Source organism: Miscanthus floridulus, chromosome 1, assembly GCF_019320115.1.
Source record: "Miscanthus floridulus cultivar M001 chromosome 1, ASM1932011v1, whole genome shotgun sequence".
NCBI classification, from domain to species: Eukaryota; Viridiplantae; Streptophyta; class Magnoliopsida; order Poales; family Poaceae; genus Miscanthus; species Miscanthus floridulus.
This window is the reverse complement of record NC_089580.1, coordinates 32,756,019-32,827,528: the sequence shown is the minus strand read 5'-3', so window position 1 is coordinate 32,827,528 and position 71,510 is coordinate 32,756,019. Positions and strand designations below refer to the sequence as shown.

Sequence of the window (71,510 nt, the reverse complement as noted above, 5' to 3'; positions counted from 1 at the left end):
GCCACGTGTCCCCTCTCTTCAAATACTAAGCGCTCAATCCCAATAGTCAAGTGATGACCGAACGCGTTGTTATGAAGTGTCCGGACGCTGGACCTCAGCGTCCGATCGTTTCCAGTAAGCATCTAGAAAGGAGAAATCACGACTGGACGCGTCCGGTCATGCTCGATCGGACTCACCCAACGTTCGGTCACTCGGCGTCTCCTCTGTGCACTGCCACATCAGCGGGACCGGACGTAGCCCTCTAGCGTCCGGTCACTAAGTGACCCAGCGTCCGGTCAGAGACCGACACCAGCGTCTTCACTGCTTCTACTGACCGGACGCGCCAGTCCTTCCAAGACCAGTGTCTGGTCACTTACAGTGACCTCTATCTTTTTTGTATAGGGTGCCGGTGGCACCGTCGGACTATTCGCACTCTATGGGTGAACACTCCACCGATGAAGTTTCTAACCCTTGCTCAAATGTGCCAACCACCAAGTGTATCACCTTGTGCACATGTGTTAGCATATTTTCACAAACATTTACAAGAGTGTTAGCACTCCACTAGATCCTAAATGCATATGCAATGAGTTAGAGCATCTAGTGGTACTTTGATAACCGCATTTTGATACGAGTTTCACCCCTCTTAATAGTATGACTATCGACCCTAAATGTGATCACACTCACTAAGTGTCTCGATCACCAAAACAAAATGGCTCCTACCATTTATACATTTGCCTTGAGCCTTTTGTTTTTCTCTTTCTTCTTTTCAAGTCCAAGCACTTGATCATCACCATGGCATCACCATCATCATGTTATGATCTTTATTTGATTCACCACTTGGAATGTGCTACCTATCTCATGATCACTTGATAAACTAGGTTAGCACTTAGGGTTTCATCAATTCACTAAAACCAAACTAGAGCTTTCAATCTCCCCCTTTTTGGTAATTGATGACAACCCTTTCACAAAGATATGAATTGAAATTCAATTGAATCCATGTTGCTTGCCCAAGCATATTTACCATGTGTAAAGGATATGGACAAGTTTTATGAACTCCATATGGTAGCAATTGCTCCCCTACATATGTGCTAAGAGTTTGGATTGAAGCTTTCACATATGCTTAGATAGGAAATATAGGAGACAATGTCTACCAAATGATGCTAAGGTATAAAAGATAGACCTTTGAAGCGTGATACCAATCGGAGTGCACCTATATACCATCCTTAGTATCGTGGTTAGCTCGATACCACTTGGAAATGAAATCACTAGATAACCTATGCATGCTAGTTTTTTATTTCATCATTCAAGCCTACAACTATCATATACCACACAGGCATGGATAATGAAATTTAAAACTTGTGCCATGCAAGCAAACATATGAAATGCACATTCAAATGCACCATACAAGTTCATGAGCTTGATCTATCTACTTGTGTGCTCAAAATTTTAATTGATCCCTTTCCTTTGTCATATCTCTCCCCCTATGTCAAATTCTCCCCTTGTTGTTTTTTCACCTATCTTAGTACACTATTATCTTTGTTTTTCTCCCATGTACTAATATCTTTGTGTTTTCTCCCCTTTTGTCATCAATGACCACAAAGGTTCAAAATATAGAGAGGTTGAGATTATCAATGTCAATCAATGGGGTGAGGATCATTTTCCCAAATTTGGTCCAATCTAGATTATTTGCCAAAGATATTTAACTCGGTTTGATCCAAGGACAAGCTTCTTCACACCTCCAAATATAGGTTATCTTGTACCATGTTGAGTTAAACACTTATAGCTCATTTTCTAGATCAAACACTAGGTTTACAAGCCCACAAATATGTCATATGCTACCACTAGATCAAAATAAGCATAGAAGCAATAGTGGTACCATACAATCATCAAATTCATTTGATTTTCATGAATGAGCCTATTAAATGTAAAAGATGTCTAGATGCACTAAACATGTCCTTAGCAAGGATGTATGACATGCCAATCAACTTTTACCTTGGATTGCTCGAAGGAGAGGCATGCCATATAAGTGGGGGTGCATCAACACATATTTGAGAAATCCAATATGTTCAACTTATTCTTTAGCTTACAAAACCTTTTCTCATCCAATGGCTTGGTGAATATATCGGCAAGTTGATCTTCGGTGCCTACACTCTCAATGCAAATATCCCCTTTTTATTGGTGATCTCTTATGAAATGGTGATGGACATCAATGTGCTTTGTTCTTGCATGTTGAACCGGATTGTTGGTCAACTTGATAGCACTCTCATTGTCACAAAGCAATGGCACTTTCTTGAACTTGATTCCAAAGTCACTCAAGGTGGCCTTCATCCAAAGTATTTGTGCACAACAACTACCGGTGGATATGTATTCGGCTTCGGTGGTTGATAATGCAACACTATTTTGCTTCTTTGATGACCATGAAATAAGTGATCTTCCCAACAATTGACATGTGCCTAAGGTGCTCTTCCTTTCAACCTTGCATCCCGCATAATCCAAGTTGGAGTAACCAACTAGCTCAAACTTTGCTCCTTTGGGATACCACAAACCAATATTTTGTGTATGCTTCAAGTACCTCAATATTCTCTTTGTAGCCTTCAAATGACTTTCTCTTGGTGAGGCTTGAAATCTTGCACACATGCATACACTAAACATGACATCTGGCCTTGATGCGGTCACATAGAGTAGGCTTCCAATCATAGACTGATACAATTTTTGATCTATCATATTGACACTTGCATCACTATCCAAGTTGCCATTTGTTTCCATTGGTGTGCTAATGGCTTTGCTATCACTCATGCCAAACTTCTTGATCATGTCCTTGATATACCTGTCTTGACTCACAAATGTATCATTCTTCAATTGTTTGATTTGAAAACCAAGGAAGTAACTTAACTCTCCAATCATGGACATCTCAAACTCATTAGCCATCATCTTTCCAAACTCATCACAAAAGTCTTGATTGGTTGATCCAAATATGATGTCATCAACATAGATTTGCAACATAAATAAATCTTTTCCAATCTTCTTGATGAAAAGAGTGGTGTCAACTTTGCCTATTATGAACCCTTTAGAGAGTAGGAAGTCTCTCAATCTCTCATACCATGCTCTAGGTGCTTGCTTCAAGCCATACAATGTCTTCTTCAACTTGTACACATGGTCGGGCTTCTTGTCATCTTTAAAACCGGGAGGTTGCTCAACATATACTTCTTCATTGATGTAACCATTGATTAATGCACTCTTAACATCCATTTCATAGAGCTTTATGTTGTGGGCACAAGCATAGGCTAGCAAGATCCTAATTGCTTCCAATCTAGCAACCGAGGCATATGTTTCTCCAAAGTCAAGACCTTCAACTTATGTATAGCCTTGTGCTACCAATCTTGCTTTGTTCCTTACTACTATCCCATCTTGATCTTGCTTGTTTTTAAAGACCCATTTGGTTCCAATCACATTGTGTCCCTTTGGTCTCTCTACTAATTCACATACTTGATTTCTTGTGAAATTATTCAATTCTTCATGCATAGCATTCACCCAATCAACATACATGTTCTTCATAGCATTTGAAAGTTGAATGCCTCTAACATCTTCCAAGTTCTTATTCTCTACTTGTGAACCCTTAGTTTTATCAAATTCAACATCATGAACTTCCTCAAGAGTACCACTATCCAAATTCCAAACTCTATATGCTTTGCTTGTAGTGGAATAACCAAGTAGGAATTCTTCATCACATTTCTTGTCAAACTTACCCAATCTAGTGCCTTTCTTTAAGATATAGCATTTGCAGCCAAAGACCTAAAAATATGCAATGTTGGGCTTTCTACCATTTAAGAGCTCATATGGTGTCTTCTCTTTCAATGGGTGACAATAGAGGCGGTTGCTACAATAGCAAGCCATGTTGATAGCTTTGGCCTAAAAGGATTGACTCACATTGTACTCACTAAGCATAGACCTTGTCATATCAATAAGTGTCCTATTCTTCCTCTCAACAAGGCCATTTAATTGTGGAGTGTACTTGACCGAGAATTGATGTCTAATTCCAAATTCATCACACGACTCATCAATTCTAGTGTTCTTGAACTCACTACCATTGTCACTTCTAACTCTCTTGATGGTTGTTTCAAACTCATTGTGAATGCCCTTGACAAATGATTTGAATGTTGCAAACACATCACTTTTGTCCACTAGAAAGAATGCTCATGTGTATCTAGTATAATCATCCACTTTCACAAAGCCATATTTGTTACCACCAATGCTAGTGTATTGAGTTGGCCCAAATAAATCCATGTGCAATAACTCAAATGCTTTACTAGTGCTCATCATGCTTTTCTTTGGATGGGTGTTTGCAACTTGTTTACCGGCTTGACAAGAGCTACAAAGTTTATCCTTCTCAAACACAACATCTTTCAAGCCTCTAAGCAAGTCATGCTTAACCAATCTATTCAATTGTTTCATTCCAACATGACCAAGCCTTCTATGTCATAACCAACCTATGCTAGACTTAGTGAACAAACATGTATATAATTTAGCTTCACTAGCATTGAAATCAACCAAGTATAGATTCTCATATCTAAAGCCTTTGAAGATCAAGTTAGATCCATCTACACTTATGATCTTTACATCATCTACCCCAAATATGCACTTGAATCTAAGATCACACAATTGAGCCACGGATAGCAAATTGAAGTTTAAGCTCTCTACTAGCAGCACATTAGAAATGCTCATGTCATTGGATATTGTAATCTTACCAAGCCCTTTGACTTTGCCTTTGCCATTGTCACCAAATGTGATACTATCATAACCATCATTGCCATTGATGTTGATTGAGTTGAACATTCTAGCATCACCGGTCATCTATTGAGTGCACCCACTATCAAGAACCCAATGTCTTTCTCCGGCTTTATAATTGACCTATAAAAAAGATCAATTCTTTTTAGGTACCCAAACTTGCTTGGTCATTGAAGGTTAGTTACTAAGCTCTTTGGTGCCCAAATGGCTTTCTCCTTTGAGCCCATCCATGGTTTACCAATGAACTTAGCCTTCACACCATTTGTACTCTTAGTAAGCACATAGAAAGAATTAATCTTAATTGAGGATACATTAGCATTTTTGCTCTTGTTCTTGCACTTATGCTCTTTATGACCAACTTGCTTGCAACTAGTGCAAAACTGACCATTGTTCTTCACAAAACTAGTCTTGTGAGGAGTAAAGGTCGCCTTGTATTTCTTGGGGGTATAGCCTAATCCCTCTTTGTAGAGAGAAGCTCTTTGGCTACCCAAGCACATAAGCAAGCGGTCTTCACCACCATAGGCCTTAGCCAAGGTGTGAGTGAGCTTATTGACCTCATTCTTGAGGTTCTCATTCTCAACCATTAGTGAGGCATCACAAGTGAAACCATCACTACTAGATGAGATGAAAGTAGAAGTACTACAAGAAGGGTTAGTGGGAGCAACAATGATAGGCATAGATAATGATTTATCAATTATATCACAAGTTAAGCCTACATTACAAGTTTCAACATGCTTCTTTTTATTTTGCTCGTCAAGCAAAGAGGAATGAGCCTTTTAAGCTTTTTGTGAGCCTTGCCAAGCTTATCATGGGCTTCCTCTAGCCTCTCATGAGATGCATTGAGCTCATCAAAAGCTTGCTTAAGAGCTTTTAGTTCCTTACACAAGCTTTTGCATTCCTGAAAGCTCTAGTTTGGTTTTGGTGAATTGATGAACCCTAAGTGCTAACCTAGTTTATCAAGTGATCATGAGATAGGTAGCACACTTCAAGTGGAGAAGCTAATGAAGATCATAACATGACAATGGTGATGGCATGGCAATGATCAAGAGCTTAAACTTGAAAAGAAGAAAGAGAAAAACAAAAAGCTCAAGGCAAAGGTATAATTTATAGGAGCTATTTTGTTTTGGTGATCAAGACACTTAGAGAGTGTGATCACATTTAGGTTTGATAGCCGTACTATTAAGAGGGGTGAAACTCGTATCAGAATACGGTTATCAAAGTGCCACTAGATGCTCTAACTCATTAGATGTGCATTTAGGATCTAGTGGAATGCTAACACCCTTGATAATATTTGTGAAAATATGCTAACACATGTGCACATGGTGATACACTTGGTGGTTGGCACATTGGAGCAAGGGTGAAGAAGTTAGAAGTGAAAACAGAGGAGATGCCAGCGTCGGTCAAGTGACTGGACGCTGGATCCAAAATCACCGAACACTGACTGCCTACGTCCGGTCGCGTTAACTGGTGGTACAGAGGCTAGGGTTTACCACTAGACGCTAGGTTGTGTCTGGTCGAGGTGGACCAGATGCGTCTGGTCGAGGAAAACCGGTTTTTGACCCTTACTGTACTCGATCGGACGCTGAGGCTCCAGCGTCCGGTCAGTTTTGTCGGAGCGTCCGGTCAGCTTCATAGCCGTTGAAAACTAACGAACAACGTTTGAAGCTAGTGACACGTGGCATCCATCAGTGGACTAGACGCTGAGTCCAGGGTCCGATCAGTTGGACCAGAGCGTCCGGTCAGAGCGCAGTGTGCCCAGTGAAGGGGTACAACGGCTCTATTTCGTGGGGGCTTCTATTTAAGCCCCATGGCCGGCCGTGGCTCATATCTTTGGCCATTTTCATTGACATAGCAACCTTGTGAGCCTAGCCAAAGTCCTCCCACTCATCTCCATCATTGATTCATCATCATAGTGAGATTGGGAGTGATCCAAGTGCATTGCTTGAGTGTTTGTATCTAGAGGCACTTGGTGTTCGTGTTTCGCTGCGGATTTCGCTTGTTACTCTTGGTGGTTGCCGCCACCTAGACGGCTTGGAGCAGCGAGGATCGTTGAGCGGAGGGTGGTGATTGTCTCTGGCTCCGATCGTGGTGATTGTGAGGGGTTCTTGACCTTTCCTCGGCAGAGCGCCAAAAGGTACTCTAGTGAATTGCTCGTGGCTTTTGTGATCCTCATCTTGTGTTGGTTGTGCGGCACCCTATTGAGGGTTTAGTGTTTGAAGCCAATTAGCGCGTGAACCTCTAAGTGAGTGAATCGCCACAACGAGGAGTAGCTTGCCGGCAAGCAAGTGAACCTCGGTAAAAATCATTGTGTTCATCCTTTGATTCCGAGATGATTGGTCTTCATTGTTATTCATCCTTGTGATTGATTGGTTCACTCCTCTACACGGCGGTATAACTATCTTAATCACTCTCTTTACATTATCGCAAACTAGTTGACAAGCTCTTTAGTGTAACTAATTGTGAGAGCTTGCTTGCTTGGTTGATGTGGCTCTTTAATTAGCCTTTGAGAGCACACTAACATAGGGTAGTGTCATACCTCTTGTGTGAATCGACACTATCTAAACTATAATTGTGATAGGTGGCTTGCATTTTGAGTAGGCTAGCGCAACACTTGCTTCGCCTCATAATTGTCTAACTATTTTGTTAAGTATTGTTGTAGAAATTTTTATTACGCTATTCACCCCCCTCTAGCCATTAGGACCTTTCAATTCCCTTCTCTTGATGTTAAAGTGTTCTTTAGCATCTTCTAGCATGTAAAATAGTTCATCCTTAGTAGGTTCATCATCATCACTATCACTATCATTTTCAATTTCATTGTCATGTTCCTCATCACTTCCATCATCACAAATTTGTACCTTAGTGGCCTTAGCCATGAAGCATGATGGAGTGTCGAAGAGAGAAGGCTTCTCATTGATAGCAATGCTTGCAAGTGTCTTGTTCTTGGTGGTCTTGTCATCATCACTATCATCATCATCACTTGAGGAAGCATCACTATCCCAAGTGACCACATATGAACCACCTTTCTTCTTCTTGAAGGTCATCTTGTCCTTATCTTTCTTTTCCTTCTTATCCTTCTTGTTCTTCTTGTTGTCATCATCATTGTAGCTATTTTATGGACATTGAGCAATAAGATGATCTTTGCTTCCACATTTGAAGCACCATCTTGACTCTTCCTTGTTCTTTTATGAAGATTTTTTTCTTCTAGCATGGTACCCATTCTTCATCATAAACTTGCCACATTTCTTGACAAAGAGAGCTATCTTCTCATCATCATCATCATCATCCCATGAATCATTATCTTCACTTGATGTATCTTGCTTTGCCTTGCCCTTAGATGATGTGGCCTTAAATGCCACGCTCTTCTTCTTCTTCTCATCCTTCTTCTCATCTTTCTTCTCCTTCTTTTCTTCTTTCTCATCATCGTCTCTATATGTATCATCGGTCATTATATCTCCTAACACTTAGTTTGGTGTCATGGTGTCAAAACCACTTCTCACTAGAATAGTGACCAATGTGCCAAATCTTGAAGGCAAGCATCTCAAGAACTTGTGGGAGAAGTCCTTGTCCTTCACCTCTTCTCCAAGTGCTTTGAGATCATTGACAAGCATTTGAAGCCTATGAAACATCTCCGGCGCACTCTCATTCTCCTTCATCTTGAAGCTTGTAAACTTCTCTTTGAGAATGTATACCTTTGCACCCTTCACGGCTTGAGTGCCCTCAAATGATTCCTCTAATTTCTTCCATGCCTCATGAGTTCTCTCAATGTTCTTGATTTGCTTAAATGTTCTCTCATCCAAAGCATCATGGATGGCACTAAGTGCAATGTCATTGTTTTAGAGAAGCACTTCTTCGGCGACGGTGGGAGCCTCTTCATCTTCAATCTCAATCTTTATCTCTACCATCTTCCAAACCTTTCTATTGATTGACTTGATATAAGTTGTCATCTTGGCTTTCCAATAAGGATAATTTGAGCCATCAAATTGGGGTGGCTTCTTGGTGTTGTTGATTTGAGCCATTTTTACACCAAAGGTTGTTAAGCCTCAAATCACGGTAACCTCGGCTCTGATACCACTTGAAAGGTCCTAATGGCTAGAGGGGGGATGAATAGCCTATTAAAAATTTCTACAACAACACTTAACAAACCGGTTAGACAATTATGAGGCGAAGCGAGTGTTGCACTAGCCTACTAAAAAAGAAAGCCACCTACCATAATTCTATCCACACAATAACTATGTCACTACACTAAGTTAGTGTGCTCTCAAAGGCTAACTAAAGAGCCACACTAACCAAACTAACAAGCTCTCATAACTAGCTACACTAAAGAGCTTGATAATTAGTTTGCGGTAATGTAGAGAGAGTGAGCAAGATGTTTATACCGCCGAGTCGAGGAATGAACCAATCAATCACAAGAATGAATACCAATGAAGACCAATCACCTTAGAATCAAATGATAAAATAATGATTTTTTACCAAGGTTCACTTGCTTACCGGCAAGCTAGTCCTCGTTGTGGCGATTCACTCACTTGGAGGTTCACGCGCTAATTGGCATCACACGTCAAACCCTCAATAGGGTGCCGCACAATCAACACAAGATGAGGATCACACAAGCCATGAGCAATTCACTAGAGTACCTTTTGGCTCTCCACCGGGGAAAGGTCAAGAACCCCTCACAATCACCACGATCAAAGCCAGAGACAATCACCAACCTCCGCTCGACAATCCTCACTGCTTCAAGCCATCTAGGTGGCGGCAACCACCAAGAGTAACAAGCGAATCCTGCAGCAAAACACGAACACCAAGTGTCTCTAGATGTAATCACTCAAGCAATGCACTTGGATTCTCTCCCAATCTCACAAAGATGATGAATCAATGATGGAGATGAGTGGGAGGGCTTTGGCTAAGCTCACAAGGTTGCTATGTCAATGCAAATGGCCAAGAGAGTGAGCTTGAGCCGGCCATGGGGCTTAAATAGGGAGCCCCCATGAATAGAGCTATTGGGCTCCTTACTGCACTGAACACGGGGCGACCGGACGCTTCGGTCAGATTGACCGGATGCTGGACCTCGTCGTCCGATCATGCGATGCATGCCACGTGTCCCCTCTCTTCAAATACTGAGCGCTCGATCCCAATGGTCAAGTGATGACCGGACACGCTGCTGTGAAGTGACCGTACGCTGGACCTCAGCGTTCGGTCGTTTCTAGTAAGCATCCATAAGCGAGAAATCACGACTGGACATGTCCGGTCATGCTCGACTAGACTCACCTAGCGTCCGATCACTCGGTGTCTCCTCTATGCACTGCCACATCAGTGGGACCGGACGCACCCCTCCAGCGCCCGGTCACTAGGTGACCCAGCGTCCGGTCAGAGACCGACACCAGCGTCTTCGCTGCTTCTACTGACCGGACACGTCGGTCCTTCTGAGACCAGTGTCTGGTCACTCACAGTAACCTCTGTCTTTTCTATATAGGGTGCCGGTGGCACCATCGGACTGTCCACACTCTACGGGTGGACACTCTACCGGTGAAGTTCCTAACTCTTGCTCAAATGTGCCAACCACCAAGTATATCACCTTGTGCACATATGTTAGCATATTTTCACAAACATTTACAAGAGTGTTAGCACTCCACTAGATCCTAAATGCATATGCAATGAGTTAGAGCATCTAGTGGCACTTTGATAACCGCATTTTGATACGAGTTTCACCCCTCTTAATAGTATGACTATCGACCCTAAATGTGATCACACTCACTAAGTGTCTCGATCACCAAAACAAAATGGCTCCTACCATTTATACATTTTCCTTGAGCCTTTTGTTTTTCTCTTTCTTCTTTTCAAGTCCAAGCACTTGATCATCACCATGGCATCACCATTATCATGTTATGATCTTTATTTGCTTCACCACTTGGAATGTGCTACCTATCTCATGATCACTTGATAAACTAGGTTAGCACTTAGGGTTTCATCAATTCACCAAAATCAAACGAGAGCTTTCAACAGTTCTGGACTTTTCTGTATTTCGAGCATGTTAACATCAAAACTAGCTCCTATTGATAACTAGGAAGTTGTAGTGATTTTCTTAAGCTTTGCTTGTGCTTTTGGGCCCTGTGAACTTAGATATATTTAAATAACTATAATAGCAATGTGCTAACCATGGCTCTATTTAAGTATTGTATTTAAATATCCTAACTATTGTTTGCTAAGTATCTAAAGCAGTGTGCTAACCATGGCTTTTCTGTCCTCTCCTCTCCTCTCTTATCTGCTGCTGACCATAGTAGTAGTGTGCTCTCCTCTCTTATCGGTTGCTGACCATATATGCAGTCCTGTCTCTATTTTTTTGGCAAGCAGCGGCTGACCATGGATGATGTTGATGACTTGCATATGTATAACTGAGCATAAGCTCTTTGTCGGTGATGATTTCTTACTAAGTTGAGAGCACCTCCCAAAAAATGCTTCTACTACTACTTCTACTTCGGCCAATGAGTTGTCTTTTTATTTGTTTTAGTTTGGGGGAGGACCTAGTAGTCCTGGGCCAACTAAGAATATAATCTTAGATTTTTCTAGAACCTTCGTCCCTCTCTCTCATCTCTATCTTCCTGTCTGCTCATGAGATGAATAATGTGACTTGAAAACTGAGGCAAAGGGCTTTCGTGCAATGATGATTTGCTAAATCTCATTAATTTGCTGCTGCTTTTGCTGCTGCTATATTGGTGCTACCGCTCTATTCTCTCTTCTAGTGCTACTCCTACTACTTGTTGGTGCTCTCTTCTCTCTTGTCTCTTCTCTGTTCTCTATTTCTGCTACTACTACTACAACAACTATGATTGATGGCTATTTTCTTCACTTCCACTAGGAAATGGGCCCTTGCTATGTTGTTTTCTATAGGAAGAAACCTAGGATTTACATGTCTTGGCATGAGGCTAGTGAACATGTGCTTGGGGTCAGAAATGCTATACACAAGAAGTACAACAACTATGACCATGCACTTAGAGATTTCAATGCCTATATTGGAGCAGCAACTAGCTCCCCTAAACTGGTCCCAGCTGATTGTGGTGAGAGCACCCCCCTCAGGGTGGTAAGAGTGGTTCTTGAAAGAATGTGGTGATTATCAGTCTGATGGTGATGGTGTTTGGACTTTGGATGAGGCTTTCCATGAGCTACAAATGCAACTGCAATACTTAGGCCTATTAGTTTGGATAACACTACTTGTATGTTGGTCCTAATGCAACTCCATCTATAATTTGGTTGTAATGCAACTCCATCTAGAATTCAAATGCACTTGTTCTCTTTTCTTTTCTGTGTTCTATTGCTCCCTGCTTCCTGTCTATTGGCAGTAGCTATATTTTGGTTGTAATGCAGCAATAGGTGGTCTTTATTTTTTTGCAAGCAGCAGCAACTTATACTACCTACTCCTGGATGATGTTCATGACTTGCCTATGTATAGCTGATTTGTTGTTGTTCAATTTTGCTATTATTGATGCCGCTATATTGGTGCTCTCTTCTCTCTTCCCTACTCCTCCTCCTCCTCCTCCTCCTACTACTACTACTACTCTGTTGCTGTCCTACTACATGTCCTACTGCTACTTCTACTACTACTGCTACTACTACTAACTACCACTACCACTACTACTTTTACTACTACTACTACTACTACTACTACTACTACTACTACTACTACTACTACTACTACTACTACTACTACTACTTCTACTACCACAACCACTACCACTACCACCACTACCACTACCACCACCAGCACCACAACCACCACTACAACTACTGATGATATTGCTGTTATCCTACTATTACTACTACTACTACTACTACTACTACTACTACTACTACTACTACTACTACTCTGCTAACACTACTTCTAGTACTGCTGCTACTTGTACTACTAACACTACTTCTAGTACTACTGCTACTACTGCTACTACTACAACCACTACTACTTCTACTACTACTACTCATCCTCCTGCTCCTCCTACTAGTACCACTACCACTACTACTTTTACTACTACTACTACTCCTACTACTTCTATTACCAATACCACTACCACTACCACCACCACCACCACCACTACCACTACCACTACCACTACCACTGCCACTGCCACTGCCACTACTACCACTACCACTGCCACTGCCACTACTACTACTACTACTACTACCACCACCACTACCACTATCACTACTACTTCTACTACCTCTGGTACTTCTACTACTACTTTTATTTGGCAAGCACCAGTTGCAATTTTTTGGCCAACTCTCCTCTCCTCTCTTCTCTTTTGCCTATAATGAAATTGTCCGACTCCATATATTATATGGAATATGAGCTGATGATCAAAATTTGTGATGAACTTGGCATCATTACCAGCCGCCCCTACATTACCTTCACGCACTTCTCTGTTATGATGCCTTTATGCTCCAAGTTCTTGATCAAATGATGATTGACATATTTCTAAGGCCTGACCTACTTCTTTTATTGCTATTTTATTGGATTCATTTATGGCTCGATGATTGACATGTTTCTACTACTGCTGCTGCTACTACTACTCCTACTCCTCCTCCTCCTCCTCCTCCTCCTCCTCCTCCTACTACTAGTAGTAGTAGTAGTAGTAGTAGTAGTAGTAGTAGTAGTAGTAGTAGTAGTAGTAGTAGTAGTAGTAGTAGTAGTAGTAGCTACTTCTATTGTTGTTTTATCAGAACCTTTCTAGCGTCTCTAAAGTCAATCTTCTTCCATGTATTAGAACAAAACACAAAATGACATGGACAACACATGATGCAACCCGAAGCCTTGAGCACAGGGCAACCTTTGAAGAGGTAGAACAAGAGGCACTTACTGAGGAGTAGTTCAATAAGGACCTAGAAAATGATTTAGCAGTGATGCTTAGTCAAGACCCATTCAACGAGGAGGCTGATGAGATTGGAAGAGAGGAAGGGAGAGAAGAGGGAAGAGCAGGAGAGGCTGCTGGAGGCGAAGGAGAATATGATGAAGAAGACGATGATGATGAGGATGAAGAAGAGGCATATGAAAGTCCAGAGGATCCTTTCCCTCCTGAAGTCAGACAGAGGCCAACGGAGGAGGACCTAGACAAGGATTTCGACCCAAACAAGGAGGTACAGATGAAGCCTTATTTTGTAAATTTTGCTAACGCTTTGATTGTTTTATAATTAATAACATTTTGACCTCCCGAATAGGCCCCTCCTCCAAAACTCGAAAGAGATGACAACGTTGGTGACATCTCGTCAGACAAGGCATAACAGAGGAAGGGCGATGGGGGGCAACAACCATAGAGCTAGACAATAGCGCCTCTTCTCCACAACCTGAAGCCATGAAATCGAGTGAAAAGCCAAAGAGGAAATGGGGGAAAAGAAAAAAACAAATATCTAGATAAGGCACTGTATGTGATAACAGAGGTCAGGCTAGTAGGGGAGATCATTGAGCCAGCAGAATACATAGGATGGTTTCGTAACGCGGTCAAGGCAGCAGTAAGAAATGAGTTGAACCCAACAGTCCCAACCTGTAAAGACGTACCAGAAGAGACAAAGCGAACCCTATGGGAGAAAAAGCTATTGGTTAATTTTAGATTTCTAGAGGGATCTCTTACATGGGTAAAACATGTAGCTCTAAAGCAAATGGGAGAGTCATTCCGATGTTGGAAGTTGGACCTCAACAAGTGGTTTATCTAAAAGGGGTTAACCCCCTTCCATGAGTTCAGCCACATAAGTCCTAGTCAATAGGAGGAACTCGTGGTTCAGAAGACTACACCGGTGGCATTGGCCCTCAGTGCCCGTAACACCGAGCTAGCGAAGAAGAACATGCACTGCCATCGCCTAGGTCCCAGTAGCTACCTTGGCAAGGAGGCGGTGTTTAGAAAGATGGAGGAAGAGGCCGCTGAATCCGGGGCATACAACTTGAAGGGGGGTTTTAGGCGTGCAAGTAACTGGATCCTAGGAAGGAGTCTAGAAGGATCCAGCGCGCTAAAGTTTGATAACCCGAAGACCAAACAGGCAGTATCGAAGATACTGAAATATGGTGAAGAGAAAGAGAAGGGCTCATTCAAGGCTTCTAGAGAGAGGAACGAGCTTAGCCTTGCCCTAGGAAACCTCAAGCACACAGGCCATGTTAGGAGGTTAGGGAAAAGAACGACGTAGAAGTATGGATTCAAAGAGGATAGACACATGTATAAGAAACATGGCAGAGACCGAAAGGCTAGTCTTAAGGTCCAAGTAAAGGCTCTAGTTGTAAAGGCGCTAGAGGAGCAAGGGTTGTCTACAGAGCCACTAATAGTAATGGCTCCACCAAGAGAATTGGCATTAGTTGCTAGCCCTCCAGAAGTTCCTAGCAACCAAGGTTCCACTATAGCCACAACCCACATCGATCGCATATGGGTACCAACTACTTGCACCTTGGTGGTTCTCATTGGTAGGCAAAACACTATGATGGAGGTGGCAATGGGTGTGGCACATCCTCCTGGCGGCCAGCATCACAATAATAGGATCCTGCCGGACTACACTAGGGTAGAGGTGCATACCGTGAAGCCCGAATTCATGCAGTGGCGCATAGACCACCCAACTCCTGATGGACAGTAGTTTCTTAGAGAAGTAATGAACTAGTCCATCCTGTGGCACAAACGAGACATTATATTGACTGCTTCTTCGCTGCATGTTGAACGTGTGGAGGGAGTCCTTGAGGAGGGGGAGATACTTTCACCGTCTCGTGACCACCACTTGCCTGAGATGCCATAGTCTTCCTCACCTCCTAGCGAGTAGATGCCACAACCTTCTCCACCTCATAAAGAGCAAGGGCCTGATGAGATGCCACAGCCTTCTTCGCCTATGAAGGAGCAAGGGCCTGATGTAGACCTAGTACATGAACAACAAGAAGGTGCTCGCAAGGAGCTAGAAATTCATAAACAGATTCCAATTACCATAAGGCCAATTTATACGTCGATAAAAGGCATAACATCGACACACAAGTGGTATTCTCATGATCAGTTTAAGCCTAAGAACCAAGTCAAAGAAGTCCTAGCATCTGATGAGGCCCTCAGCCGCAACTGGCAATCGACAAAGAGGTATCCAAATGTTGATGCCACCAAATGGTCCAAGGATTACCCGAGAACCTATGAAAGAGGCAAGCCCTTTCTACCAAACTGGGACATCCAGCGCTTACCACTTGAAATGAAAAGGTTCCATGATTGGTACTTGCGTGTTCTCCAAACGAAAATACTTATCATACAAGCACGCTTCACCCCCAACACATTTGGAGGCCCAAAAGGGAAAATTGTCTTTGACTTTAATGACATGTAGACAACCTTTCATCTTAGAGAAATGGAAATGAATCTAGTTCGCACATGGTGCCTGTAAGTCCTTGTCCTCTTCATGTGATATGATTCTAATCTTTGGATTTTGTTATAACTAACCGACGCCATGATTTGTAGAATGCAAGTGCATAATTCAAAACAAATGCCAAGTGTGTGAGATGGGTACTTAGACCCTCAATGCATAGCACAGATGAACTTTAGTTATGCCAAACAGTGGGCACTGGATTGCAAAGAGCTAGCTGCTGCAGAGACCATTGAGGAGAAAGAGAAAATCCAGAATAAGGAAATAAGGGAGGTGTCCCTTAAGGTTGCGGCGTACATTTCCCTAGCTTTGAAAAATCTCCAACACAACACCGCTATATGGCTGCCATACAACTTCGAGTAAGTTCAACTGTATACTTAAAGCTTTTAGAATACATATTGTTTTGTTCAATGCAAAAGAGCTTATCCATTTCTATGATTAAATTCATGCAGCAACCACTGGATTGCTATAGGCGTCGATGTCGAGATGGGCATGGTGTGAGTCTTTGATTCAATAGATAAGGACCCAAGCTATGGGGGATATGACCCCTGATATCATAAGACAAGACATGGGCCGCACCATCAGAGGTGGCCTAGCCCACAAGATCGAGGCATGCACGGCACTGATCGATGTGCACCGCAAGATATTGTATAGTACCAAATAGGATACTTTTCTTGTAACCCTACCCCTCTAGAGTATATAAGGAGAGGCAGGGGTCCCCTAGTCGACATCTACATACATCTCATATTCAATACAATACAACAAAGACACATGACGTAGGGTATTACGTCGATCAGACGGCCTGAACCTGTCTAAATCGCTGTCTCTGCGCCTTGTGTCACCATCCAATTTTTTATCACGTGCACCCCCACCGACAAATCTACCATCGCGGGATACCCCTCGATGGACTACCAAGCATCTTTTGTTGACAGTTGGCGCGCCAGGTAGGGGTGTGCATGCTGATTCCATGGCGAACTAGATGGGATCTCAAGACTTATGTCCTGGCAAGATCGACTTTCATCTTGCCTGCGATGTCAACACAGAGATTTGCCGCCGAACTCAAGTCATCGTGCGAAGACCAACAGCCCAGATCAAAGACTCGTGTGGTCATGCAACAATCAAACCCAGCGTATGCTCCGATTAAGGTGAAGGCATTGGACGAGTACAAGAAGGCGCCAGATCTAGCCAACAAGCAGCGACAAGCAGACAATGAAGGAATCTATACACCATGCAAGCTAATCAAATTAGTATGGGCATACTCATGCGCGTGTGTGTACACCAAATTATTTCTTTGGTTGTACTCGGTGCTTTTGGGAGATCTGGCTACATACAAGCACGAGTCGATCAAGCCTTCATTGAGTAGCAAGCGAACCGTCCGAGTCGTCAAGCGAGCCGTTCACGCCGCATCTATCTACTCGGACATCATGACTCACCGGCTCCTCTACTCCACTCGACGTCAATCAAGCTAAGTCATGCTTTAATATTTTTCTAAATATTCTCCAATCTTTGTATATCGCCATAATGTTTCTCCGAGTTGTTTTCTCCATGTTTGCTCTCCAAATGATTTTCTTTCATGTATACCATCTTAAAGATGACATACAGCTATGTCTAAGTCAAATCCACGAATAGTCATGTTGATGCTCGGATGTCCCTAGAGACGGCCCTATCTCCGACTCCTCCCTACACGTGCACGAGCGTCTGCCCTCTGCATTATGGGTGGTCGGCAGCGGCTCCTTAGCGACGCTTTGTTCTTCCTACACGTACACGGGCTCCGCGCTCCGCGTTATGGTTAATAGGCTAGCTAGGGCTAGAGACTCAGCTACACACTAACTGGTCATGCGGTTTGTATTAAATATAAATATATCTCTAGAATAATACTAAGTGTTCATACCAACTGATCGCCAAGCTGCATACGCTATTTCATCACCATTTGTTGATTCTTCTCTAGAGTTCATATATTTTTACATCATGTACTATCCGTTCTACATATTTGTATTGCAGGATCATCATCCAGGTGATCGGACCACCTGGTGCTTGGACTTCTCCACCGATCAACTGGTTGAACCGTTAGGTCCATGGACTTCATCACCGACCAGTTGATCAGACTGTTCGCCGGTCGCTTCTACTCAATGCTCACTTCACCGCCGATCAGTTGACTGGACTGTTCGTCGCTCGTGCTTCATCATCAGCTACGCCGGAAACTCCTCGTCTCCTCGGTGCTCGGACATCGCCAGCTACGCCGGGGACTCCTCGGTGCTCGGACATCGCCAGCTACGTCGGGGACTCCTCGGTGCTCGGACATCGCTAGCTATGCCGGGGACTCCTCGGTGCTCAGACATCGCCAGCTACTTCGGGGACTCCTCGGTGCTCGGACATCGCCAGCTACGTCGGGGACTCCTCGGTGCTTGGACATCGCCAGCTACGCCGGGGACTCCTCGGTGTTTGGATTCTTCGTGCAGGCATCGCCAGCTAAGCTGAGGACTCCCTTGATGGTCGGATCTTGCTATGTCTCATCGGTGTGCTATCAAGCTGCTCCATGTTGTTCGGATCATGGTGCTGATCTTGGGCAGCATGTCTGAGGTCTTGATACACGCATGTCAGATGACGTCGGTAAGCTTTCAGACTTCTTTTCTTTGACCCTGCTACAAGATTCATTCTTCATCTTCCAGCAGGCTCGGGGACTAAGTGGCTACACTTCACCTGACGGTGAATGTAGTGCTTATTTCTTGATTTACCATCCTTGTTGATGGAGTCTAAGTGGCTACACTTCTTATAAGTGGAAGAATTTTCAAATTTTATCTTGAGCCTCTTACATCCTTCTAGCAAGCCTTACTTGGCTAAGTCTGAGGTCTCCTACCCAGTTAAACTGATCGGCATTGACCTTTACCGCCCGGATCACCAGTTAAACTGATCGGCTTCACGTCAAAGTGCTCGGACTTGTTCAAGACAGCGTTGCTCAAAGGATACAAGGCGCTCGAGGACTAGCTATGGGGGATATGACCCCGGATATCCATAAGATAAGACATGGGCCGGCATTACAAATCGATTTGTAGTGGCGGCTGGTGTCATCAGCCACCTCTACAAATCGATTTGTAGGGGCGGCTTGAGAACAGCTCCTACAAACCGGCCATTTGTAGCAACGGTTAGATAGGGACGGCTGACCAAATCGTTCCTACAACCCTCTTTAGCTGCTCCTAAATCAGTTGGAAACTAATCTGCATTTGGTTTCTTGCCATTTGTACAACACACTGAACGGGTGAAGGGACATTTAGATTTAGCTTTCTTATATAACTAAATAGCTAAGTTGTTTACTTATCTATTAATGGAAAGGTAGATTAAGGAACTCTAGAGAGGCTTGGGAAGTACCTTATTGCAGGATTCTTGCGGTAGAGAAGTGCAGTGTGCAGCTCTGCCTCATGACGAAGATCGCGGAGGCAGGCAGCAAGGAGAGGAAGAGAGAACTGTGAGGTGGAGATGGTAGCACCACAGCGGACAACAGCGCACAAACAGGCGACGAGAGCAAGCCAAGGGAATGAGGGGGGCAGATCGTACTGGTGCCAGTCGACACATACCGTCTGTCCATGTCTCGCGCCGCCCTTTCGCCGACGTGGCGCCGCTGCCCCCACGCCCCACTCTATTCGCTCATGCCCCACTCGATTCGCCTACACTAACATGTGCTGCCAGCGTTGCCCGCGCAGCCCGTACCTGCGGGGGAGGATGGAGGAGGTGTAGGTGCAGCCCGCAGGGACGATGAAGCAACGAGAGGAAGCCTCGCCGTGGAGGGGACATGTCCTCAGCTGAGCGGGTTCGTGGCTTAATGGGTTAGGAGACCTGCTACGAGCCGATCGAACGGTCTATATGGTGCTCTCGCTAGATCCAACAGTTCACGGGCTAACAGGTGATGTAGCCTTATCGGGTGGCCGCGGTTTGTCTCAGTTAACGGGCTAACGGTCTGCGCGGCTGGTACACTCGGCCACTGTAGTACGGCTGATTTTGGATGATTTAACCGTATTCTGTAAGAGAGAATAAGCTGAAACAATCCAAAAATAGGTCAGCCGAACACCCACTATATTATAGAGATTGTGGTTGCTCTCGGAGTATGTAGACACGCCCAGGCTCGAGACTTCGAGAGATGGAACCGGCACGATGACGCCATCACATCGCAAATACCAAATGCTGCAAGCCCTGCAATGCAACGCGCTATTGGAGACGAGTGCTGCCAGCCATCTCCAAAGCACACAGGAACCGAAGGCGACAAACTGAAGACGTTACCAAGAAAATCCAATACAAACCATTTTATTCAGCTCCAGAACGTGCACGAGGCAACACGGCGCTGCCGCTGCACGTACGACAGACGACAGATCGATACAAGGATGCACAACAACTCAACCCAAGCACATGACACAACACAACAACGACGAACTCACGAACACGATTGCTCTGCTGCCTGATCTGCTGATCACCTACGACCAACAGAACCATACGAAACACTGTTACCAGCAACTGGATATCCATGCAGCTAGCAATCCGTATCCTACTCGATGCCGAACCTCTTCTTCATCCCGCAGATGAACTCGTAGACCTTCTCAGGCGGGTACAGGTTCTTGGCGACGCTTGGGCGTTCAGCGCAGCGCTTGGCCCACACGGCCAGCTTGGGGCACTCCTTCTCGACGCTGAGGTCCCCGAACCGCTCGTAGGTGAGGAACCACGACGTGAACGGCACGAGCGCGACGTCGACGAAGCCGAAAGCCTCCCCGCCGAAGAAGCGTCCCTCCCCGAGGGCGCCCTCCAGCGTGCGGAGGATCTCGACCATCTCCGTCCGCGCCTGCGCGTGGCCGTCCCCCTTGAGCTTCCACAGCCGGGTGCCGCAGTCGTAGAGCTTCTTGTCCATGTAGTCCGCCCAGAACCGGGCCTGCGCGCGCGCGTAGGGGTCGCCGGCGGGGAGCAGCGCCGGCGTCGCCGGGAACGCCTCGTCCAGGTACTGCACGATGATGAGGGACTCGCAGACGGGGCGGCCGGCGTGGAGCAGCACGGGGATCTTCTTGTGCACCGGGTTGGCGCGGAGCAGGAGCTCGCTCTTGTTCGCCAGGTCCTGCTCTAGGTACTCGTAGGAGAGGCCCTTCTCGTCCAGCGCGATCCGGCAGCGCTGCCCGAATGGGCTCACCCAGAAGTCCAGCAGCTGCAGACCCTGCTTCTTCTCCCCGGCCATGTCGTCTTCTTCTCGCTCTCGATCGACTCGCGTGCTAGCTGCGTGTGTGGGTTTGTGAGCGTGCACTCATGCTCGTGCAGTGACCAATGGCGGATCGATGGTACCTGTGGAGGTGAGGATCGATGAGGGCTCTTGCTTTATTTATAGGATAGGTTCCGAGCTGAGAGCGAGGGGTGGAGCTGGAGGCTGGAGCAGAGCTCGCTCGAGCCAGTGTGGTCGAGGAGGTTCCGGAAACTCTGGCCTCGTGTGTGGGTGGGTCAACCGCGACGACGATGGGACTATGGGAGTAGTCACACGCGCCCGAGGAAATCTCAGAGTACTACTGCGTGCGGCTAGTGTGTCTCGGCGGGAAAGATCGCGCGGAGATGCATTTCATGCCAGCGGTGTCACGGGTGACGTCACGGGGGTTGCCTCTGGTCTCGTGCACGCGGACATGCACGCGACGGCCGATGCCTGGCACGGGTTGCAGGCCGTGGTGGCCACAGAAGATCGGGCCTGCCATTCCGGATATGTCACGGGTGATGTCACGGGGGTTGCCTCTGGTCTCGTGCACGCGGACATATGCACGCGACGGCTGATGCCTGGCAGGGGTTGCAGGGCGTGGTGGCCACAGAAGATCGGGACTGCCATCCCCTCATCCGGAATAGATGGCCGTATGGGATGACGACAGGGAAATTGGATTTGCGAGTGCTTCCATGCCCTGCCGCCTGCGAACCTGCTGGATCCGGACCGGCCATGCCGATTTCGTCGTAGTGCGTTGGTCCGGGGCGTTGCCAAATGCGAACATGCCTGTCCATTCTAGTTTACTCGCAGTAGTACTACGAAACGGCTGCTTGTTTTCTAGTACTTTCGTCTACGGTTAGCCACGCTGGAAGTGGAAGTTAAGCGCGCCACCGTTTTTGGTGTGTGTTTGATTCAAGTCATCACAGCACGGACACGGCGATACGTGTCCGGCTCCGCTTGCTGTCACGGCGTGCGTCATGGCCTCATGGGTAACCCCTGCGATCCAGCACGCCGTGTGCGTGCGGTGCGCCGATGGAGCGTCCGCCACCGGGGCAGGAGTGAACGAATGCTTTGCAGGCTGGGGCTGAAACGATCGTATACGATACGATCGTGGATTATTACTGCTGATCGATTGGTGTAAGAGAAAAATACTATTCTAGCTAAAAATTTATGATTGTTTACGATCAAGCGAACTTGCTCCGATGATCCAGAGCTGGTAAGGCAGGCTAATAAATTCGAGCCAACAGGGTGCCTAGCCGGCCAATGCCTCTGCTGTGTGCTGATTTCCTCTCTGCGAGTGCAGGTAGGCGTGTACGTCTACGTGCAGCATCTCTCGGCCTCCGCCGCGTTCTTGTCTTGCAGGGGACACATTTGCAGCGGTGGCCGGCCACAGCCCAGAGCCCACAGAGGATCTGGGCAGGCGATTCCCCGCGGGGATGCAATATGGGGTGACGTAGTGCACTTTGTGTGAAATCTGCAAGCTCTGCACCCAAAGAAGAAAAATATTAAAGAAAAAACAAAAGACTACACAGGGGCACAGGGCTGCGCTGGGCGTGTCATATTTGAAAACCACACACTGAATTTGAACTTGAATCTCAGACCCAACTATAATCCTCGTTGAAAGAAGAAGACTAATAGCCATTCTTTACAAAAAAAAAAGACGCGCATATACGTGTACATGTCCCGTATGAACGCACTATATATATATATATATATATATATATATATATATATATATATATATATATATATATATATATATATATATATCCTGTTACTATAACCATGACCGAAAGAAATATCCGGTAGATTTTAACGTAGATGAACGTACTATATACGTCTCGCTATAGAATTAGTGAACAAATCTCGAGACTAATAAAGTTATCATAGATCTCATTGTCTACGGGTGTATCATCTATCACTAAAAAGAATTGTTTCACTAAATCCTTGAATAAAACTATAAAGTACGAATACACATATCAAGTCGAGGGAACACACAAACATCTTGTTTTTTATAAGCCAATAGATCTCGATATTGACGAAGCCACTCTAGATATTATGAACATTGTCGTCCACCACTAAAAATAGTATCGTTAAATCTTAGAACAAATAAAAAAAGCTCCCACCTCAAGTCTTTGACTTCAACCCGGATGGGTTGGTTCACCGTAGGAAACGTAACTATAGCTGATCTATGCTCAGTTCAAAAACAAAAGATACTCCTCTATTATAAATGCACGTCAATTTAATCAAATCTTGGAAAAAAATTGATATAGATATCTATATATTATCAAATACTCCATCCGTCCGTGAATACATGGCACAACTCCGGTGAGAGAACATGCGTGCGCTGTGAGTAACGGCCAGCTGCATGCAGCGTCGGAGCCCAGGAGAAGGACGACACGGCACGTGAACAGCCGCCGATCAGGCGCGCGTGAACAGCCGCCGATCAGGCTGGGCACTTTTCACCCGAAAACCAAAAACCGAGCCGAACCGAATTGAAATATTGTTTTTTCGGTTTTCGGTTTCGGCTTCGGTTTATGGATTCCAGAACTTCGGTCATCAGCTTCAGTTTCGGTTTTTAGCTCAAAACGAACCATAAACCGAGCTCATCAATCTACCGAAGGAACGTCTGAGTCTGGGTCTGTGTGACTGTTTCTCTCCCTCCCGGCTCGGCAGCCCACCTCAACACCCCCCATCCCAAGCAAAGCCCATGAAGGCCCGCCAGTCCACCTCCTCCACCACCCACACCCAGGCACCCACACACTACGAACCTTAACCTACCTACGGCGGCATGGCTGAGTGGCGGCGGCGGGTAGCAGGCAGCGGCGAGGCTTTGCGACTATGAGCAAGGAGCGGGGACGACGCAAACCCAGGCATCCGGTCGTCGAGCGTGTGCGTGGCGCCGTGGCCTACGGGCGGGGGTGGCAGCGCGAGCTTCGAGCAGGGGTAGCGACGCGGCATCACGGCGAGTGGGAGCGGCGCGACTGGCCTGGCGCGCGAGCTCCAGGTAGCTCGGCTGCGCAGCGGGTGGGGGCAGCGTGGCTGTGCGAGCTCTGGGCAACACGGCCTCCGTGCGTCATGGCGACCGGCGAGAAGAAGAAACTTTGGTTGAAACCGAACACCGAACCGATGGAACCGCAACCGAAATCGCCGGTTTCTGTTTCTTACTCAAACCAATTGGTTTCAACCTTTGTCCAAACCGAAGTTTCTTTGAACCGATGAAACCGAGCCAAATTGTCGGTTCCAACCGATTGCCCAGGCTGAGCTGCCGCCCTGTATTCCCGGACTAAAAACAAAAGTAGTAATGCCCTGTATTCATGTACGGAGGGAGTAAATGCTATTAGTTTCATTGTTAAAACATCATTTATTTGATGTTATAAATATTAATAACTTTTCTTTATAAATTTGATCAAACTAAAGCGCTGTTTGGTGGTAGGATTGGTTAACGTAAACATAATGGAATTAAAGCTGTCAATGTTACGGCAACATATAGAATTATGTGATCTGATTTCATTTCCATTTGTGTTACATTTCTACAAACCAAACAACACGTAAGATATATTATATATCAACCAGTGAACGATAGTTCTCAACTTAGAGTGAACGCCGAGGCAAGGCACACGGCAGCCAACTCATCATCAACTTAAAAGTTGAATCAAGAATTGTCCCTAAGTTTCGAGTTTCCAGTAGGGCTTTCCGGATAGACCGAGTTTTCCTACAACATGTCGCTGTTAATGGATTATCGGTCTCCCTGTCAAATCGGATTCGCAATCCAGGGATGAGATCGCATTTCTGCTTTTTTTATATACACTAAAACAGTATTTATTGCTTTTGGTGTTACTTTAATCCGTGTCTTTTACAACGCCAATGAGAAGGAAATAGAACTTCACATCTTTTTTCTAGCTAGCTATGCTATGATGTTTATCTGCATCAACATAAACGATTGCATCAGCTGCAAGCATTTTTTTTATTCTTCTTCCTGGTACTCACCAATGAGAAGCGATAACGACATTGGACTGCTGCTAAAGATAGATCTTTTATTTTAATAAAATCTTTGGGCCATTCACATATCAGTGGCCAGAACAATGTTTGGCAGAATTATGGACGATCTTATGCCGAGAACTTTCCATCTTTTGGGCTCTGATCTCGAGTTCTGTGAACGACATTATGGGCCCAAACGAGCCCAACCTCGGGCCAAATTCCGGCCCATCTAAGATCCCAAACGCCAGCCTCCGAGGCTCCCAGCGAGAAACGACCCAGTCCTGTTAACAAACGCCCGAGTCTTGACCGAACCGGAAGGAGTCGTGTGCCACCGCGTGCGACTCGACTCCGCCACTCGGGTAGTCGGGTGGGTCAGGTCAGCCTCCCCGAAGCTCGGGAGATTTAACTTTTTACCGTTACGAAGATTGGCACCTCTTCAGATAGAATCTCAATGGTTGCCGCTATATTTTCACCAGCAAAAACGAAAAACAGATACAAAAATGCCACATTTACTCACGTGGCACGCCAGCCCTCGCGCCAGCAGGGATCCAAGTCAGCATACGGGTTTCAAATGTCTCTCCTATCCCTGCTCTCTCCTTCTCGTCGCACGACGCGCCTCTCTCCCTCTACTCTCCCTCTCTCTCGCAGCTCGGCGGTGCTACCCTCCCTGCGGTGTGCCCTCTCCCCTCCCTCCACTCTCTCTCTCTCCCTCCTTACCTTGTAAACACTCGCGCTCGAGCAGCAGGCAGCTCCGTGGTCCTCCCCTCCCGGCGGCGTGCTACACCTCCCCTCCCGGCGGCGATCCTCCCTCCCTCTCCCTCAAGCGCACCTCTGACCACGTGGCGAGGAGCTCCTCCGTCTCCTCCTCCGCCAGCGCAGATCTGGGCGAGGAGCTCCTCCCTCTCCTCCTCCGGCGGCTGCGTGGTTGCCGTCGGCGGCCTCAGACGGCAGCTGCCGTGACGAGGCTGTCGAGGTCTGCAGCGAGATGGACGCTAACGATGAAGCCGTGGATGACGAAGCTGACGAACGACGAGGAGCTCCCGCGCCGGGCGCACGTAGACGCCGGTTGCTGGATTCTGTAACAGAGGCGATCGGCACGGCGATGCTGGAGCGGCTGCACGCGTGCCCGCTGAGGCGGAACTGCATGTTGGTTGGGGAAGCCGATGCCACGCACAAGGCGCATCGAGCTAGAGCTCGATGCGCCACCGTCCTCGCCCTCGCCCTCCCCCATGGTCGGCATCAGGAGGGTGATGGAGCTAGCCATGGAGCTATGCGCGGATGGTCGCCGTCGTGGCATGGCGGCTGCTGCGCCTATCCGTGGCCGCTGACACGTGCACCGTGCGTGGGCTGGCGGCCATGGATGGCCAGGCCGCATCCGCCGACAGCATGTTGATTTACGGCACCGATGGGACCTCCGACATCCCTGTAGTGCGCGCGCTCACGTGCTACGTGGCCACGCACCCTAGGCCCGTTCGTGGCGTGCGCATCACTCTCGACTCCTTATACGCGCACGAGTACGCACTCTGGCGCTTGGTCGCAGTTTCGCAGACCTCACCGACCTCCAGAGGCTAGCGTTGTAGGCGAAGGAGGCAAGGCCGAACGTGGTGCGCATGGCGTCGGGCACCCGCCCAGAGAGCTGGTTGTTGCAGGCATCGTGCCAGGTGCGGGCGTTGTCGCCGTCGTCGGGCCAGGGCGCGGGCACCGCCACCTGCCCGGAGCGCCGCCGTCGCCGGGCACGAGCTTCCGTGTTCTGGGCTATGAGCGTGGGCACCGCCAGGGCGCGAGCTGCCAAGGCACGGTGCGATGGTGCCCGGGGCAGCGGCAGAAAACACCGGATCTTCGGGAGCAGAGGCTAGAGCCACCGATGCCGCATCGGTGCTTGGAACGGAGGGGCCTGCGGTCCCAGAGAAACGGACGGCGCTGCCTAAGGCGTACGAAGGCATGGTCAGAGACGCTATTCGGCCATCGAGCCCCCAGGTGCAGCCATTGAGCCTTCAGGTGGTGCCTCCAACTGTAGCGGAGGAGGACGAGGTGGAAGAGATCGAGCGTGACGAACCTCGACCTCAATCCGTTCAAAACCTCTAGAAGCGCGGTGACGAGGTGGTGGTTGTCGAGGAGGACACCACAAGGGAGATGAGGAGACTGAAGTCCGTCCTTAGTGGGGTGATGAAGCAAATCGAGGTCAGTACTTCATCATGAGTGCTTGTCTTTGACGTTGGAGATCGGAGTTCATCATTATCATTGTGCATTTGCAGGGGATAACTCGGACTACCGAGCAGCAGCACCAGCTGATAAAGAGGATGGAGCCCCTCGCCGAGGAGAACAAAAAACTCAAGGCGGTGATGAACCCCATGGAGAGAAACATCCAGAAGGCCTAGCATGAGCGAGACCTTGCAGAGTCCAACACGCGGGACCTGGAATACCAGAAGGGTATCCTATCAGAGCGGCTGGCGATCATGTCCGAGCAGTTGCGGAGCAAGTCTGAGCAGCTGGCCACTGTCGCCGAGCAACTGACGAGTGCTTCCGAGCAGGTAGAGCAGCTACGGAAAGTCTCCGAGCAGAAGAAAGTATGTCGTATCGGCGAATGTGCTTTGTATTACTGAATCGCTATATCTTTGACTATTGTGCTTATAGAGCAAGACGCGGAGCTCGGCCAGCTACGTCAGGCCCTCAAACAACATCGAGAGGAGAAGGCGAAGGAGTCAGAGCGTGCAGACAAACTGGCCGAGGAGCTGAAAGGTGAATACTTCCTAGTTGAAGTTACTGCTGAAGTGGTTTTCTTGTTTGATGGAACCTTGTAATGCTTGCAGGCTGCCGTCATAAAGTCAAGGCATAGTTTGATGTGCTGGTGTAGGAGGCCAGGACCCAAAGGGACAAGTTCGACGCCATAGTCACCGTAGTTAAACCGGTGCTCGACTGTGTCGACCTAGAGGCGGCTCCTTAGCCGGACAGTAGGCCACAGCATTTAGACACCATCATCCAGAGGTGCAAGGTAGCGTGGGAGAACTTCAAGAGCTTCAACTGTGATGCCATTGTTACCGTCGCTACTCACGCCCTTTGCGGTGGTTCGGTCCCACTACACAACCATTGACCTTCAGGCGATGGGGGCCGGATTCGCCGAAGGACTGGGCGAGGCGGAGACCCAACAACTGGAGGATGAGGTGGAGGACGCGGCAAAAAAGTTGCCCGATGATATAGACCTGTTCGGCGAGACAAACGGTGATGACGGAGCTCGGTGATCTGCTCAGATAATATTATCTATAACATCTGGAGAAGGTAGTTAGAGAGCATGGAAAACATTTATGTAGTTGTATAAATGTTATGAAGTGCATGTTTATGCGACGTGTTCATATTTGCGGCGAAAAATCATTGTAGTAACAACCCAATGCAGTTATACGTAGTATAAGTAGCAGCCAAGCAGTTAGTTCGTTACTGTACTCTTTGGCCTCAGCTAGCCCATAGTCCATAACGTCGAGCGCGGAGCCCGTGGACGTATAGTAGGAGCAGACATCACCAAGGAACCGTGGCCGACCACCCATAACGCAGAGCACGGAGCCCGTAGCACGTGTAGGGAGAGATCGGAGACTGGGTCTTCTCCATAGAGCGTAGGGCGGAGCGTGTGCTGCTCGGCGATTGGCGAAATAACTTAGAAATAAACGTAGTGTAAGTGGCATCCGAGCAGTTAGTTCTTTACTGAGCTCTCGGCCTTGGCTAGCCTATAGTCCATAACATCGAGCGCGGAGCCTGTGCATGTGTAGGAGGAACAGGCGTGACTAAGGAACCGCAGCCGACCACCCATAATGTAGAGCACGGAGCCCGTGGCACGTCTAGGGAGAGATTAGAGACTGTGTCTTTTCCATAGAGAACATAGCAGTGTGTGTGCTGCTCACTGATCGGTGAAATATCTTGGAGATTTGGGGAAAAGTCTTTAGCGATTTGGAGAAACATGTTTGGCGAAATACGTTGGTGATTTGGAGAAAACATGTTTGGTGATTGGGAGAAAATGTGTTCGGCATTTTGGAGAAAACGTGTTCGGCATTTCGGAGAAAACGTGTTCGGCGAAAACTTTGGAGATTTGGAGAAACATGGGCTGCGCGGTTATGACGATTTCGTATTGGAGTTTGTGGGGGTATGGCCCCCCGATATCCTCAAGACAAGACATGGGCCGCACCATCAGAGGTGGCCCGGCCCATAAGATCGAGGCGTGCACGACAAGATTACGAGTTGTACTAGATATTGTAATAGTACCAAATATGATACTTTACTTGTAACCCTCCTCCTCCAGACTATATAAGGAGAGGCAGGGGTCCCCCTCAGGGAGGACAATCGATCTACATCTCAATACAATACACCAAGGACATAGGACGTAGGGTATTACGTCGATCAGACGGCCTGAACTTGTCTAAATCGCTGTCTCTGCGCCTTGTGTCACCATCTGGTTCCTAATTACACGCACCGTCTACCGACAATCTACCACCACGGGCACCCCCTCGGTGGACTCCCGACCATATTTCATCGACAGTGGCGCGCCAGGTAGGGGACCCCTTTAGGGGTTGTGCGTGCTGATCTTCCAGCGAATCAGATGGAGATTTTCTTCATCAACATCATCCGCAGCTCCAGTCGACCACGACGACATCCTTCAACGATGCATGTCAACGTCGGCAGGTTGATAACCTGCTCTGCTGGGTGCAGCCGCCGAGCTCCGACCACTAGACCACGTCGACCACGTCCCAAGCGGCTCCGCCGAGCTCTGACCACCAGACCACATCGACCACGTCCCGAGCGGCTCCACCAAGCTCCGACCACCAGACCACGTCGACCACATCCCGAGCAGATCTGCCGAGCTCCGACCACCAGACCACTAGACCACGTCGCAATGATGATTGCCACGAAGAACGACGCTATGACAACCGCAACCACTGTCATAACAGGCCGAAAAGCTCGAGGACCGGACAACTTCATCACCGCTGACCAGATTTTCTATCCAAAGATAAGTACACTTCTAATATTTATATTTAATATAATTTTTCATTACGACGTTTCTCCACAAATGTCCTTGTCATGATTATTCTTCAAATAACGTTTGTCCATGTATACCATCTTAAATATAACATACAGCTATACTTAATGCAAATCCTCGACCAGTCATGTTGACGCTCGATGCCTCCAGAGACGGCCCTGTCTCCGGCTCCTCCCTACACGTGCACGAGTGTCTGCCCTCTGCGTTATGGGTGGTCGGCAGCGGCTCCTTAGCAACGCTTTGTTCTTCCTACACGTGCACGGGCTCCGCGCCCCGCGTTATGGTTCACGGGCTAGCTAGGGCTGGAGACTCAGCTACATACTAACTGGTCGGGCGGTTTATATTAAGTATAAACACAAACTTCATATTAACACTGATGTTTACAAAGCACCAACTGCTTTATCACATCATGCTCATTTGCAAATGACTGCTGAGCGTTGTTTCTTCACTGCTGATTTTTTCTCCATAATTTATTATTTTGTACATCATGTACTACCATTCTACATATTTATATTGCAGAAATTTCGAGCTATGCTCGGGGACTTCGTCGCTCGCTTCTCGACCTACGCTCGAGGATTGCCTCGATCACTCTCCGACCACAGCTCAGGGACTTCATCGCTCGCTTCTCGACCTGTGCTTAGGGACTGCCTCGATCACTCTCTGACCACAGCTCGGGGACTTCATCGCTTGCTTCTCGACCTACGCTCGGGGACTGCCTCAATCACTCTCTGACCATAGCTCGAGGATTTCGTTGCTCGCTCCACGACCTGTGCTCGGGGACTTCCTCGACCACTCTCCGACCACAGCTCAGGGACTTTGCGTCTCAACTACATGCGACTGGCGACTCGCATACAGTTGGGATATTCTTTCTTGTTTAGACCTTGCTACAAGGCTCATACCTCGCCTTCCAGCAAGCTCAGGGACTACATCGGTACGATGCACCTACCGGTGCATCTCGTATCGCCTGTACGATAATTGGATTCTCAACTTAACTGGAAATTCTTTTTAGACCCTGGCACCACGTGCCTACGTCACCTACTACCAGGCTCGGGGACTAAGTGGGCACACTTCACCTTGTGGTGAATGTGCTCGATCTAATGGATCAAACGCCTCTAATTCTACAAGGACGATGGTGTCTCTTTTTGACTCAGAGTCAAAGTGGGCACACTTCGAGGGAAATATTTTTCAAATTTTATCTTGAACCCCTTACATCCTTCTGGCAAGCTCAAGACGACGCTACTCGAAGGATACAAGGTGCTCGGGGACTAGCTGTGGGGGTATGGCCCCCGATATCCTCAAGACAAGACATGGGCCACACCATCAGAGGTGGCTCGACCCATAAGATCGAGACATGCACGGCAAGATTACGAGTTGTACTAGATATTGTAATAGTACCAAATAGGATACTTTACTTGTAACCCTTCTCCTCCAGACTATATAAGGAGAGGCAGGGGTCCCCCTTAGGGAGGACAATCGATCTACATCTCAATATAATACACCAAAGACATAGGACATAGGGTATTACGTCGATCAGACGGCCCGAACCTGTCTAAATCGCTGTCTCTGCGCCTTGTGGCACCATCTGGTTCCTAATTATATGCACCGTCTACCGACAATCTACCACCACGGGCACCCCTCTCGGTGGACTGCCGACCATATTTTGTTGATAGAGTTCATCATGGAGTAGCTGAAAGCTCAACGATCGTAAGTGGAGATTAAACCATAATGGAGAAATAATGGAGACAAATTATGGAGACCAAAACTTTATTCATCATGAAATAGAGAGTACATATCTGTAGCATTTCAAGGATAGAAACGTATAAGGTGCTCAATGTGCCATGAATTGGGGACATCGATTCCGTCTAAGTCACATAGGAGATAAGACCCTAGTCAGGTGACCTCTTTGACGATGTAAGGCCCTTCCCATGGGGAGGAGAGCTTGTGCATCCCTTTGGTTTTTTGTTTTCTATGGAGAACGAGGTCGTCGATAGCAAATGAATGACCTTTGATGTTGCGGTTGTAGTACCTCCTCAAGCCTTCTAGATATTTAGCTGTACGGACGTAAGTGATTAGGCATTCTTCCTTGGCCCTATCGACGTCCTCTATTCGAACAGCTACAGCTTGCTCTTCATCATAATTTACTACCCTAGGTGCTCGGAAGGCAATATTCGTTGGTAGTATGGCTTCTGAGTCGTAAACCAAGAAATATGGAGACATACCAGTGCTGTGACTAGCTTTAGTGCGTAGTCCCCAGACTACAACTGGTAGTTGCTTGAGCCATCTGCCTGGATGCTTTTCTTCTTTCTGATATAGCCTCTTTTTGAGGGCATCAAATATCATGTCATTCGCCCATTCGACCTGGCCGTTGGCTCTAGGGTGGGCAACAGGGACGTATTTGACGGAGATGCATCGGTCTTCGCAGAAGTCCCAAAAGTGATGGCCAGTAAACGTAGTTCCGAGGTCGGTGATGATGCTGTTCGGGAGACCAAATCTATGGATGATATCTTCGAAGAGCTCGACTATTTTCTTTGTAGTAGCCGAGACGAGTGGCTTATACTCGATCCACTTGGAGAACTTGTCGATGGCGACATATACATACCAGAAACAACCCAGCATTGACTTGAAAGGCCCAATCATATCCAGTCCCCAGCATGCAAAGGGGCAGGAACCTAGAATGGTCTGCAGTTCTTGTGCTGACACATGTATCTGCTTGGCGAAAAATTGGCATCCTTCACAATGTCGGACGAGGTCTTTTGCATCGGAGATGGCCGTGGGCTAGTAAAAACTGGCTTAGGAAGCTTTGTCGACCAGTGTTCTCGAGGCCACGTGGTTACCGCAAGAACTAGAGTGAATTTCGAGAAATAGCTTCACTCCATCCTCTTGGGTGATGCATTTTTGTAGTATCCCTTTCTTGGCACTTTTCCTCATCAAGTTGCCGTCCACCAGCACGTATCAGAGCTTATCCTTGGTCGGCGTAATGAACAGAATACCCGCACCAGCACCGTTGATGTTAAGGGCACCATCAAAGTACATCACCCAGTGCTCAGGGCAGGTGGCGGCGATGGACTCTTAGATCTCGGTCCACTCAGCGTTGAAATCAGCAAGCGCCTGAGACTTGATGGTAGGCCTACTTCTAAATTCAATGGAGTAGGTGCCAAGCTCGATAGCCCACTTGATGATACGACCATTGGCCTCTTTGTTGCGGAGGATGTCCCCTAGAGGGAACTCGGTGACCACAATGATCTTGTAATACTCGAAGTAATGGTGGAGCTTACGCGACGTAATTAGAACGGCGTGTAGCAGCTTCTAGACCTGAGGATAATGAGTCTTGGGCTCATTAAGAGCCTCGCTGATTAAATATACCAGACGTTGCACCTTATAGGCGTGTCTAGCCTCCTCACGTTTGACCACAATGGTTGTGCTGGCTATGCGAGAAGTAGCGGCGATATAGATCAGGAGAGTTTCGTCTGGCTGTTGTGCCGTCATGATCGGAGGCTTTGTTAGGAACAACTTAAGCTGCTCAAAGGCTATGTCTGCCTCTTCCGACCAGGAAAAACACTCAGGGGCCTTGAGGAGTTTGAAGAATGGTAGCCCTTTTTCACCGACGCGCGATATGAAGTGGCTTAAAGCAGTCATGCAGCCTATAAGCTTATGTATATCCTTGACGCATGTTGGCTGTTTCATGTTGGTGATGGCGGAGACCTTGTCAGGATTAGGCTCAATGCCTCGTGCGCTGACAATGTTGCCTAGAAGTATACTGGATGGAATTCTAAAGATGCATTTTGAAGGGTTCAGCTTCCATCGGTACCTTTTAAGGTTTGTGAACGTTTCTTCGAGGTTGGCGATAAGATCATGGGCGGTCTTGGATTTGACGACCACATCATCGATGTAAGCTTCGATGTTGCGGCCGATCTGTTGATCGAGGCACATCTGGATAGCCCTTTGATAAGTCACCCCAGCGTTCTTCAGTCCGAAGGACATGGTGATGTAGCAGTACGCATCGAAGGGCGTGATGAACGATGTCTTGATCTGATCTTCTTCCTTGAGGCAAATCTGGTGATAGTCGGAGTAACAATCAAGGAAGGAGAGCAGTTCACAACCGGTGGTGGAATCTACAACCTCGTCTATCTGAGGCAGACCGAAGGGGTCTTTAGGGTAGTGTTTGTTAAGATCAGTGTAATCAACGCATATTCTCCATTCTTTATTCTTTTTTAGAATGAGAACAGGGTTTGCTAACCACTCAGGATAATATACTTCTTTTATGAATCCGGCAGCTAAAAGCCATTTTATTTCTACCCTAATAGCCTCCTTCTTGTCTGGCGTGAATCGGCAGAATTTCTGCTTGATCGGTTTGGCGGTCGGCGAGACATTCAAGGAGTGCTCGATCTTCTCCCGTGGTACCCCTGGCATGTCTACAGGTTTCCAAGCAAACACATCGGCGTTGGCACGTAGGAAGGAGACGAGCGCGCTTTCCTATTTGGGGTCAAGGTGAGCCCCAATCTTCATGGTCTTGGAGGGGTCGTCGAGGCCGAGGCCGACCTCCTTGATTTCCTTAGACTTGGCGGAAGCGCAAGGAGGCTCCAACTCTGGGATCTCCATGTCATCGGTGGACACCGTCTTGGATTTGGTGACCACTCTAGCCATCTAAATGGAGAGGTCAGTGGCTTCGAGGTGGGGGCGAGACTCTCTGTCTCGCAGGCGTAGGCGATGGAGAGGTTGGCCCGTAGGGCCAGGACTCCTGTAGGCGAGGGCATCTTCATCACTAGATATGCATAGTGCGGTATAGCCATGAACTTGGCCAGAGCTGGCCGACCAAGTACGGCGTGGTAGGCGGTGTTGAAGTCAGCGACGTAGAAGTTGATGTGCTCGACGTGGTAGTTGCTTGTCGTGCCGAACTGTACTGGTAGGGTGATCTCTCCAAGCAGTTTGGAGGCCCTGCCAGGTACCACACCCCAAAAGGAGGAGTTGGAGGGTGTGAGATCTGCTAACCCGAGGCCCAGCTCCTTTAGGGATTCAGCGAAGAGGAGAATCAGAGCGCTCCCACCGTCAACGAGTATTTTTTTGAAAAGCACCTTTTAGACGGTTGCGTCGAGAACTCGAGAACGAGGGGGAAACGCCCTATGTAGGGAATGTCCACCCACTGGTTGGCCCTACTGAAGGTGATGGGGACCTCGGACCATGGGCGATAGCTGGGGTTGGTGGCGGCGTCTTCCGTAGTGACGGCGAGCACCCGCTGTGCGGCAAGCTCCCGTTCTCTTCTGCTCTCGGTAGAGGCAAGGCCCCCAAAGATTGTGGTGACCACCTTGTCATGGTCCTAGAAGGCATTGTTATTGCCCCTAGGTGGTCGGCGGCCTCTGGCTCCGTCGTTGGTGTCGTCGTCTAGCTTTTTGTCCTAGAACTCCTTAGTCAAGCCGAGACATTTCTTCATCTTATGTTTGGCGTTCTTGTGGAGAGGCTGTCGAGGAGTTGCGCTTGGCCCAAGGTTCATTGATGGCGGCGGTGATGTGGTCTGGCCGGCGGCGGCGATTTTGGCCAGACTTGGGTCCTTCAGGCCGATTACGGCCGCTGTCACAATGGTAACTGCGGTCGTCGTAGCGGCGGTCGTTGTGGCGTCGATCGTCGGGGCGGTCGTCGTAGCGGCGTGTTGGGCGATGAGTACCCGCATCCTCGTTGAAGCGCACCTGGGCTTCCTTAGTGTCAGCGTACTGGTTGGCGGTCATGATCATCTCGCCAATCCCTGTGGGCGGCTTGCGGTTGAACTTGGAGCGAAGCTCGCGATGGTGGAGTCCTCGGATGAAGGCGGTGATGACCTCAACTTCCGTGAAGTTGGGAATAGAGTTCCACATCTCAGAAAAGCGTTGGATGTAGCTACGGAGAAGCTCGAACGGCTTCTGGTTGATGTGGTTTAGATCATGCTTGGTGCCCGGCCGAGTACACGTAGCCATGTAATTGTCGGTGAAGACTTTTTTTAGCTCTTCCTAGGATCCGATCAAGTCCGAGGCAAGGCTTGTAAACCAGCTCATGGCGGCCGGCGTGAGCATGATGGGAAGATAGTTGGCCATGACACTGGTATCTCCTCTGGCGGCGCGGATAGCAGTGGCGTAAGCCTGTAGCCACTGTGTCGGGTTCATCCTTCCTTCGTAGGGCTTGACCCTAGTGATTTTGAAACCACGGGGCCACTAAAGTGTTCAGAGCGCCCTTGTGAATGCTGGGGCCCCTCGGGGTTGTCGACGCCATCGTCTGCAGCGTTGCCGTCGGTGAGCAGCTAGAGAGCTAAGTTCGGGTTACCGTACTCTTGCTCGTACTCCTAGCGGCGGCAAAATTCATCTTTATGGCGACCGAAGCGGCGTTCGTCAATACATCGTCGTGCATCTCGGAGATTGTTGAGGTACACTCGGACGTCCTGGTCGACCTCCTAGTCAGGTTGGTGGTGATGTTCAATGCGGTTGCCCCTAGCTCCCCCTAGAGGGGTTGCCTATCATCGTGGCGCTTGTCGGTGAAGCAACTTGGGTGGCGATCGGACCTTGAGGCGACTGATCGGTGAATCGAGGTTGTGGAGTAAGAAGGTCTCTGATCTTGGCGGATCTCATTGACCTGGCAATGCGCCGCTTTAAGCATTGCGGCGACCTTGGCGACCTCCAGTGTCTACGGGAGCCGGGCGAGCTCATTGGCGGCCATGGCCAGGTTGGCGCTTGGAGTCTTGTAGATGTCGTGGTCGTCAACGCGGAGGAACTCGTCGTCGAGGTTGCGCTGGAGTGGCGTTCCTTGTGAGTCGAGCTACTGCTCGGCCATTGCAAGGGTCATCTCGTTTGCTCGGCGTTGTGCGCAGTTGACGTTTTGGTTCTCATGAGTGGCGCGTTCCTCCTCGGTTTCGCTGTTCCGAGGGTGGCTGTCGACGCTGACGTTGAAGATTGTGCTGCCACAGAATGGAGGGGGAAGAAGTAGCTCGGTGGTCGTTTCGACGATGGTCTCCGTAGAACCCTGGGACTCGGAGTCTAGATTCTCCTCTGGGATGTTCTAGAGGGACGCTCTGGAGCGTCGGCCAACGTGGAGCATGTGGACGGCCGGCGGAGGCTAGTCGGTGATCTGGTCGGCGAGAGGATGGACATCTCCAACCTGGTCGGTGAATCTGCCCCTCAAGGCATCTTGGTATGTGGCGGCGACATTGGTGAACCCGAAGGGTAGGGCCGTAGCCCCTGGAGTTTTTCGAGCAGCCTCTGATAGATCTGGATCGGAGGGTGGTCGGTGCTGAACCAGAGTGTCCAGAGCCGATTCGGCGATGGAGAGGCAATCGGCGAGCTTCAGGCCAACCCGATCGATAGACACAATCAGATCGTCATTGTTGATCTGCCTCCTCTGGTAGCGAGGAAGCGGGTGGCGAGTCGTCAATGAAGGCGACCTCGGAGGCGGTTCTGAGATCGGACCTGCAGTCGCAGGCGCGGGGTGATCGACGCAGAATCGATTTGCACCGGCTCGAGGAGCTCTCCGACTCCGTCAGCGTTGATGATCCACGAGATCGATCCTACCGTGAATATCTGGCCGGGCTGCGGACGGGACGAAGAGCCTGCGGAAAAAGCCATCTTGTTCGACAATGAAACAGCACGCAAGCCCCTACCTGGCGCGCCAACTGTCGACAGAATATCGTTGGCAGTCTTCCGAGGGGTATCCCACGAAGGTAGATTGATCGGCAGAGAAGCATGTGATCAAGAATAAGAATGCAACAGAGACACACGAGTTAGATAGGTTCAGTTCGTCAGTACGATGTAATACCCTACTGTTGTGGTCTGTTGGTTTGTATTAGCGATTGTATGATATTGCCTGAGTTTGGAGGGGTCCCTGCCCGCCTTATACAGTCCGGGGGGCAGGGTTACAAATCGGTTAGATTTGAGGGATAACCGGAAAGTAATAACAGATTACAGAAATCATGGGATCATACGTATCCTAACAGATCTCGTAGTATCTTCATGATATCTTTCTGGTGTCTTGCGAGAGGCGCCGAGCAGAGTCGTACCCCGCAAGGCTTCGTCCTGTGGGCTGGGTCGTCCCTGGGGGCGCAGCCCATGTGGTCTGCCTTGGGTATCCGGGGTCGTACCCCCATAGTGCCTATGCCCCCAAGGCCTTGGCAGCAGCAAGGCTATGAAAATTCTTATGGGGGTAATTAATAATCATTTTTGCATGTTTTCAGAAAAATATTCTTGTGCCTCAAAATGTTCACATTTTGATAAAAATGCAGGTTATGTCTCCAGTATGTATAGCTCTTATGGCGGATATAGTGGACCCTATGGAAATAACATGTATTCAGGTTATGGAGGAGGTTCTGGCAGTATGTATAGAGGTTCTGGAATGTATGGTGGATCAATGTATGGCGGTGGAATGGGAGGACCCTATGGTGGTTATGGTATGGGCGTGAATCCTTATAATCAGGGACCGAATTCATTTGGGCCCCCTGCACCACCCCCTGGTTCCTGGGTGTCCTTCCTATTCCTACGAGTGGTAATATATGTTTATTATCAACTTACTGCTGATGTAGATGATTAGTTTCAATTGATCATCCACACAACTGTGCATAAATAAGGTCTTTTACAGTGCGTTCATGTCCGTGTTCAAATGCTTTCCAGAACTTAAATTGTTGCTTTACCCCCTAGTCCCTGGCTTGCCTTTATTGTTACACACATGGTGAAGCTAACACATTTGTATTTTACCTGTATTAATAGAACATACATTTTGCTAATACAAAATCAGATTCTTTGTAGTGACTGCCTATCGTTCACGACGCTTTGCATGAGTTGATTTAAAACTATCTTTTGTAGCACTCATCATTCTCCTAACCATTTCTCTTCTTAATTACAGATGCATGGTGTTGTAAATTTCTGTGGGAGGGTTAGCTTCCTTATTAGCCAGAACACTCAGGCATTTCACATGTTCATCACTGCACTTTTGCAGGTATCTTCCGACTAGCGCTTCTACAATTCCTGTTGAATTTACTTCAAGTATATCTCTTGTATTTCCCCTGATGCGATATTATTATTTCTGTAGTTATGTGATCGGGCTGGAATGCTTTATGGTGAGCTTGCAAGATTTGTTCTACGTTTGCTCGGGATCAAAACAAAACCAAAGAAGGGTGGTGTTAAGGGCGCAGGAGCTCCATCATCAGAGGGACGAGGCCAGCAGTTTGTTGAGGCACCGAAAGCTAACTCCTCGTGGGACAGCGTCTGGACTGAGAATGGCAAGGGGAAGTAAGGGCCCGTTTGGGCGCAGTGAGGCAGTTTTTGTGAAAGGAGGATGAGTTTGGTTGTGGAAGAGAAATCTGCCAGTATCTGTTCAGATGCATTTTGCATTTGGATAGAAGGCAAAAACAATGATCCCTTACGCCCTTTGTATTTGTCATGTTCTTCCATAGTGCACATATAGATCTGTCATGGTGGTATAGTAGTTAGTCTGCAATAAGAAATGTGAGCTGGTAAAGCGCTGCTTTCCTAAATTGCCTGCGGCAGTAACTTTTGTACTGAAAAAAGCCGAACACAATATAGAATGTCCTTTATTTGGCATGTTTCAAAATTAAAAAGGAGTTCATTTATCGAGTATTGGCATATGGTGGTGCCAGGTATTAGTACCTGTTCATGGGATAAAAGTACCTTGGAGTTCTTTCTCTTCACATTTCTTTTGCAGCAGGCGATCAAACTGATCATGAGGTTCTGCGGTCAAAGAACCTACCAGTTGAGGTAGTTTCTGGGATTAACTGTAACATGAAGTTGAGGCTTGGACTGACAACCGGAGAGTGTCGTGTTTTCTGTACATATATATCTGGAGGAATGGAGGATAACATAATTGGTCGCCAATGTATATTCTAGTGACTCCGGAGATTTTGCTGTGGCTCGTGCACCAGTATTGTTCTTGTGGAGCATATGGTTCACCCCTTGATTATGTATTGGTTGGTGAAACAGAAAAAATATATATATAGTGTTGGTTATGAACTGTTTTGTCTTGTTCATCGTCCAAGCTCAGTCTCATTTTCTCTTCATATATGTGCTACAAGGATCGGCCGTAACCTTTCAGTCCATTGTTGACTTAAAATGGCAAATTGCACCTTCGTCCCATCGTAAGATGAGCCCATTTGAGCAACGATACTGCCCATACGAATCGCCGCACAAGAACGACCCCTGCTGTGGCCTTATCCGGAAAAAAATTCTATGGATACAGTATCCACGGTGCTCCTATGCATACGTACTCCTGGATGTTTGCCACGTGTACAGACAAATAGATCCAACGGTGCGCAGTCAAAGCCGAGCGGAGGAGGCTGCGGGAGCTTTTTTGAGGCGCACGTTGTTGGGGGTACGTATGCATGCCGGTTGTGGTGGTCTGGTGGATACGGTTTGCATGAATTTTTTTTTCCTACTTATCCTCCCTGCTAAGACCAATCTCGACGGCATTTTTCGAGCCATGCCCAGAAAGCAGGGTGAAAAGTTCTAGTATTCTTTTGTGACAAGATGAAGAGATAAAGCCACTCCAATTCAACAAACCAAACAAAAAAAAATATTTCCAGTTATTTTGGGTGTGTTGCTGCATTTGCTGGATGGAGGTTAGGCAGCGCATGGAGGAAGGGACAGATGATGTCAAGTGGATGAGGAAGCTGTGGAGGAGGCATCCTTCATCCCAACCACCAATAGCTCATCCGTAACCTCTCGCTCCCTTTCTCAGTTTCCTTTGCCAGCGTTCCTCCGTTCCATCCCCACGTACCCCCACATCCTTGTCTCCATGCGGAAACACCTCTCTCACCACCACGCCCACCTATATTACCTGTCACTCCCTGTCGCTCTTAGCCTCCCTCCTTCCTCAACTGCTTCCCGATCCTCCTCGTTTCATCCTTCCCTAGCTAGAGGTACGAACAAACTCATTATCATCATCATCATTTTATTTCTTCAGTTTCAGTGAAATTCATCACTACATGCATATTGTTGATCTCGTATCGTGTATCTCCGACTCTGCCACGTATTTCGATGCTTTTGTAAAAGCACCTGTGTTAAGTCAACTCGGGTGGACAGGTTCCACGGTAAGAAACTCAACCAACTGAGATACGCTTAGTTCGCTGAATTTCTCTAAACTTGATCATGTTTCCCAGTTTGTTCGGACGTGGAAACCGAGAGGACTAATTGATATGTGTTTTTCTTGTATGGTTAGTCCATGTTAACTCAGATAGGTCCTTACCCAAAAAAAAACAGATAGGCTAGGCTGTCATCATATACAAGATACTATACATGCTGCTAGTATTGTCCGGCAGTTCTCAGTTGGTATCCTCCGATATCATTCCCCTGTTTGTCCTCCTCCGTAGAACAGCAATGGTTTTGTTGGTATCCCTTAGTCACTACATACAAGATGTCACAGGTTTATCATCAGTTTGTGAAATCACATCTTACTTTGTTACCTAGTTGACGATGTAGTTTGGCCATGGTGTAGCAAGGCTATTGTATCTTTCCACACTAAGTGCCTCTTCAGAATACTGGAATTTTATAGGAATTTGTCGGGGACCAATACTAGGGTATCCGAAGAGGATGAGCTAATAACCATCAACATTGATTCATCCGAGCAGTCAAGAGCGTGACTACAGCTCCAACCGACCCCCAAGTGCGTAAGATCCGCCTCGCCCGACACCAAGGCCGCGGGCTCCGCCTCGCCTGACCTCTGAGGACTGGCTCCGCCTCTCCCGGCCCCTGAGGGTGGGCTACGCCTCGCCCAACCTTTGGGGACGGGCTCCGCCTCGCCCGACCTCTGAGGGCTGACTCTGCCTCGCTCAGACTCGGAGGGCTAGCTCCGCCTCGCCCGACACTGAGGCCGCGGGCTCCGCCTCGCCCGACCTCTGAGGGCGGGCTCCGCCTCGCCCGACCCTTGGGGGCGGGCTTCGACTCGCCCGACACCGAGGCCACGGGCTCCACCTCGCCCAACCTCTGAGGGCTAGCTCCGTCTCGCTCGACCTCTGAGGGCTGGCTCCGCCTCGCCCGACCTCTAGGGGCGGGCTCCGCCTCGCTCGACCCTTGGGTCTACGCTCCGCCTCACCCAGCCTCTGGCGGGGACTCCGCCTCGAGTGACCTCGAGGCCGGGGGATCCGTCTCGCCCGACAGAGACCTATACCGCCGCCAACTACTCTAGGTCCAAGCGAATGGACCTGGTTCAAAGCTCTGACCCAGGGAGGTGATCGGGACGCCCCGATATAAACCATGGCCGTGACGGGCCATACCTGGGGATTCACATCAGGAACAACGTCGGGCGTACCGGTGTTGTTCTGCCTAACCCTCGTACGAGCACTGACAGGCGCGTCAGTCCACCACGACGTCCGCCAGGACAGAGTAGAGTGCCATGACCAGGAGACGACGCCTGCACATGGCGCCAGTGACGGATAGGGCCACGACGTGGAGCAGTCCCTGTTGACGTCTACAGGGTCGGTGGGACCCGCGTGAAGGAAAAGAAGGACCCGACGATCCTAGAGGACTTCTTCTCATTCTCCTCTTTTCCCTCTACTGTAACCTATGCTTTCCCTTGGCCTATAAAAGGAAAAGCAGGGCGTCCCATAAGGGGCATCGCAACACATCGCATCAATTAGGATTCGAACCCATCGAACCCCGAACCGATCAGAACACATAAGCATATAGCCAGGAAGCGATAGAGCCCTCGGCACCCGTTCGCTCCTCTTACCAGAGACTTGGGACATATCCCTCTCTCGACTGTTTGTAACCCCTACTATAAACTTTTAGTGCTAGTAACACGAGCAGCAGCAACGAACTGGACATAGGGACAGTCTACCCGAACTAGTAGAAACCTCGTGTCCTCTTAGCACACCATCCGAGTCAGACGCGCAATATTAGAAATTTACTAGTTGGTGGCAACTCGAAACACCGACAGCTGGCGCGCCAGGTTGGGGCCTTTTGCACATCTTGACATCCACACCAGGCCTCAGATGGCTAGTCGCAACGTCGGCTGGGTCTCGAGGCGCGCACGTACGCTTCGGGGACCTGGACTTCATCGTCACGACAGAGGGAGAGTTGGTGATAGCTCCCGTCACCGTCCAACCTCACCACTTTGTCGTCCTCGACGCGATCACCGAGGCGCTTGAGGAGCTACAGCTGCACACACCGGAGGCCCGCGCCCCCGGAAGCGACCAGCTTCTTGACTTTGATTACAGGGGGTAGAGCAGCAGCTCGGCGCCTTCCTGGGACCCCAACCGTCCTGAGAGGACTTGCGCCACCTCACCTTCTCGTTCGCCAATGTCATGGCGCAGCTTGCCAGGCGAGAGCCGCTCTCCCTAGAATGCCTCCTCCAGAGCGCCACGATAGCACTCTCGTTCGGTCTCCGTAACGTCGCAGAGACCGTTGACCACCCTGTGGCGCAATGCACGCCTCCATCCCCCGTGAACGACGAGTTTGTGGGGATGACTGAATATGTCGTGGAGTCTTTCCACGACCTCCTCGCGGGAGAATCAGAGTCACCCTCCAGCTCTGACTCCAGCAGGGGGGAGCCATCACCCCCCTTTGTGAGTGTTTCATGGCGGGTACCCCCGAGGGACACATCGAAAGCATCCACAAGGAAGAGGCTACCCTAACGAATGACCTCGATGACGACGTCAGGGGGGTGCAGGGGCCCCGCCTCACCTGCGGGTGGAGCAGCTGAAGGCCCGACACCAAGAGCTTGAGGAAGCATGACTCCAGCTCGAGCAAGAATGCATGGAGCTCGATCGAGAGATCGAGCGCCACGGAAACAGTGGGCATACACGCTCCATGGCCCGCGACGTAAACTGGAGGATCATCGATGATGATGACGCACTCCCACACTTCGCCCAGGCAAGCCAGAACATCGCTGCCGTGATGGCCTTGCTCCATGGCCTTTCGCGAGATTCGCAGGCTACTCGAGCATGAGGTGGCGCAGCAAGCCGAAAGCTCATTGTCTCGATGACACGAGTTCGACGCCAGCCAGCGCACACCCTTGGAGTGACCCAACAAGGACGCATCAATCCACAGGCACCGCAAGGCAGCAGGCTGCACACCATGTTCCTAGTGCATGAGCGTCTCGGCCGCAACCGTGACGCGCGCGACACCCACAGGCGTACCCGTGGCGATGCAGGGGAGGGAGTTAGCCGTGGCTACCACCCTCGTCGTGGCGGACGCTATGACAGTGGCAAGGACCGAAGCCCGAGCCCTGGCCTATCAGGACCTCCGGCCTTCGACTAACACATCCTTAACGTCGTCTTCCCACCATGGTACCGACCACCAACCAACATTCCAAAATACTCTGGGGAAATGAACCTTGGACTATGGCTTGAGGATTATCGGCTTGCTTGCCAAACCAGTGGAGCGGATAATGACGACTTCATTATCCACAACCTTCCATTGTTCCTGGCCGATTTGGCACGAACATGGTTGGAACACCTTTCGCACAACATAATCAAAAGTTGGGCGGACCTAAAAGAGATCTTCGTGGGGAACTTCTAGGGCACGTACAAGAGTCCTGGGAATCCATGAGATCTCAAAAACTACTAACAGAAGGCCAGAGAAAACCTCCATGGGTACATCCGGCGCTTCTCCCGGTAGTGCAATGAGCTGCCTAATGTTGCCGACACCGACATTATAGAAGATTTCCTGTCTAGGACCACCTGCGAGTCCCTGGTTCACAAGCTGGGACATAAGGGCCCGCAAACCACCAAGGAGCTCCTTGACATCACCACCAGCCATGCCTCGGGCGAGGAGGCGGTCGGAGCGATCTTCAACCACCTCAAAGGCAAGGCGAAGCAGGACGAGGACGCCAGCGAAGGCGCCTCCAATCGTCCCATCAAGAAGAAGAACAAGCAGAGGCGCGTGGGCTCGCTTGTGGCCACCACCGACCTCAAGGGGGGCCGAAAGCCCATGGAGGGTACCCTATACCACTTCGAGAAGCTGCTCGAAGGGCCATGCCTAAACCATTCCTTCCCCGACAAGCATCTATACAAGGACTATGGCCTCATGAAGCGGTTCTTGTCCGGAGGCTTCAACAAGGGTGGACATGGGAAGGACCCCGAGCCGACCGTGGACAATGCCGAGGGGAGGGACGGTGGCTTTCCAACGCTGGATGGCTGCCTCATGATCTTCGGAGGGTCGGCGGCCTACGACTCCAAGCGCCGCTAGAAGCTCGTGCGCCGTGAGGTCTATACGCTGAATCGGTCACGCCTGTCTTCCTCCGGTGGTCAGAGTCCACCATAACCTTTGATCGGACCGACCACCCGGAGAGTGTCCCACAACTAGGGAGATATTCACTCGTGGTCAACCCAATCATTGGCACGAAGTAGCTCACCAAGGTACTAATGGATGGAGGCAGCGGCCTCAACATCATGTACACCGAAACGCTTGATGCCATGGGCATCGACCGATCGCATGTCCGACCGACCGAAGCACCTTTCCACGGCATCGTGCCTAGAAAGCAGGCCATGCCACTTGGGCAGATCGATCTGCCCATCACCTTTGGGGATCCATCCAATTATAGGATGGAGACCCTCACCTTCGAGGTGGTTGGGTTCCATGGAACCTACCACGCCATCCTAGGATGTCCATGCGACGCGAAGTTCATGGCCGTCCCTAACTACACCTATCTAAAGCTAAAGATGATGGGGCTGTGTGGGGTCATCACCATTGGCACCTCCTTCCAGCGTGCCTACGAATGCGAGGTTGAGCTGCGATCACGCCGCGGCAATCGTCGCCTCTAAGGAGCTTGCGGCCATTAGGAAGGAGGTCATTGAAGAAGCACCCGACCCCAAGCGGCACCAAGGAGGTCCTCATAGACCCTAGTGGCTCCAAGGGTGAAGTGGTGCGCATTGGCACCACGCTTTCCTCTGAATAGGAAAGCGCGCTCGTCGGCTTCCTCCGCGCCAATAGAGACATCTTTACGTGGAAACCCTTGGACATGTCGGGCATTCTGAGAAAAGTCCTAGAGCATGCCTTGAAGATCAGACCAGGCTCTAAACCAGTGAAGCAGCGCCTATGTCGCTTCAGCAAGGGGAAACATAGGGCCATCGGCGAGGAGATCACGAAGCTATTGGCGGTAGGCTCTCAACAAAAGCGTGTCCAAAGGATCCGTTTCCTTTACCATGCATGGACCAAGTAGTCGACTCTACCTCAGGGTGTGAAACCCTTTGTTTCCTTGATGCATACTCTGGGTACCATCAAATCGCGATGAAAGAGTCCGACCAGCTCGTGACATCTTTCATTACCCTATACGGATCGTTCTGCTACGTCATAATGTCGTTCGGTTTGAAGAACATAGGGGCTACATACCAGCGTTGTATGCTCAAGTGTTTCGAAGATGTCATCAGGCAAACCATTAAGGCCTACATGGATGACATCGTGGTCAAGTCCAAATGGGCTGACCAGGTCATAGCCGACCTTGAGCTGACCTTCGCAAAACTCCGAGCAAACGGCATTAAGCTCAACCCCGAGAAGTGCATTTTTTGGGTCCCGAGGGGTTTGTTGCTTGGTTTCATCATCTCCGAGCATGGCATCGAAGCCAACCCGGAGAAGATCTTAGCCATCACAAGGATGGGCCTGATTCAGAACATGAAGGGGGTACAACGAGTTACAGGGTGCATCACCGTGCTTAGTCGCTTCATCTCGCACCTCGGCGAATGAGGTCTCCCCCTCTATCAGCTTCTGAAGAAGGTCGATGTTTCAAATGGACGCCCAAGGCCCAGGAGACGCTTGACATGGTCAAACATCTCCTAACAAAGGCCTCAATCCTGGTTTCTCCGACTAAGGGTGGGTGTTCGGTTCACGGTTCAGTTTTGGTTTGGTTCTCTCGGTTATTGATGAAATTCGGTTCCTGGAAAATGGGAACCGATCGGTTCCAAAAAAAATTACGAACCGAGCATTTCGGTTCTCGGTTATTTCGGTTCGGTTCCGGTTCTAACCGAACTAACCGAATTTTTTTAGAAGACCTCAGGGCAATAATAAATATACCTGTTGTAAGGCAAATTTATGCAACACTATGTTTATTTTTCATAATAATAATGCATAAAAAATAATAGCAATACAGTAACACAAATATATAGCAGTTCAAATATAAAACACTACACATAAACCAAACATAATCTTACAAATACAAGTAAGTGAAGTATAATTCATGTAATTTGGTTCTTTCGGTTAATTCAGTTAACCGAGAGTAGGAACCGAATTTTTTTCGGTTATTTTGGTTCCTCAATATCAGGAACCGAATAAGGAACCAAAATTTTCGGTTCCGGTTCTCTTTGTTTCGGTTCTGGTTCTTTCGGTTCGGTTTTTGTTTCTCGGTTAAATTTGCCCAGGGCGACCTCTGACCGACGGAGAACCGCTTTTGCTCTACATTGTGGCCACCACACAAGTGGTCAGCGCCACCCTGGTGGTGGAGCGAGAAGAAGAGGGACACGCCCTCAAAGTATAGCGCCCCGTGTACTTTATTAGCGAGGTCTTGTCTGATTCCAGGACCCACTACCCCCAAATCTAGAAGCTCCTCCACGCCGTCCTCATCGCCAAGAGAAAGCTACGCCACTACTTCAAGTCACATCCGGTGATGGTCGTGACGTCCTACCCCTCGGTAAGGTCATCCAAAACTAGGATGCCACGGGAAGAATCACGAAGTGGGCACTCGAGCTGATGGGACAAGGCATCTCGTATGCCTCCTAGACAGCCATCAAGTCCCAAGTGCTGGTTGATTTCGTTGCAGAGTGGACTGAGGTCCAAATGCCGCCAGCAGTCATCGACTAGGAGTACTGGACGATGTACTTCGATGGATCGCTGATGATGAAAGGCGCCGGTGCAGGGCTGGTTTTCGTTTCGCCCCTTGGGGTATGCATGAGGTACATGGTTCGCATCCATTTCCCCTTCTCCAACAATGTGGCTGAATATGAGGCGCTCATCAATGGCCTGCGCATCGCCATCGAGTTGGGTATCTGACGCCTCGACGTTTGGGGTGACTCCCAGCTAGTCATCGACCAAGTCATGAAGGAGTCGAGCAGCCATGACGCCAAGATGGCTGCATACTACCGAGAAGTCCACCAGCTAGAGGACAACTTTGACGGCCTCGAGCTCAATCACATCCCGAGGCATCTCAATGAGGTGGCCGTTGCACTGGCGAAGGTGGTATCTAGCCGAGAGCCGGTGCCGACAAGCGTCTTTGCCAGCAATTAGCACAAATCCTCGGTCCGCTACGAGGAGCCAGAACAAGCCGGTGATGGGCCATCTACCCTGGGCTTAGGGGCTAACTAGCGGTAGGCTCCATCTGACCCCAAGGTCATGGAGCTTGATGAGGGTCCAGTGATAGAGCCCGACCCTCTGGCTAACTGGAGGATGCCTTACCTTGAATACCTTCTCCACGAGGCACTACCGATAGACAAGACGGAGGCTTGATGGCTTGCGCGTCGTGCTAAGTCTTTTGTCCTTGTTAAGGGCGAACTCTACAAGCGAAGCCACACCAGGATCCTATAGCATTGCGTCCCCATCGAGCAAGAGAAGCGGCTGTAGAGCAATATCCACGGTGGGATCTACGGTCACCATGTCACGCCTAGAACCCTGGTCAGAAACGCATTCCGTTAAGGCTTCTACTGGCCAACCACAGCAGCTGACGCCAAACATATTGTGCGCACCTATGAAGGGTGTTAGTACTATGCTCATCAGACCCACCTGTTGGCCCAAGCACTCTAGACGATCCCCATCACGTGGCCATTCGTGGTCTGGGGGCTCAATCTAGTCAAACCTCTCAAAAGAGCGCCTGGGGGCTATACCCACTTGCTTGTCACCATAGACAAGTTTACAAAGTGGATAGAGGCCCTACCAATCTCCCCGATCAAGTCCGAGCTAGCCGTGTTGTTCTTCCTTCATATTGTCCATTGCTTTGGAGTGCCAAACTCCATTATCATGGACAACGGCACGTAGTTCATACGGAAGAAGTTCCTCCAATTCTGTGATGAATATCACATCCGCGTCGATTGGGCCGCCGTAGCGCACCCCCGCACGAACGGGTAGGTCGAGCGTGTAAACAGCATGGTCTTACAGGGCCTCAAGCCTAGGATCTTCAATCAGTTGAACAAGTTTGGTGAACGATGGGTCGCAGATCTTCCCGCGGTGCTCTGGAGCCTAAGGACGACCCACAGCCGGGCCACCGGCTGCACACTATTCTTCATGGTCTACGGTTCCGAGGCAATCCTCCTGACCGACCTCGACTATGGAGAGCCAAGGGTCAGGGCATACGATGAACAGGGAGTCGAGGCATCCCTCGAGGACACCATGGACCAGCTAGATGAAGCGCGTGGCATTGCCCTCCTCCGCTCAGCCAAGTACTAGCAAGCATTATGCCGGTACCACAGTGGTCGAGTCCGAGGTCAGGACTTGAATGTCAGAGACCTGGTCCTCCACCTCATCCAGAGTAGCAAGGACCACCATAAGCTCTCTCCGCCATGGGAGAGACCGTACGTCATTGCAGAGGTGCTCCGATCAGGAGCTTACAAGCTCAAGACCATCGATGGCGGAGTCTTCATCAATGCCTAGAACATCGAGCAGCTACATTGCTTTTACTCTTAATAAACACACACTTTCTCTTATCAGTTCCGCTATCAAACTCCCCGACCTTTATTGACACCCGTCCACAGAAACGACGAGGGGGTCAGGCCTCACTCGGGGGCTAATAAGAGCGTACCAATCCAGTAGACATTCTCTACGCCCGACCCTCTCTCACGTTAAGGCCCAGAAATGAGGTTTGGGAAAACGAATGCTGAGTAAAACTGGTCGGACTACGAGAGACCTACGCCTCAGTGGCCACGACGCCTTTGCTCACCAGCGTGATCAGAGTTCTTTCCATGCCCCAGGCTTTTTTGGCCTTAGTCACAAAAAGTGTCAGTGCGCATCTAAGAGTTTATCCACTTGGCCAACTTTCTTTGTGCTTGACCCCCTATCACGTTAATACCTAGGAGCTAGGGTTGCGGGAACAAGCTCTGAGTATAACTGGTCAGACTGCGAGAAACCTACGCCCCAACAGCTATGGCGCCTTTGCTCACCAGCGTGATCAGAATTTGCTCACCCGCACCCCAAGCTTTACGACCTTAACGACGGAAGGGTTGGAATGCACTAACCTTTTTATACAAAAAGGGGAGAAGGGCTAAAAAGTTGTTTGGCTATAACAAAATTTAAGAGCTGGTCCATTTATTACAGGTTCGCTGCCTGGCTTATCTGCCTAACCAAATTCTTGCGCGGGATGTTCTTATCCTCTATCTCCGTAGGCAAGTCCTGTCCTAGCGGGGAAATACAAGTTGACCGGATGACTTAGCCGCTGCCGAGGGATGAGTAGGGAGCAGCAGGATGCCCCATGCAGGTTATGCCGACCTTGTTACGTACGACGGACTTGGATTCTGCTCGCCATCGAGGTAAGTCCTGTGCTAGCGGGTCACCCAAGTCGATCGAATGATTTGGGCCACTGCCGAGAGACAGGTCACCCTTACTTTATGCGCACTAATTTCGCTATCGAGCTCCCGCCCCCAGTGATGGCAAGGGGTCAGGTCTCGCTCGGGGGCTGGCAAGAGTGTCTACTCGGTAGACATTCTCGATGCCCAACCCCTTTCTCGTGCTAAAACCTAAAGGCAAGGTGTGTGGAAACAAACGCTGGGTCAAATTGGTCGGACTACAAGAAACCTACACCCTAGTGGCTATGACATTTTTGTTCACCAGCATGATCAGAGTTTTTGTCCCCGCACCCCAAGCTTTAGCCTTTGCCTTCTTAGGAAGGGTTTGGAGGGGACCACCTGCGGAATATCCATCGAGGATAGGCTAGCAGCTTGCCCAAAGTCAATCGAACGACTCCGGCCACTACTGAGAGACAGGTAGGGAGCAGCGGGATGTCCCATGCAGGTCACACTAACTCTGTCACGAATGATGGACCCGGACCCCACATGGACATACCTGGTAAGAGCACCCCAAACCCATCACTCGAGTCATCGAGGTAACTTTACCAACCCCCACTTTACTTTTCCAGTACATGAGCATTCATTCATCCACTCTCATACATTCATTCATACATTCATCCATACATTCATCTCATACATCCAAGCATTGCATAAGCAATTATTGCATCACAACGCTTCATGTCACGTCACGAAGCGGTAGTCGTCTCATTCGACATGAGCGGTGACCGATCGAGGTTCGAAGGCCGACGCACGAAGGGATCGAGGCTGCCTTGCGCCAAATAGAGCCAAGGGAGAAACGTAGATGAGCCCCAGTGACCTTGCCCAACCCTGCTCAGAAGCGGACAGGGACATCTAGACCTTTCTCATTTGATCCTAACCTCGAGCCAAGCCCACAGAATCTCCATCGAGGAGAGGCCAGCGGGCCACCTAAGTCGCTCTCTGGAGTGCCACGGCCATCTACCGGGAGGCGGGTTAAGGAGCAGTGGAATCCCACATGAGGGCTATGCTGACCCCGTCAATGAATGACGGGCCTAGATTCCACTCGGACATGCCTATTAGCGAGCTCGCCGAGCGCGACACTCGAGCCATCGAGGCAAGTGTCGTTAGCTTAGCCCCTTTGGTTGTGAAAACCATGGATAGGGTGACGCATGAAACACGACCGATCCCCACTAAGCCCACAGGGCTCGGGAGCTCGAGCCACCCGACCCGAACTTAGGAATCCAACTGACCGGGGTTCAAAGGCCGGCCCACGAAGGGTTCGAGGCCGCCTCGCGTCGAACAGGGCCAGGAGAGAAAACGCAGATGAGCCCCAGCAGCTTTTGCCCGACCCGCTCAGAAGAGGATAGGGTCATCTTGACCTTCTTGTTCGATCCTAACCTTGAGCCAAGCCCATAGAATCTCCATCAAGGAGAGGTCAACAGGCCACCTGTGTCGTTCTCTAGAGCGACATAGGCATCTATCGAGAGGCGGGTTAAGGAGCAGTGGAATGCCACATAAGCGCTATGCTGATCCCATCATGAACAATGGACCCAGATTCCACTTGAACATGCCCGATAGCGAGCTCATCGAGCGCATCACTAGAGCCATTGAGGCAAGTGACGATTAGCTCAACCCATCCGGTTGCGGAAACCACGGACGGGGCGACAATCACAAATACAAGCCGACCCTCGACCGGACCCCAGCTACACGCAGGGGCTCGAGGAAAGTTGGACTCACAAGGAGACCGAAAGCGCGATCGCAGAATGATGGCTCAGATCCTAGGGTGGGGGTACGTATGAAAACAAGAGACGCTTTCTCCTACTAGTTTCGCTATCCTCTCCTCGATCTTTAGTAACACCCGACCCTAGCAATGGCAAGGGGTTGGGTCTCACTCGAGGGCTGATAAGGGTATACATACACCCTTTCTAAAATAGTCACTGTGTTTGACACCCTTCCTCACGTTAAACCTAGTAGCAAGGTCTACGGAAATGAACGACTAAGCAAGGTTGGTCGGACTGCGAGAAACCTACGCCCCAGCGGCTATGGCACTCTTGCTTACCAGCATGATCAGGGTGTCCCTCTTATACCTTGAGCTCTATGGTCTTAACAAACGGAAGGGTCGGAATGCATGAACCCCTTTTCACACATAAAAAGGGAGGAAAAATAAATCTGTTGGCACCAAAACAAAAGAACAGACTTGGTCAAACAAAACAAAATAACAAGTTTGCTTAAATGATACACAAGGGTCAGCACTTGTCCGCTGATTACAAGAATGATCGACTGACCTATTGAACCAACTAACCCCTCCTGGGGAGAACTATGCCTTCGATCCTATCCGCCAGGTCCTACGAAAGAGGAGCCACCGCCGCTTCCATCTCCTCTAGCTCATGGACTTCATAGCCAAGCGTGAAGCCATGGCTCATCATCTCTAGATTGATGATGTCCCCATAGTGAGAACGAGCAATTGCGAAGGATTGATTGACCTCGGCGCGAAGGGCATTCCTCTCGAGCTGGCGCACCCGCACTTTGATCTCGACGACACAGGCCATGAGCGAACTGGTCCCCTCCGACCACACCACCTCAAGGTCATCACAGACCACTCTGAGGGTGGTGCTCAAAATACCAAGCTCGTCGCTCTCTGCCTGAAGATTCCTCCTCGCCTCAGCGAGGTCCACGGCCAGCCCAGCAGAAATGCTTTCGGCCTTAGGGGTCTTGGCGTCCTTCTAGAGCAGCTCATCCCGCTCCTTCTTGACCTTGGGGGCTTCCTCATCGTCCCTGCATGACCTCATCGACAAGGCCTCAAATGCCTCCTTGGCCACCCGCGACCGAAGACCATTCACCTCCTCGGTGAGGGGAGTCAGCTCGGCCACCCTCTGCTAGGCGGCAACAAGCTGAGCGGTCACCTCCCCGCGTAGCCACGCCTCCTTGATGAGGCAGTCCTTGGTTTCCTTCTATTCATGAAGGAACCGAGACTTCCTCCGATTGTGAGTGATAAGGGACTGAAGGGAGACGATGGTCAGGATACAAAAAATATATAGAGAAAGAAAAGGGCGAGAGGCAAGATCAAGCAAATACCCAGCTGGAGGGAACGACAACATTGCGCAAGGCACCCCTGGCATGATCCAGGGCTTCCAGCATGGACGCGATCCCCATGTCGAGGCTCTTCGACTCCATGCTCTCGGTGGCATCATCGAGGGTGAAGAGCGTCGACGTCGGATCCTGCGGATTTGTCCACTGGAGCAGGGGCTCTCCCTGAGCGAGTGAGTTGCTTCCTACCAATGTCAGCACCCGGGATGACTCCTTGCCGGTCCCAAGCACCGCCAACCTCTCTGCCAAAACCATGACTCCTGGGGACCCCTCAGCCACATCTCCCTCTGTCCGGCCCATGCCAGGCACCATCGCTTGGGCTACCGATGGTGCGGGTCACGCCGATGCTTTAGGCGCCGCTGCGATCGCGCCTAGTCGTGACCCATCTGTCACGACCGCCGCCACCTCCACCTGCGTTGGGGTGGTCACGACCGGCTATGTCGCGCCCGACACGGTCGACGCAACCAGCGCAATCGGCAGCCCCGTCCGCCTCATCGTCGGCAGTGGTATCGCGACCATGGCCGACTGCTCCGCAACCTTCGAAGGCGCCCTTTGAGCCCCCACGTCCACCCATCCCACCAAGGGCACGGGCACCACCATAGGCAGCGTCTGACCGGACAACGACGTGGTCACACTAGTGTCGCTCCCGCCCAAAATGGGCGTGACACCAGCCGACGGTGACGCTCTTCTTCGGTGCTAGCGCCAAAGGATTGTGCTACCTGCTGATGATGCAAGGGACAAAAAGCATGAGCCACGATGAAATCTGACTAAAACAGGAAAAACAGAGGAACTGATAACTCACCTTAGCGTCGTTAGGCAACAGGTACGTTTGGGGGGCGAACACCCTGACCTCTGCTCTGTCTTGTCGAGGCGAGGCCGTTTCAAGCTAGCCCCCTGCTCCAGGGCAAAGGGCCTCACTCCCCTTGACTCTTGGGGCATGATGGTAGAGCCGCCCGCCTCCACTGACATATCAGGCACGATAGCAGAGCCGTCCACCCCCGTTGACTCCTGAGGGAGGCCGATGGTACGTCTCGCCTCCATCGGCTCCCCAGACATACTCTCCCCTCTATGGAACAGGAGGGGTCCCTACTCCTACAAGGATGAACCAATAAATGTCAACGCATCCTCATTCTCTAGGATGTCCCACTCAACATCATCGGCTACCTCGTCATCGTCGCCATCGTCATCATCATCGTCGCTGTCGGTTTCCTCCCCCTGTTCCCACGCCTGTAGCTTCCGCTGCCTCTTCCTCTTCTTGTCCTCCTTTGCCTTCCTCAGCCGCTCACCCTCGGTGTGATTCACCGCCCTCACAGACGAATCCCTCAGCAAAGGAGCCGGGTGATCTGTGAAGATGAGGTCCCTCGGCTGGTCTCGCCCCTCTCAAAGTTAGTACCAAGAGGTCGGGAAATCTATTGAACAGAAGGCATAAGAAGGGTAAACTTACGAAGATGACGTGGCCTGGTTCCGGCCACATCAGAGGATGTCCTAGCATCAGGTAGACAAAATCAAGGGGGGCACCCGTGTCATCCCATGAGAGCTCCATTGCCTCCTTGATGCGTTGCGCGATCTCAGAGTTGGGGAGCGCCCCCTCGGTGAGGGCCGTTCCATCGAGCGACGCCTCGGGCACCATCGCGTACAGCGAGAGTGCACATGTCATCAACGGTGCCACCCTCCCTGCGTGGTAGGCCCCAATGATGCCCGACCCCTTCAAGCCGTTCTCCTTGAGGATGTGGAGGCGGCGATGTGGTCCCAGATCTTCTTCTTGTCCTTCTCTGGGACGCCCCACTTCCTCCATGACTCTGAGGCCTCTTTGATCAGGCGCCGAGTGAACTCTGGCAGAGGGGCGGCGCGTTCTTGAGGTAGAACCACTGCGAGTGCCACCCCTTGTTGGACGTTGATAGATGCATCGATGGGTACTCGTTGACCCAATTATTCTAGAGCTGGATGCCAGCGCAGCCCATCGGCATGTGCAGCTCCTGCTTGCCACTCTTCTCCATCTTATTCTGGAGAGTGACGGTAAAGAAGTACCTCCACAAATCAAAGTGGGGGCTGATCCCTAGGAACCCCTCGTACAGGGCAACGAACACCGCCATGTGTTGCATCCCGTTGGCATTGAGATGCTGCACTTCGATATTCTAGTAGTCCAGCAGCCCCCGAAGAAATCTGTGGGCGGGGGTTGCAAACCCACACTCATGGAAGTGGGCGAACGACACCACATAGCCATCGGGCGGCGATGGTACGTCCTCATCGAGCAGCAACCACTCCTCAGCCACGGTCCATGCGCGGAGAAGACCAAGACGGACAAGGCCCTCCATGTGCTGGAAGGTGATGTCAGAGCGACACCATAGATCCATTAGAGATGGGAGCGGGTGGATGTGAGCTCGACGGTGGTGGGGATGTGGAGACAGGAAACTTGAGGGATTGGCGGCGGCGGTCGTGGTTGCGGAGGCAAGGATGCAAGGTATGGAATCTGGGGGGCAAACCCTTTGGTTTTATAGGGGAGATCGATGTGAGGAAACCAACCGCCTGCCTAGATCTCCGCGCATGCCATGATCTACCACAATGTCTCGTCATTGGCCATGCGCACGTAATCTCTGTCCGTTCCCTCAGAAAACTCACCGAACATTTTGCCACTCCGGATGGGCCATGACTCATCACGAGTAAGAGGAATACGGATCCAAAAACACCTCTATGGCCCGACTGGGCCCAGGAGTTCATAGGTCGGCCCATCGACGGGTTCGACAAAGGCTCCAGGCACCTTTAGGGTGAGAGGTGGAAAGGGATGGGCCCGCTAGCGGCCAGTACCAGGGCGCACGAGCGCCGCGGGCATCCTAGCCCACATTCGAGTCTCGACCGGTTATGATCCATGGTTTCTTTTTCGAAGAAAAGTACTTAGCCCTCGGGACCGGTCCAACAGACCCGAGAACTATATGGATTGACCTATGAGAATCTAGGGTCAGTCACCAAGCTAACCCAAGACGAATCCCCACGAATGGGATGCCAGGGGCCCCACTTAGACTAGCCCATTAACAGCTCACCGGGTGCCATGATTCGTCCTTAGAGGGAAATCGTTGCACGGCTCGACCCCTTTGTTTTTATTGGAAAAAACGCTTGGGGAAGACAATCGCAAAGACGAACCGATCCTCGATCGGGCCCCTGCTATGGGAGGGGGCTCGAGGAAAGGGAATCACCACCCCCAGGTCACGCTGTGGGCAACAAAAGAAGGACGAGGCCTTCAGAGTCCTCCAGTTCAGAAAAACCTCCAAAGGAGTATTCTACTCCTCCGCGGGCTCGGGGGCTACTGTCGGAGACCAATACTAGGGTACCCGAAGAGGATGAGCTAATAACCATCAACATTGATTCATCCAACTAGTCAGGAGCGCGACTATAGCTCCAACCGACCCCTAGGTGTGCAAGCTCTGCCTCGCCCGGCCTCTGGGGCAGGCTCTGCCTCGCCCGACCTCTGAGGGCTGGCTTTGCCTCGCTCGGCCTCTGAGGGCGGGCTACGCCCGACCCGACCTCTGGGGATGGGCTCCGCCTCGCCCGACACCGAGGCCGTAGGCTCTGCCTCACCCGACCTCTGAGGGTTAGCTCCGCCTCGCCCAGCCTCTGAGGGCTGGCTCCACCTTGCCCGACCTCAAGGGGCGAGCTCCGCCTCGCCCGACACTGAGATCCTGGGCTCCGCCTCGCCTGACCCTTGGGGGCGGGCTCTGCCTCGCCCGACCACTAAGGGCGGGCTCCGCCTCGAGCGACACCGAGGCCACGGGCTCCGTCTCGCCCGACCCTTGGGGGCGGGCTCCGCCTCGCCCGACCTCTGAGGGCGGGCTTTGCCTCGCACGTCCTCTGAGGGCTGGCTCCGTCTCGCCCGACCTCAGAGGGCAGGTTCCGCCTCGCGCAACCTCTGGGGGCGGACTCTGCCTCGCCCGACCCTTGGGTTTGCGCTCCGCCTCGCCCAGCCTCTAGGGGGACTCCGCCTCGCCCGGCCTCTGGGGGGGGACTTCGCCTCGACAGACCTCGAGGCCGGGGGATCCTTCTCTCCCGACAAAGACCCATACCACCGCCAACCACTCCAGGTCCAAGCGAATGGACCTGGGTCAAAGCTCTGATACTAGGGAGGTGACCGGGACGCCTCGATATAACCCGTGACCGTGACGGGCCATACTTGGGGATTTACATAAGGAACAGCGTCGGGCGTATTAGTGTTGTTCTGCCTAACCCTCGTACGAGCAATGACAGGCGCGTCAGTCTACCACGACGTCCTCCAGGACGGAGTGGAGTGCCATGACCGGGAGATGACGCGTGCACATTGCGCCAGTGACGGATAGGACCATGACGTGGAGCTGTCCCTGTTGACGTCTACAGGGTCGGCGGGACCCGCGTGAAGGAAAAGAAGGCCCCGACGATCCTGGAGGACTTCTTCTCCTTCTTATTCTCCTCTTTTTCCTTCAATGTAACACGTGCTTTTCCTTGGCTTATAAAAACGAAAGCAGAGCGTCCCATAAGGGACATCGCAACACATCGCATCAATTATGACTTAACTCATCGAACCCTGAACCGATCAGAACACATAAGCATACAACCCGGAAGCGACTGAGCTCTCGGCACCTGTTCACTCCTCTCACCAGAGACTTGTGACATGTCCCTCTTTTGATCGTTTGTAACCCCTACTACGAACTTTCAGTGCTAGTAACACAAGCAGCAGCGGTAAACTGGACGTAGGGACAATCTGTCCAAACCAGTATAAACCTTGTGTCCTCTTAGTACACCATACGGGCCAGACGCGCAATATTATAAATTCACTAGTCGGTGGCAACTCGAAACACCTACAGAATTATACAAGAAATTTATAAAAATGATTTTTTTTCTATAGGAAAAAACGTAGAAAACAGCAAAAAAAAAATCTCACATTTCAAAAGGGGCATCATTGTTGTCTTATGAATGCCGGTGGGCATATAGTCATTTGGTTTGTCTAATCACGACATTTGTGTTAGTCATTACCATTGCATATGTGGTCTAAGCTCATCAACGTCACTCTGCTTTATACCACATCAATTCGTGGGTGCAGACTGCAGAGTATAGCGTTGAGGGGGCTCCGGTGGCGAAGACACCATGGGGGAGATCACGAACGTGATGGAGTACCAGGCCATCGCGAAGCAGAAGCTTCCCAAGATGGCCTACGACTACTACGCCTCCGGCGCCGAGGACGAGTGGACGCTCAAGGAGAACAGGGAGGCCTTCTCCAGGATCCTGTAACCAGCCCACCAGCCCTCTGTTGTGTTCACCGCATACTACTGGGCTTCTATTTCCTGAATGCATTTGTTCAGCACCGCATTTTGTGCAAAATTCGCTGTGTCAGTTTAGCTGCCTGAATGCATCCTTTACGTCGATGCCTGCATTTTTTTTATTTCAGTCACATTAGGGAATCGGTATAATATTAATAATGAATGTTGATACCTAATTTCTGCTGCCGCAATGGCGCTATCGCCCATTTTACGAGCTTTCCTTTGTCTTATCTTGTGAATCTGGCTGTGGTTCTGTGTGATCAGGTTCCGGCCTCGCATCCTGATCGATGTGTCCAAGATTGACATGACCACAAGTGTTCTGGGTTTCAAGATCTCAATGCCCATTATGGTTGCCCCCACTGCCTTTCAGAAGATGGCTCACCCAGATGGTATTCAGTTAAACGCTTCTCTAGCTCTCAATCTTTACTACTTGTATGTATAGATTGTATTTACTGACAACATTATAGTGTACTTATATACAGAAAAAAAGAAACTAAAGCAGTACCTTCTGCATATATATAATTCGACGGCATAAATCTGAGAAGCCTTTGTTTGTTGATACATCTAAGCTGATACCTCGTCTATGTTCAGGGGAGTATGCAACTGCACGGGCAGCGTCAGCAGCGGGGACTATCATGGTGTGTTTCTTGTCGTAATAACGCCGCACAACTCATGAACAATAACCAAATAAAGAAGATACTGTAAATGCATACCATGTTGGAAAAAAAAGATGTTGGAAAGATCCTGAACACCTATGCGTGGATGTGATGTCTTCTCTTTCAGACACTGTCGTCATGGGCAACTTCAAGCGTGGAGGAGGTCGCCTCCACCGGACCGGGAATCCGCTTCTTCCAGCTATATGTAAGCATGCCACACCAGTCCTGTCATCAGAGTGAGCAGCGTGCTGCTGTTTCTTTTAGTCGTTGTGATGTTTTTTTGTGCGTGTGCCATGAGCATTTGTATAGGTGCACAAGGACAGGAAGGTGGTGGAGCAGCTGGTGAGAAGGGCCCAGAGGGCTGGGTTCAAGGCGATCGCGCTCACCGTGGACACCCCGCGCCTGGGCCGCCGTGAAGCCGACATCAAGAACAGGTCGGCTCTTGCTCTTGACCGTCCATCCTTGCCATGTCAGACGACTCAGACCCCAGAATGCGTTTCCACTCATACCTCTTGTCTTGACATGGGCTCGTTGCGATGCGATGCAGGTTCGTTCTGCCGCCATACCTGACGTTGAAGAACTTCGAGGGCCTGGACCTTGGCAAGATGGACCAGGTTCGTGTCAGCTTCAGAGTTGTTTACACTTTACAGAGTAGTTGTTTGTTTCTGTCCTCTTTGTCGCCTCGCCTGCGTACTGAACTGAAGGCGGTGGTGTTGTGTTTGGGATTTGCAGGCCAATGACTCCGGGCTGGCGTCCTACGTTGCTGGACAGATCGACCGCACCCTCAGCTGGAAGGTATGCTTTGTTTTGTTGCCGCCGCCGTCGTCGCGTCATCGCATCCTGCGTGATCTTGAGAGCGGTGTTGGTGTTGTGAATGTGCAGGATGTTAAGTGGCTGCAGAGCATCACCTCGATGCCGATCCTGGTGAAGGGAGTCGTCACGGCGGAGGACGGTAAGCTTCTTCTCTTCTTCTCCGCACGTACCGTATCCAATCATCACCTGACGTCGCCACGTCGGTGTACCTGAACCTGAACCTGCAGCGAGGCTGGCCGTCCAATCCGGCGCGGCGGGCATCATCGTGTCCAACCACGGCGCGCGGCAGCTGGACTACGTGCCGGCCACCATCAGCGCGCTCGAGGAGGTCGTGAAGGCCGCGCAGGGGCGCATCCCGGTGTACCTGGACGGCGGCGTCCGCCGCGGCACCGACGTGTTCAAGGCGCTCGCGCTGGGGGCCGCCGGCATCTTCGTAAGTGCGCCGCACCCGGACCACCAGTTCGACCCCCCATGCTGCCGTGCGCTTACGGACCCCTGCGTTTATTTGCTCCGTCTCCATCCAGGTCGGGAGGCCTGTGGTGTTCGCGCTGGCGGCGGAGGGCGAGGCGGGCGTCCGGAACGTGCTCCGGATGCTCCGGGACGAGTTCGAGCTCACCATGGCGCTCAGCGGCTGCACCACGCTGGCCGACATCAACCGCAGCCGCATCCTCACCGAGGGCGACCGCCTCCGCCCCACGCCCAGGTTGTGAGCGGACGCCCGGCGCCGCTAGCTGCTGCCTCTCCTACTAATCTACCGATGATGCCGCGGCGGTCGGCCGGGGAGCTCCATCGCCAGCCACGCGTCCGATCGATAAACCCTACTTCGTGCTAAAGAAAAAAATAAATAAGAACGTTAAAGGCTGAAGCTCCAGATCCCGTGTCCCGTGTCCGGCCGGTCGATGATTTTGCAGGTCGCCGACGTGCGTCTTATAATTTTGAACTTAGGCCCGTTTGGCACCGACTTCTCTACGGGCTCCTAAAGCTGTTTGGACATTTTTTTTTTTTTTTTTGCCAAACGTAGTAAAATAAAATGGCTTCACCAAGAAACGTCTTAATTCGTGCTCTCATAAAGAATATGTGGAGAGTGGAACCGAAAATAAGGGCTTCACCAATAAAGAAAGTACATATGGGGATGGAACAAAAAATAACGGCTTCACTGATAAAATGGAGATGTGTCAAACGAGACCTTGCTTGTAGTCAGGGGCGGATCCAGGATAAGCTCCTCGGGGGGAGGGGGGGCTAAATAATGAAGATTAGGGCTAGAGTTAAGAAAATAATGGTGATTTAGAGGCTAATAAACAGTATTTTACATGTGATTTAATGCTCCCGAGGGGGGCTGCAGCACGGGCAGCCCCCCTGGATCCGCCACTGCTTGTAGTTCGAGCATCATCCGCCTAATTACTATGTAACAACCGTTATATACAAAGATACATAATCTTTTTGCGTATTCTCGGTAAGAAACATTAGCCGTTGTACACACGACGAAGTGTAACTAAATTGCGACGTTCATTGAGTATCTTGAACAAGTACAAACTTGCAACTTGAATTCTTGACGTTCTTCAGTCTTCACAAATTTGAGATTCTTTTGTACTACGACGTACTACTATGCACATGACGCCTGCGGACAGACTGATTTGGAATGCGGATGCGGCGAGCCACGGCACCGACCACCGAGCACGAACCGGATCTCTCTCCTCTCATGGCGGGCGCGAGAGGCGATACGGGGTGCGTGGAGCGGGCCGGTCTAGGGATCCGCGATCCAAATTGGCTGACCAAAAACAATTGCCTGCCCATCTTCGTAGCCGTACATCCGGCCCGTCAACACGAGTCGGGCCAGACAACTGATCAGTACCTCGCTCAGGGCCGCGTTCAACAATTCGGCCTGCTATTAGATTTGCGGTCTCGATACATAACGTCATGACAAAACGCCCCCGTCAACACACGACGCGAGAGCACGCGCCGCACGTAGCACACGTCATGACAAAACGCTCCCGCGACGGCGATCTCCGCACCGCAGGCCGGCAGAGGCGGCTGACCGTGGCCGCGCCGATTGCCGGCGGCGTCCCTGCCGGGCTCGCGGCCGCCGCTTCGTCATCCACGTCGTCTTCGCACCCGAGCCACACGTTCCCTTACACTGGCAAGCATCCCAGCGACCGAGCCCATTTCTTTTTATTTTCTAATTAACGATGATGATAGGAAGCCCATTTTCTAGTTGCCTTATCAGCTTATCCCGCTGCGTCCCTGTCTCCTGTTTGTCGTTGGCGCTCCAAAAATCCGCTGACCTGACTGCCGGGCCCCGCCCTGAGGTCACGAGTCACACCAGCTCCGGAGAGCACTTGCCAGTTGCCGCTTTTGGCTGTCGCGTCGCGTCCGCCGCTGCCGCCGATTGTCTTATATAATGGATGCTTTTCAGCTTGTTTTCTTAATTAAAACAGTATTTTTTTAATCATAACAATCTTGACTTATTTTTTAGCGAAGCGAACATGCCATGTGTGCTTTCGCAGCCAATGTTTGCTTGGCCACAAAAAGAAATAGCGACAGGACTAGTAGTAATAAAAAGGACTGGATCCGATTCCAAATCAAAAAAAAAGTTAGGTGACAGGCGATCGTAGCAAATCTAGCTGGGAATCTGGAGCTGGCCTACTTGGCAGCGGAACAAAATATCAGATAGATAGATATAAGATTTGGTGTGCGGCTACAGGATTGCTCAGCGCTTTGCAACTTGGAAAACCACAGATTAGTTTTCGTAACGTACGTAGTACGTATTTCAGGGAAGAGGAAGGCAGACAAATGCGAGCGTGAAGCCAAGCTGCATCGCATTTGGCATCTTTTGTGCCCGGTCCCCTCCTCCTCTTCAGACTTTTCTTTTGTTTTGTTTGTGGTTTCAGTTTCGCTGGTACTCATAAGGCATTTTCCTGTGGTCAATTATGTGATGCTTGAATAATCCTTTGGCTATTCGTTTATGCATATGATTTGTAATTCTTGTTGTTCTTGTCTATGATTTGTAATTCTTGATCTACGGATGCCTATCTAGAGATGAACTTATTATAATTCTACAAAGCTCGGTCTATCTAGAGATGAACTTGTTATAATTCTACAAAGCTCACAATGTAAGAACATTTGGATGGTATCTTTCCATGGGTTTTACCCTGATTTAGAGGTTTTAGCGCGTGTTAAATTTGGTCTCTTTGGTTCATGATGCCAACTTTTACTAAAATTTGTCCTCTTTTCAATATGTTTAATTTGCTCCTGCTATCACTAGCGAATGAAGTTAGTGTACGTTTATCCCAATGTATACTACATACCAATATGTGCGTTTGTGGCTTTGTGCTACAATAAAACGAAAGCAGAGTAGCCTTCCGCTCGGGCGCAGCGAATCCTCCCCATAATGCATCTAATGAAGGTAATTGTAAGTTAAACAGTTATAAGTTTAACTAAGTTTTCCTAGAAGGATACCAATAACACAGCAAAGAGGTAGACTACGAAACTACATCCCATAATGCATCTAATGAAGGTAATTTGCTATTATTATACTATTGCTCTCTGTTTCTATAAATCCAATCAAATATAAAACAAATTGACTTTAGGACAACTTAAAATACATTACATTTCAGGACGGGTAGAGTGTGTGGTTATGTATCTCAACCATCTAGATTCGAGTGCTCCTCAACTCAAATTTGGGTGCATATTTTTTATTCTTAATGGAACTGTCTACTACTCCTAGGTTTGTCCTTTTTTTATCTATTTTGTAAAATGGCAGTACCAGGTTACTTCTAACTGAGTTATGTAATTCTTTGATTTACGGTATGCATTGGCACTTTTTGCATGAACAAATAGGTCATAGATAGATCACCAACTATATGTTTCGAATAAGTATTTATACAGAAGAGAGGCACGCATGAGGACCACCTAGTCCACTAGTGCACAAATTTTCCACGATGTGGGAATGTTAACCTAAAAAATAATGAGGTTGGTACTTTTCATAGAAGGATGGGTATGCTGCACCTATTGATGGATGATGGTTAGTCGCTGCTCAGTCTAGTTCACCGGCAAAGCTTGCCGGAGACCACTGAGTTTTTTTTTGTTTGTTTAGAGAAAAAAAGAATACGGCTTATATTTGTGGTCAGAGAATATGGCCCGTTTGGCTTGTTGAATTTTGGCTGAAACTGACTAAAAAGCATTGTTCTAGCTGAAATATTGTGAAAGAAAAATACTATTCCGGCTGAAAAAAGAAGCCGAACTAACTGGCTTCTGGCGAACAAGGCCTATAAAGGACGATCGATCGATTGTTTCCTTCACCGTCCTCAACTCCATCACTCCCAAAATAACAGAGCGCTACCTCAGTCAAAAGAATTACAATTTTAGATTTAATTAAATTCAAACTGTATTTAAGTTTGTACTGTATCAAACACATCAGGCCTAGTATCTTTGAATCACAAAAGTCTCGGTAAGTTGACTCCTGAGGAAACCCAGCGATGAACCGAAGTGTCCGGTAAACCCTCAGCGATCAACCGAAGTGTCCGGTACACCCTCAGCGATCAACCGAAGTGTCCGGTAAGCTCAAGTAGTGATCCAGAATAGCTCCTCGAGTTTATCCAGAAATGGTCCTGCGAGGGGAGGCAGCAGCAGCTGCCCAGTTTGCAGTCACGCAACCGGCCAAAACAGCGACAACGACACATCAACTCGAACAACTGTTTATACCTTGCCTTCGCGAGGAGAGAGAAAACAGGTAAGCCCTAGTTCCATGAATTTGGATTTTGGGGTTACCGTAGCATGTTCGTTTTTATTTGGCAAATAGTGTTCAAACATGGACTAATTAGGCTCAAAACGTTCGTCTCGCAATTTCCCACCAAACTGTGCAATTAGTTTTTCTTTTCGTCTACATTTAATGCTCCATGCACGAACCGCAAATATTCGATGTGACAGGTATTGTAACAACTTTTTAGAAGTTGAGGTGAAACTAAACAAGGGCTAAACGAAACGAATCTCCTATGCTACACCTACGCACAACTACTAGACTGTAGGAGTTGCTGGTTCGTGGTTCCTTGCTTTATTATATTCAAAAAAGGGAACTCGTACGAAAAGATAGAGAGATCGATCTCACACTCACTCGTGGTTCTCTTGGAGCCGCTACACGACAGGCAGAAGAAGAAGCACACGAGGGGCACGGAGGGAGTGCGTTGCCACAGAGAATCACGCACGAGCGGCGAGCAACGAGACGAACGAGACAGGCTCTGCAGTGCTGCACTGCCCGAACAGAACCACAAACCGCTGAGCTGCGCATGGGTACAAGGGCGCTGCAGTGCCGGGACCAAGCAAAGGCTCCCATCCGGCCGCGGCCGGGTTCGTCAGCACGCAGCGGCAGCGCCCGCCAACCACTCTCGTCTCGGTCTCGGGCTCGGGCCTTGTTTAGTCGGTGAAATGGCACCGTAGCACTTTTCGTTGTTATTTGGTAATTAGTGTACAATCATAGTTTAATTAGGCTTAAAAGATTCGTCTCGTGAATTTCATCTAAACTGTGTAATTAGTTTTATTTTTTATTTATATTTAATGCTTCATGTATGCGTCAAAGATTCAATGTGACTAAAAATCGGAAAATTTGACAAAATTTTGGGAACTAAACAGGCACTCGAGCACGGGCAGGGGCAGGTGGGCAGCGGCAGTGGCACCGGCGTCACGGTAGCCCCGGGCGGCCTCTCCCTGTCCGTCGCTGACGGCAGGCCCGCCACGCTCACATGGCTGTGTCCGTTCCCCGTCCCCGTCCCCCGGCCACCCTTTCCCCGCCCGTACCACGCCAACTCGGGTCGCTCAAGGAGTACGGTGGGCGAGCCATAGCAGTAGCACCAACCCATCTCCTGTTGGGTCGCTCCCGGGCACTGGCAGGCCAGTACGTCGCCGTCCGTCGGTCGCACGCGGGTGCGCCGCGCCGCGCCGTCACCATGTCGACATGCACAGCCATGGCGCCGAGAGCCGCATCCGCCTCTTTTCCGCCGCCGCCCGGCCTGGTGTTCGTCGTGTGTGGATCGGCACTGCGGATCGATACGGCAGAAACACCACAAACCACGTGCTGGTTCCGGCAAGTCGGTCCGTCAGTCAGCTAGCCGCGCGCGTACGGACCGGACGTGCCGAGGACTAGAGGAGGTGGACAGACCGCTACCGCTTGTGCTTTTGACCTGAGCGCGGTTGATGCGCGCCGCGACAGGGACAAACCGGCCGGCCGGGCCGTGGAAGTGGAACGCCGGCGGCAAGAACGGCCAGCCGTCGACTCCCTCCAGCGCTGTAACAACCCAAAAAAAAATCCACACACTGAAAATATCAACTACAAAATTTTTCTTAGAACAACCATGTGATGATGAGTGTCATGCATAGTAACCCAACCTAAGAAATGCATTAGGTCTAACCTCAACCCAAGTTAACACATAAGCATGGCATGTCATTAGTTAATTGCGTTTATTTAAATTCTAACAAATAAGTGTTGCATACATTGAATGTGATTTGGATCTCCATTTGAGTTATGATATGCTTAACAACTCCAATAAATTAGGTGCACCAATTTGGAATTCAGATTCTAGAACCAAATTCGAATTCAAACAAAAGAGATGAAATGAAAAACAGAAAAAGGAAACTAGGAAGAAGGCCTCGCAGCCCAGGCTGCTCGGCTTCGCGGCCCAGCCAGCCCAACTGCCCCCACCTTGCACCGGCGCGCCCGTACGCAGCCCACGAGCCGGCCCAGCGCGTCGCCCACGCTCGCGCACCCGTCTGCCTCGCTCGCAGCCACTACCCGCTGGACCCCGCATGTCAGCCGCACCCCCAGTCTACAGTGTCATCTTCCTCACCCACGCCTCAACCGCCTACGCGACGGGCGCCCGACAGCTGTGGCAGGGGCGGGCCAGGGGGTCACGCCCGGGGCATGACCCTGTCCCCTTACGCCGCGCCCACGCAACCCCGCACCACCGTCTGATGCGATGCACACGCCTCCACCGTACGATGCCATCCGCCCTGGGAGGCATGGCGCTCGGCTATAAAGCCAGCCCACACGCCGCTCAAGCCCGGCGCCCTAGCTTCTCCCTCAGCCTCCGCCGCCGCTTGGTGGCCCAGCAGCCGCACCACACCGAGAGTAGAGGGCCGAGAAGGAGATCGTGAGAGGAGGATCGGAGCCCCGCACGCTGCCGAAGTCGCTGGAGCCGAAGGCAACGCCGTCATCGTCATCATGGTCGCGGGTCGGCACTGCACGGCACTGCTTCCGGAGCTACACGGCCGCAACTCGTCACTGCACCGCCATCCTTTCTTCCACAGCACCTACGGTGAGCCCCGGTTCATTCCCTGCTCGCCACTGGACCTTGCTACTCCGGCCATGGCGCTCCATACCGTGAGCGCGTAGGCCAAGGCCATCCCCGGCCTCTAGGCACACTAGCACAGCACACTCACTTTGACCGTGACCATCCCCGAGCCCTTGGACGCTGTAAGGCCTCTCCAGGTTCCCCGGGCACCGTAGCCGAGCACGCATGCCGCGCTCGCAACGCCGCCGCCATGACGCAGCCACCACCTCCGAGCACCTGACCACCAGTCCGAGCACCAGATCACCAGTCCGAGCACCCGACCACCAGTCCGAGCACCAGACCACAGGTCCGAGCACCCGACCACCGGTCCGAGCACCGACCGCCGTGGCTAGTACCGCCGGGAGCACCTGGCGCCTCCTTGACTCGCCCGTTCCGTTCGCTGAAGCCACGGGTAACTCACGCGCACGCCGTGACCACCCCGCAAGAGCCGTAGTGACCCGCGCGCCTCGCCGTCGTCACCATATCGCCGTGGCCGCCGGGAAGACCCTACCGGCCACCTAGAAACCGGAAGTCCTACCCTGAGCTCGGGACGCCCTCGCCACGTCCACACGGATCCGTAGGAGCCTACACGCCCCACTATGACGCCCTCCGAGGCCATAGCCACCACACCGACGCCGCCGACATGATCGGAAGGCCGTTCGCCGTGGCCGAAGCCACCGGAGGCCCTAGAGGACCCCTTGACCTACCCAACATGCCCGCTGGAGCATTGTGACACCCATGCGTATCACAGAGCTAGCCAATGCCGCTGCACCCGTGCCATTCCCGCACGCCGGTTGTGCTCGAGCTGCCGTTCGCCGTGACCAGTGACTTAGGATGCACCATCCGTCGCCCTGACTCCACCATTGCAGTCGCCATGGCACAGGAAGGCTTTTCCCCACCTCTATTGGATGCCTGCGCCGTTGTGGGAGCTCGCCGATGAGCACGTCGCCGGCGGGAGCGCGCCGTGGAAGAAACAGAGGAGAAGGGGCAAGGTGAGCAGTGCAGCCCTGCACCCGGTGCACATGAGCCGAGCTGAGGAGAAATGACGATGGGCTCGGTCCACCATGGACCCTGCCTTAGGACCATGGGCCAGGAGCGCTGGTCCACTGTGAGCCACACGGTGTGAGCCGTGCTACGGACGAAGCCCAATAAGAGCCCACGGCCGTGACGTGGCTGCGCCAAAGCACGCCACGTGTTCGGCCCGACCCGAGCCCACCAAGGCCCGTTTGAGACCCAGCACGTATTGACCATTGCCTGATCAATGTTGACCATTGACCTGACCCCACATGTCAGCAGCACAGACACGCTGGACCCACACGTCAGATGCTGACGTCATGATGACGTTACGAGGGACCCACATGTCTGCGACCCAAGAGCCCCTGGACCCACCTGTCAGCTCGGAACTGAGACGATGACGTCATGCTGACGACAGCATGCCACGTTGACCAGTGACACCGTGACACATGTCAGCCCAAGATTAATTCAGCCTTTATTCAATTTCAGAAAGGATTTAAACTTCAGGAATTCATAACTAATTCATACAACCTCGGAAAAATACGAGACCAGGACCAAAATTCATCTAAAATCAAGCTCTACGCAATGAACTCATGTTTGAGTGCATTTGACTCTTTTGAATTTTCATTGCTTCTTTGTGCTACTCTATAGACGTCGCTAACGTGACTATAATGCAAACGTTGCAGACTCGGAGGAGAACCTGACAGACGAGGACCGTGAGTACCGTGAGGAGTACGGAGACGACTACACTGAAGGTGCCACATCCCACCCAATCTCGTAGCACCTATTACGCATGACTAATATAGAACTGCTATTGCTTTACTTTACTGTTGTAATCATACTATGATAGGACTTGCATGGTAGAATGCTTACTTGAAAGCCTTTACCTTGGCGCAACCCTACCCCTGCATACCCTGCTATTAGGCTAGACACATGCTTACTACTGTACATTTCATTACTCATACTTCTACTACGCTTATACTACGTGCGTGGTGGATACTGGTATTATCTGGACCATGGAGAGAGTGCTGCGTGTGTGACTTAGGTGTGTGGAGGGTGAGGGTTGTGTCGACCAAGTTGGAGTATACGACGAGCCTGGGGCAAGTCTCGCTATGGGATGCTACCTGGGCACCCCTGGAAATGGATACCTATGGTGGGTAAATGGTATATGAGGTGGACCTGGGTGTGAACCTGTGACGGGTGGAGCCCGGGATAGAGGTGCTGTGGTGGCACGATAAATGGAAACCCTGATGGAGACATTCTGGCTTGGTCATCCCTAAGGACTTACTAGTACTCAGATTTACCGGGAAGCCTTACGTACCACTCGCCCTATATGGTGCGGGACGGCTGGACTACTTGGTAGGATATTGCCACTACTGCTAGGTTGATAACGGACAGTGTAAGGAGGTACGGGGCGTGGAGGATTTCCCCCCCCCCCCCCCACACCCTTCCGAGACTTCATGGAGACCTTGTGGACCCGGCTCATGACTCACAGTTTCAGCCACCCTAGACTAGACTTGGGGTGAACCAGGGCTGAATGGTAGAGTGGCATTATCCTAGGCTAGCAAGCGGCCGGAATCAGCCTAGTTGACGATGGTCAGCGAGGAAGGCGGATCTTGTGGTTATGTAAAACCTCTGCAGAGTGTATGGTTGATCGATCGATACATGTGCCGACCTGTCGGCTATGGACCTTTCCTGGGTTTCGCTTAAACTAGATAGTGAGATGAGTCCTTCTCTTTCTTTCCCTGTGAGAGAGTGTCGGTCGTAGCCAGGGGCTACGGGCCTTGAGACAGTGCCGAGAGGGAGTTGGCCTGTCGACTGAGTGATGGTATGGTATGGTGATGATGGAGATGGTGGTATGTCGATCCCAGGATCGAAACCTGGCTCGGAAAAAGGAATGGAGTGGAATGTGTGGGGGGGATGGTGTTAAAACTTGACAAAATATTATGGTTTACTGATATGCTAATGCATAGGAAACTCCAGCCTTATATGTTCACTTTGCTTATACCCAACTTGCATCCAATTTCCAGAAAGTAATGCTCATAGGGTTGGGAGTGGCCAGTACAAATCGTACTGATAAATTTTGACACACAGGTTCTGCTGAGGAGTATAGCTCCGAGGAGTTTGACGGATGAGGGGTTCGTGCCTACGCTCGAGTTTGGCGATCTTATCTTCAAGCTGTTCTGAATGAATGCTACTATTGATTCCGTCAATGCGGCGATGTAATAAATTATGTAATTCCGCACTATTTATACTCTGATATTATCGTTGTATGGATATGATATTTGACTGGAATTTAGGTAATATGATCTACAACGATCTTATTATACTTCGACGCTGTGGATTTCCCTTCGCGAAAATTGGTGTCGTTTCAAGCGGTGCGCCCTGCCCTGCCGGCACTGCCCATGTTTACAGCTACAGCAGTTGTGTTTCTGTCGCGCCGCGCTCAATCGGTGTCTCGGCGGGACCGGTTGCGATCGATCGGGCCGCAGAGGATCCGATCCGACGGCTCCCGAGCGCTGCGGCCGGCACTGCCCATGCCCATGTCGCTGCCGCGACTCCTATTCGTACTATTGGACCATGCATGCGCCGGTGGGGCA

General features: G+C 50.2%; 4 protein-coding genes across 4 annotated transcripts; 2 read left to right on the top strand and 2 right to left on the bottom strand.

Moving 5' to 3' along the window:
* Positions 1-20,378: 20,378 nt before the first annotated feature.
* Positions 20,379-21,556, bottom strand: LOC136477853 (probable glutathione S-transferase GSTU1). Its single transcript, XM_066476110.1, has one exon. The coding sequence runs from the start codon at positions 21,317-21,319 to the stop codon at positions 20,645-20,647; it is 675 nt and encodes a 224-aa protein (XP_066332207.1). The 5' UTR covers positions 21,320-21,556; the 3' UTR covers positions 20,379-20,644.
* Positions 21,557-35,752: 14,196 nt separating this feature from the next.
* On the bottom strand, positions 35,753-36,169 carry LOC136454215 (uncharacterized). Its single transcript, XM_066454723.1, has one exon. The coding sequence runs from the start codon at positions 36,167-36,169 to the stop codon at positions 35,753-35,755; it is 417 nt and encodes a 138-aa protein (XP_066310820.1).
* A 2,259-nt stretch (positions 36,170-38,428) lies between these two features.
* LOC136475400 (peroxisomal membrane protein 13-like) lies at positions 38,429-39,563 on the top strand. Its single transcript, XM_066472915.1, has 4 exons — positions 38,429-38,477; positions 38,557-38,816; positions 39,174-39,266; positions 39,360-39,563. The coding sequence occupies exons 1-4, from the start codon at positions 38,429-38,431 to the stop codon at positions 39,561-39,563; spliced, it is 606 nt and encodes a 201-aa protein (XP_066329012.1).
* Positions 39,564-41,045: 1,482 nt separating this feature from the next.
* LOC136475295 (glycolate oxidase 1) lies at positions 41,046-61,448 on the top strand. The gene is made up of 11 exons (XM_066472874.1): positions 41,046-41,202; positions 58,892-59,075; positions 59,373-59,497; positions 59,700-59,746; positions 59,892-59,969; positions 60,074-60,198; positions 60,312-60,378; positions 60,497-60,559; positions 60,647-60,716; positions 60,805-61,010; positions 61,102-61,448. Exons 2-11 carry the CDS (start codon positions 58,936-58,938, stop codon positions 61,285-61,287), a joined length of 1,107 nt encoding a protein of 368 aa, XP_066328971.1. The 5' UTR covers positions 41,046-41,202; positions 58,892-58,935; the 3' UTR covers positions 61,288-61,448.
* Positions 61,449-71,510: the final 10,062 nt, after the last annotated feature.

Excerpts from the sequence above, each read along its gene's own strand:
- LOC136477853 (XM_066476110.1), bottom strand. The coding sequence starts at position 21,319 with ATGGCCGGGGAGAAGAAGCAGGGTCTGCAGCTGCTGGACTTCTGGGTG.
- LOC136454215 (XM_066454723.1), bottom strand. The coding sequence starts at position 36,169 with ATGTGGAACTCTATTCCCAACTTCACGGAAGTTGAGGTCATCACCGCC.
- LOC136475400 (XM_066472915.1), top strand. The coding sequence starts at position 38,429 with ATGCCCCCAAGGCCTTGGCAGCAGCAAGGCTATGAAAATTCTTATGGG. Across the intron at positions 38,478-38,556 it reads CTATGAAAATTCTTATGGGG|GTTATGTCTCCAGTATGTAT; the intron begins GTAATTAATAAT and ends ATAAAAATGCAG. Across the intron at positions 39,267-39,359 it reads TCATCACTGCACTTTTGCAG|TTATGTGATCGGGCTGGAAT; the intron begins GTATCTTCCGAC and ends TTATTTCTGTAG.
- LOC136475295 (XM_066472874.1), top strand. The coding sequence starts at position 58,936 with ATGGGGGAGATCACGAACGTGATGGAGTACCAGGCCATCGCGAAGCAG. Across the intron at positions 59,076-59,372 it reads GAGGCCTTCTCCAGGATCCT|GTTCCGGCCTCGCATCCTGA; the intron begins GTAACCAGCCCA and ends CTGTGTGATCAG. Across the intron at positions 61,011-61,101 it reads TGGGGGCCGCCGGCATCTTC|GTCGGGAGGCCTGTGGTGTT; the intron begins GTAAGTGCGCCG and ends GTCTCCATCCAG.